General features: G+C 53.4%; 1 protein-coding gene across 4 annotated transcripts; it reads right to left on the bottom strand.

Annotated features, from left to right (window-relative positions):
- Positions 1–22,793: 22,793 nt before the first annotated feature.
- MAP2K3 (mitogen-activated protein kinase kinase 3) lies at positions 22,794–63,908 on the bottom strand. 4 transcript variants are annotated; one of them, XM_036278386.1, is made up of 12 exons: positions 63,703–63,908; positions 63,231–63,270; positions 35,716–35,782; positions 35,315–35,363; positions 34,211–34,324; positions 33,948–34,067; positions 32,653–32,769; positions 31,715–31,766; positions 30,404–30,531; positions 29,441–29,518; positions 24,257–24,302; positions 22,794–23,750 (listed from the first exon to the last, which is right to left on the bottom strand). In XM_036278386.1, exons 3-12 carry the CDS (start codon positions 35,727–35,729, stop codon positions 23,323–23,325), a joined length of 1,146 nt encoding a protein of 381 aa, XP_036134279.1. In that variant the 5' UTR covers positions 35,730–35,782; positions 63,231–63,270; positions 63,703–63,908; the 3' UTR covers positions 22,794–23,322. The 4 variants fall into 4 exon arrangements, with proteins under 4 accessions (XP_036134279.1, XP_036134278.1, XP_036134281.1 ...); XM_036278387.1 differs by lacking the exons at positions 63,231–63,270; positions 63,703–63,908 and adding exons at positions 25,294–25,433; positions 53,236–53,362 and having other exon boundaries at positions 23,565–23,750; XM_036278385.1 differs by lacking the exons at positions 63,231–63,270; positions 63,703–63,908 and adding an exon at positions 53,236–53,386.
- Between the last annotated feature and the right edge of the window lie 6,906 nt (positions 63,909–70,814).

The following is a 70,814-nucleotide window of genomic DNA, read 5'->3' as shown; positions in this document are numbered from 1 at the left end:
GGCCCGCGCACAGACTTATCGGACTCTCTCCCTCTAAGCTTGGAGGGGAGACAGCTCGAGGGGCACCAGAGACATACAGGGAAGAACTGAGCTGTTTGGCACTGGAGCGAGGGCTGGAGAGAGGGCTTTCTTGGGGACAAACGTGCTGTAAGAGGCCTTTGTTCCTTTGGTGAGCCCTTCCCGGGGGCGGCAGACAGTCGCCATATCTGGGACTCCAGCAACCTGGCTCACACTGGTAGCCCCGCCCTGCTGACCCCCTGAGCCCCGCCCCGCCCCACCCAATTTTCAAGCCCACCCAAGCTGTTGCCACTTGCTTAACCATAGGATTGGCCGGTCTTGGATCCTGCTTCAGGTTTTTCCTAAATTCTTTCAAATGAGCAGCATCGGGTCTTAGCAAACCCCATACCTCTCATTAAGTAATACACTGAAACAAACACAGGGAGGCAGCCAAAATGAGGAGACAAAGAAACAGGTCCCAAATGAAAGAACAGAACAAAACCCCAAGGAAAGAACTAAGCGAAATGGAGATAAGCAACCTAACAGATATTGAATTCAAAATACTGCTTATAAGGATGCTCAATGAACTTAGTGAGAACCTCAGTGAACTTAGGGAGGGCCTCAAGAGGATAAAAAAGGACCAGTCAGAAATCATGGATACACAGTTAGAATTGAAGGAGGCATTAACTGAAATAAAGAATAATTTACACAGCTTCAATAATAGAGTACGTAAATCCAAGGCGCAAACCATCGATTTGGACTATAAGGAAGCAAAAAACATCCAATCAGAACAGCAAAAAGAGAGAATCCAAAGAAATGAGGATAGTGTAAGGAGCCTCTGGGACAACTTCAAGCGTGCCCACATTCGCATCTTTGGGGTGCCAGAAGGAGAAGAGAGAGAACAAGAAATCGAAAACCTGTTTGAAACAATAATGGCAGAAAACTTTCCTAACTTGGTGAAGGAAACAGACATACAAGTCCAGGAAGCACAGAGTCCCAAACAAGATGAACCCCAAGAGGCCCACACCAAGACACATCATCATCAAAATGCAAAAGATTCAAGACAGAGAGAATCTTAAAAGCAGCAAGAGAAAGGCAGCTAGTTACCTACAAGGGAGTTCCCATTAGGCTGTCAGCTGATTTCTCAAAAGAAACTTTGCAAGCCAGAAGGAAGTGGCAAGAAATATTCAGAGTGATGAAAAGCAAGAACCTACAACCAAGATTACTCTATCCTGCAAAGCTGTCATTTAGAATCGATGGCCATATAAAAACTTTCCCAGACAAGAAAAAGTTAAAGGAGTTCATCACCACCAAACCGTTATATATGAAATGATGAAGGGTCTTTTTGAAGAAAAAGATAAAATATATGAACAAACAAAATGGCAATGAATACATATCTATCAACAATTGAATCTACAAACAAAATGAACAGGTAGAACAGAAACATTCTCATAGATACAGAGAACATTTTGTTGGTTGCCAGTTGGGAGGGGGATTGGGGGAATGGGTGAAAAAGGTGAAGGGATTAAGAAGTACAAATTCATTGCTAGACTGACAAACCTCAAAGGGAAAGGGGTTGGGGGGGTGGGAAGAAATAAACCAAAGAACTTATATGCATAACCAATGGACACAGACAATAGTGTGGGAAAAGGTGGGAGGGGGGCGGGAGTGGGGAGGAGGGGGTCAATGGAGGGAAAATGTGGAACATCTGTAATATATTTTACATCCCTCTGCCTCAATCCCCACTGGTTTTACAGCCAGAAGTGATGGGGACTTCTTGTCCTGGCACTGGAATCCTGGACTGAGGGGTCTGATGTGGGATGGGGACCCTGGGCTCCTCAGAAAGGACCTTCACAGCCTAGATATCCCTCCCGATTAAAAATACGGTAGCCCTGGCCGGTTTGGCTCAGCGGTTAGAGCATCAGCCTGCGGTCCCGAGAGACCCGGGTTTGGTTCCCGCTAAGGGCAGGTAACTTGGTTGCAGTTTGTCCCCGGCCCTGGTCGGTCGTGCGGGTGGCAGCCACTCAATGTGTCCCTTTCACATCGATGTTTTTCTCTCTCTCTCTCTCTTCCTCTCTCTCCCTCCCACTCTACCTGAACAAAAAATGTTCTCGGGTGAGGATAAAAAAAAAAAAAAAAAAACACGGTAAAAAATATCTGTAACAAAAAATATATATAAAATTTAAAAAATAAAATAAAATAAAATAAAATAAAATCAATAAAGAAAAAAAAGTTTAAAAAAAATCAAAATGCAAAAAAAAAAAAAACACACGTGGGTGTGGGACCAGCCGTCCACGCCTCTCCGCCTCCCACAGGTCTCCATGTGGCCTCTTTACTTCCTTAGGTGTAGGCCTTCCCTTCAGCTAGATTTTGGGTGGCTCTAAATGATGGTTGTTCAGAAGACTAGTTATATTTTTATGTGGCTGTGGGGGAGGCCATACGGCGTTTACCTACTGGCCATCCTGACCGGAAGCCAGAATTCATATGGATATTTAGAGCCCATCAGGCACAACTTCTGTAGCCCCACCTTAGAGGTGAGAAGGTTCTTGAATGAGGTGTCGAGTCCTCTGTTTTCGAGAAGCTCCAATGCAGTGTACTACATGGCCCCTCGCTCTGCCTTTGGGGGTGCACTCCTTCCCCAGTTTTGTTTTCCTTCTAGGGCATTTCCCAAGTGAGCTCTCTCACTGCCTCAGCTCACTCACTGTCTCCTAGAGGGATGCAGGCATCATTTCATCCCATTTGAAGTCCCAAATCATCGAAGGACTTGGTAGACCAGGCATGGATTTATATATTCCCTTTAAAAAGCCTGGTCAGCCCTGGCCGGTTTGGCTCAGTGGTTAGAGCATTGGCGGACCAGAGAGACCCGGGTTTGGTTCCTGCTAAAGGCATGGATCTCAGTTGCAGTTTGTCCCAGGCCCTGGTTGGGGTCGTGTGGGTGGCAGACAGTCGATGTGTCTCTCTCAGGTGGATGTTTCTCTCTCTCTTCCACCCCCCCTCCCTCCCGCTCTATCTGAAGATAAATGCAAAAATGTCCTCGGTGAGGATTAAAAATAATAATAATAAATAAATAAATACATAAAAAGCCTGGCCAGAACCTAATATTTGCCATCACTGCTCCCCAACTCCTTCACAAGAGGTCATTCTCACCTACATGCCTCTGCTTTATCACCTATGGGCCTCTTTGTCTCCATCTCATCTATCCGACGTAATCGGTGGGAAGGCCACGCCCTTAACCTAATATTTACCCTCTGGCACTTCAATCCGACCAGTGATGTTGCCGGGTTTCCAGCCCAAAGCCTTTTAAATACCATCTCAGACTGGCAGGAATCAAGAAGCAACTCAGTGTTTCAGCCTCATTCTGTCCTGAGCGTCTAACTTTCCCCAGCGCGTTCCCATTCTTTCAAGCTGATGTCTGTCTTGTGTCCCCACGTGCAGCCAGCAGTGGTGAGGGACCTGCCACCTCTTTCCCAGCGTCCTCTCCGGGACTGGCAGGTTCAGGGCCCACTGGTGCGCCCTCCGCGTCGCCGTGGGAGCCAGGTGCGCAACGTCCGCTTCCTGGACTCCCCAGGCTCCCGCCAGCCCCTGCCCGCGGCCGGAGGCTGATTCAGCGCCGCCTGTCGGGACTGGGCACGGCAGGCTTCTCCTCACATCAATTTCTGAATGAGTCAGAATGTGGCTCAAGGACTTACCCCTCCAAGTGTTCACTGTCTGCCCCTGCTTGGTCGGATATGGACAGACAGGGGCCAGTTCTCAGGGGCCCTCGTCTCCGAGGTGCTGTGCCGTCCTAGAGGACCAGGCGTGAGCGCGGCCAGCGCGGAGGACACTGGAAGGCGCTGCGTTCCCAGGTGTGGGTGATCGCAAGGGCCCGATGGGAAGAAAGAGGTGGGAGCGGTGCAGGCCCGGAAAACTCGCGGTGCTATTCGATAAAACCCCATGAAGGCGGCCCCACACTGAGGGGGATTTGCTGAGAGGAGCACCCAAATTGGGCAGAACAAAGACAATAGGGACCCAAAATTAAAAATAAAAGAGAAAGAGAGGAGGGAGGGAAAGGTCTAGGTGAAAGGGAACAGGACATACAATAGTTAACATTTTTTAAAAATCCTCACCGAGGATACTTTTCCATTCATCTTCAGATAGAGTGGGAGGGATGTGGGGAGAGAGAGACACATCGACTGGTTGCCTCCTGCACGACCCCAACCAGGGCCAGGGACAGAATCGAAACTGAGCTACATGCCCTTGCCCAGAATCAAACCCGGGACTCTTCAGTCTACAGGCCGACGCTCCAACCACTGAGCCAGCCGGACAGGGCCATTGTTTCATGAAGACAACAGAAGAGGCAACTCGAGCCATGAAGCTCAAAAAGTGATTCTGACCCAACCCTCCTCTCAAAAGTTCAGAAAATTTATTTCACATTCAGGTGAGCATCAGAAAAAGATTGTCGTTAAATCCCATACAAAGTTATAAGAAAAATGAGAATAATGATCCGTATCCCTATAGAATAGATAATGAAGACATTCCAGAAATATATGCCCACAGAACACATGCCCCAAAACATATAAACTGTATGCTAATATTTTTAAATGAGTCAACAGAAATGTAAAAAGCAATAAAAGATACAAAGATGTGCTAGAACTGAGGAAAGAATTAGAAACAAAAGAAAAAACTCATTAAAGAATGAAGACTAGCCCAGCAGGTGTGGCTCAGTGGACTGAGGGTCGTCCCATGGACTGAGGGGTCCCAGTTCAATTCCCCGTCAGAGCACACGCCTGATTTGTGGGCTCAATTCCCAGTAGGGGGCGTTCAGGAGGCAGCTGGGCAATGTTTCTCTCTCTCTCTCCCTTCCTCTCTCTCTAAAAAAAATCACTAAAAACACTTTTAAAAAAAAAAGGGAATGAAGACAAAGTCCTGGCTGGGTAGCTCAGTTGGTTAGATACACCAAGGCTATGGGTTCGATCCTGGTCAGGGCATAAATGAAAATCAACCCATAAATGCATTAATAAATAGAACAAGTCTCTCCCCCCCCCCCCTCTCTTTAAAATCAATAAAGTTTTTTTAAGAATGAAAACTAAACTGGAAGGAACAAAAAGAGCAAACACAACAGGTAATGTCTACGAGAATTAGAAGGTAAAATGGCAGGAAAACGGAGGAGAAAAGCCGATTTGAAAGGAAGTGGCTATGCAGAGAGTGGGCAAAGGTCTAATGTCTGTATAATAGCGTCACTGAAGACGGAAGCCAAAGCTAGAGAATCAATCAAAGAGTAAACACTGTAATTAAAAAAAAAATTCCTGAAATAAATAACTTGAAACAACTTTGGGTTCCAGGAAAAACTGGCTCAGAATATCTGATAAAGAGACCTGTTCTAGGACAGGTTCTGTGTATGCCTTTGGGACTCAGACGTACCTGCACCAACACTTCCTGCAGAAGCAGCAGAAGATACATTGTAGCATTAAGGCCACAGGAGCCAGCACAGGGCAGCTGGGCAGATGGGGTTGCAAGCATGAAGGTAGGTCCTCAGTGTTGCACAGAGCAGCTCAGAAGGTCCGGAGCATCACTGGGCCACACTGCTCCTGGCAGGTTAGGGGCAGGACGCAGATCACACATCTCGATGGGATGAGTGTCCAAGGATTGAGACCATGTTTGACACGACTGTCACCAAGGATAAACTGTATTTTTAATGGTTACATGGAGGGGAGAGACCCTCCATAAAGGCAATTATTGCAATCAGTTGAAACACATAAAATATTTTTGAGCCCTGACGGGTATGCTCAGCAGTTAGAGCGTCAACCCATGGACCGGAGAGTCCCGGGTTCGGTTCCCACTAAGGGCATGTACCTCGGTTGCAGTTTGTCCTTTAATAACCAGTCAATGTGTCTCTCACATCGATGTTTCTCTCTCTCTCTTCCTCCCTCTCTCCCTCCAGCTCTATCTGAAGATAAATGCAAAAGTGTCCTCAGGTGAGAATAAATATATATATTTTTTTTAACCCATGAGTTTATCATTTTTTTTAATCCCTATTTGATCACCCCTCGAAGGTCAGTTTAATTTACAAAACTGTTAGAGCAACCAAGGCATAGACCCTGCCTCTCCTTTACAAACCAGACCACCAAGCCGCCAAATAGATGAGGGGGAGGGGCGTTTCTCTCCATAGAAACGTTTCAGCCGGGAAGTAAGCAAGGAGGGCAGATTTGGGGCAGCACCAGTTTGCAGCCACTGACGAATTACAGGAATTACAGCCTGGCGCTGGGCGGCAGCAGCTGCTGACAGCACGAGGCCACGGGACCCCATGCCTCCCGCTGGGGGACAGAGGACTCTCTACCAAGCGTTCTTGCAAAAAAAATCCCACCGCTAGATCAAGTGTCTGGACCCAGCTCCCAGTTTATAGAAATGCAGAAGCTGTGGAAAACTCTGCAGGTCTAACAACCCAGTGTCCTCAGGAAATACATCACAAGGAAGAAAACTCGAGGGACAACCTTGAGATGACAGAAGCCTGGGAGATCCGTCAGCCAGGGGTGGGGGGTTTTATCCAGATCCTGATTTCGACAGTTCTGAGACAGTTTGCTGGTATTAAGGAGTTATTACATAGTCAGTACTTCATTATTACCTATAAAGTACTGACTAATGGTTTGTCGTTTTCTAAGATGTCATGTTTTATTAATACACTCTGAAATATTTCTGCATGAAGTTATATGGTGTCCAGCATGAATGGGGTGAGTGTCCCGATAGCTGGGGGGAGAGTGGGCCAGGGTGGAGGTTAGTGAAGACTGGCCTGTCTTCACCACTATTCAAACTGGGTGCTGGGTACCCAAAGGCTCATTATTTGCTCTAATTTTGTATATGGTTGAACCTTTCATAATAAAAGGCTTATATATGTAAATTCTTGTGCAATAAAATATGGAGAGAGAGGGAAAAGGCTGAAAGGATATCAAAATGCTAGCTATACACTTTAAATGTACACAGTGTTATATGTCAATTATATCTCAATAAAAATAATTTTTTTAAAAGTGCTAACCATAAATCATTCTGGCAGATGGAGTATAGGTGTTTTCTTTTTAAATGCTCAGTATCTTCTGAAGTTTCCACAGTGAGCACACAGCATGTTACAAATCTGGGGAAGAAAGCAGCCGCCCCCCTCCCACGGGCGAAGTTTCTTTCGGGCTCTGAGGTGGACAGGCCAGGAATAACCAGGCCAGGAAGCTGTCTGGCTGCCCAAACCAAGGCCCTTACAGGCCAGTGTGATTCGCCCCGCTTCTCCTCTGGGAATCATGCCCAAGGAAGTCATCTGACACCCGAAATGCCAACCAAGCTGCTCGAGGGAAAACTGGCCATCAGAGGCTACATCCAGCAAGAGGGGACCGCCTGGTGGAGCCCACACATTGCGGCAATGGAATGGTGAGCAGCATCGAGATGGTGAGTACCGGACAGACACCGCAGGTGTGATGTGTGCAAGCCAAGGACGCACACCTGTATGTCTGACACGGTTCCAGTTTTGCGAATGTGTGAAAATGAATGGAATCCAATTACCAGCCTCCTGGGACACCGAGTGCTTGCCATTGTTGCTACAGACCACTGACCCTCAAACTGTTACAAGAGAAAGAAAATAATCACCTGTTTGGTTCAAACAATCATGTTTGGTGTGTGTTTGTTTATTTGTTTGTTTTTAATAAGCAGCCAAACCTAGATCCTTACTGATAAACTTGCTCTGTTAAAATGTACCCATGATGCCCAGGGCCAACGAGTTGTCTTCTGCCGAAGGTGTGAGTTCTTCATGAAGAAAACTCTTCCGGCAGAAACCAGGAGGAGAGCAAGGGGGCAGGAGAGCAGGAGCCGGGAAGGCATTTTGGTCCTGGCCAAGCACTGATCCCAGGGAGCTCTGGCGGATAGATTACACCCCTGAGTTTCTGCTGTCTTGATGCAAGGGGTTGGGCTTTCCTGTGGTAGGAGATTGACTGGCAGTGCCCAGGTATGTGGGTATCAATTCCCAGGTACTCCAGGGTAAAACAGACCCAAGGGCAATGCTCTGAAATAGGTCCAATATGGAAACAGTCAACCAGGAACACGGAGGGCAGGGGGGGATGAAGTCTCCACAGAGAGATCTGTGGGCTTCTCACAGGAGTGGTAGGAGGCATGTGCTTCCACCTTGCCAACCTCTGCACCAGCCTCAGCTGCCCTCCTCACATGGTGTTCCCAGACGAGATGAACTACAGCCCCAGACACTCCCCTGGGATCCTGGGCAGCAGTGTTGGCAGGTGCTGGGAGAACTGCGATTGGGTTTCTGAGTAAACCTTGCTGCTCTTTGCCCTACGAAGGAAACAGGGGGCTGAGAATTTGGAGAATCAGAGAAGTGCAGTGACTTGCCCGAGCCCACACAGCTGAAGTGGAGGGACCGAGGAAGCAGGCCCAAGCCCTCTGTGGAGCAGGAGAACTTGAGAGGACAGGGTGCGGCTGGGAGGGGCCCTGCAGTGACTCTAGTGCCATTTGTTGAGCATGCCTATGGATTAGGTCCTGCCTTCTCCACCACAATTCTCAAAGGCAACATCCCCTCGGGTGTCCCCAGCAGCAGACAGAGAGAAGGATTTGAATGCAAGGCAATCCTGGGAAATGCCCACAGGAAAGTGAGAAAGGGGCAGGTGTGGAGACAGGGGCAGCGCCGATAGGAGTGTATCCTCAGCATGGTTTCCCCGGAGGCGCCTGAGCCCCACTCAGCTGGGAAAACCAGGAGGAGGCGCTGCGCTGGCCCTGGGGAAGCTCGTGGGCAGAGCTGCGGTGACGGGCAGGGTCAGACAGCAGCACCTGCTGCAGGTAGGTACTTCTGTTCTCGCACGCAGAAGCAGGAGATGCCCACAACCACAGGACCTTTCCATTCTTCAGAGCCATTTCTGTCTTAGTTCTGAAAGTAGCACTCACCAGTGTGTTGAGACCTGTGTGCTTTACTTCAACAGCTTCAAGATTTAAATGAGAGCTGATTCCAAGATGACCGCAGGCCAGATTTACAGCTAAACTACAGAGCAATTGACTTGAAATCGAAGTGTAGCTGATCTGAACTAGTTTGTCTAAGGAGCACAGAAGGAGCCACAAGACACTGGTAAGGGAGAGCCCAATTGTGCAGGTGTGACAGCTGAGAAACCAGAGGCCTATCTTGGCTGCAAAACCCCCTGCCCTTAGGAGGATGGGGTCTCCACCCCAAGCAGAGATCCCCAACCCAGAGCAACAGAGATAGGAAGAGGAGCCAGGGATCGGTGGGGATTCTGTCTGCCTGGGAGACGTGGACTGAACCATCCCAGGGAATGGGCACTCCTATTGTTGCAGCCCCAGCTGGCAGAGTTGCTCCAGACTCCACCTGCTGGAGAGGCCATGACGCTATACTCAGGCCTGGCAGAGGGGTTTGCTGGCTACACACAGCAGTGACTTTGCGAAGCCCTCTGTTCTCCGAGAAAGCTTTGGGCAAAGACCCAGTCCATGATTAAGCTGTGTGGCTTGGGAAAGAGGAATGGGCTCTCCCACCTCCGGCATGGTTGGTACCCCTCCCCCAACCTGTTGAGCTGCTTGGCCTGCCCCATTTCCCTGGATTCAAAGGCACAGAGGATAGTGCAGGGCTGGGATTTCTGGCCCAGTCTACCAGGTTTGATGGTGCAGGGGAGATGGACTTTCAGCCTGTCTTGCTGGGTTTGGAGCCCAAGTGGAGTTGGGAATTTTGGCCCCACCCTGCTGAGACCAGCCCCATGGAGAGGTCAGAATGCCACACAGGGCTCATTTTCAGGTCCCTCCGCTTGGTTTGGCAGTGCAAGGATGCCAAGGAGCCAGGCACAGCTGAGATCTGGGGGCTGTGTCTCTTAACGAGGCTTCTGTCTGGGAGCCCGATGGACAAGTGCTGGGCTCTGTGGCGGAACTATAAGGAGGCGGAACCAAGCTCCCCTACAACTTTAGCCCATGCTGCCCTGGGAAGGAGAGAATGTGCCTGTACCTCCCCTTACAGGTTGCTGGCACCACCCCCAACTAGACCAGTGGTGGGCTTCTGACCACACCAGAGCTTGACCTAACTAGCCACAAAGTGGCACACCGAAAGGGGGATCGCAGCAGGCACCAGACCCTGCCGGGAACAAACCCACCTGAGGGGGCAGCCCTGCACAACATCACATACGTGGTGATCAAAGTTTAGCCTTATAGTTACCCAGCCTGAAGGGTTAACTGCACCCACAAAAAATCCAACAGCAATTGAGCCTCAATTACAACCGTGAGTGCACATACCCCACAAGAGACAGACCTGGAGCATGGGGCTCGGGGGAAATATTGTGCTCCAGAGCCCAACAAGACACCTCAAGACCTCACATGCACAGCAGCTGGCATGCCATGCTCGCAGCTGAGCCTCACAGTCAGCCAGCATGAAGGTTTACCCCCACAATGGGCTAACAGCAGTCAAAACCCAGTCACAACAGGAAGGCCCATAGGACCCACACAAGGGACATTCCTACAGCACACAGCTCAGGAGATGGAGGAGACTGCACCACTGGTTCCCACAGGACACATACTACAGCCACACCACAGAGACTGGGAGTCATAGTACTTCTATCTAATACATAGAAACAAACACAAAGAGACAGCCAAAATGGGGATACAATGTAATAGGCCCCTTTTCTGAGTAATCTTCAGAAAAGAAAGAGCTAAATAAAATGGAGGCAAGTGATTTATCAGAAATAAAGTTCAAAGTTATGGGTATAAGGATGCTCAAGGAACTTAGTGAGAATTGCAATGACATGAAAGGGGACATAGAAACAATATATAAGAACCAGTTAGAAATGAATAAAATCATCAAGAATATACTGGAGGGAATAAAAAGCAGGTTGGATGAAGCAGAGGATGAATCAGTGATTTGGAAGATAAGGTAGAAAAAAAAAACACTCAATCAGAAAAGAAAAAAGAATTAAAAAGAATGAAGATAGTATAAATGAACTTAGGAACTTAGCATGATAGGGGTCCCAGAAGGAAAGAAAGTGAGCAAGGGATAGAAAACATGTTTGAAGAAATAATGACTGGTAAAGGAAAAAGTCACACAGGTTCAGGGAGCACAGAGAGTCCTATTCAAGATGAACCCAAAGAGACCCACACTAAGATACATGATAATTAATATGGCAAAGTTTAAATAGAAAGAGGTAATCTTAAAGGCATCAAGAGAGAGAGACAGTTAGTACCTACAAGGGAGCTACCATAAGGCTGTCAGCTGACTTCTCAACAGAAACATTTCAGGCCAGAAGGGATTGCCATGAAGTATTCAAAGTGATGAAAAGCTAAGACATACAACCAAAACTACTCTACCCAGCAAAGCTATCATTTAGAATTAAAGGTGAAAGAAAGAGCTTCCCAGTCAAATAAAAGAAAAGAAAAGAAAAAAGAATTTAAAAGAATGAAGATAGTATAAATGAACTTAGGAATTTAGCATCATAGGGGTCCCAGAAGGAAAGAAAGTGAGCAAGGGATAGAAAAACTTGTTTGAAGAAATAATGACTAGTGAAGGAAAAAGTTACACAGGTTCAGGGAGCACAGAGAGTCCCTGTGCTCCCTGTGCTGAAGGAGTCCATTACCACCAAACCAGCATTGCAAGAAATGTTAAAGTCGACTGCTGTAAGAAGAAAAGGACATATACAGAGAGGGAAACATAGGCATTAAGAAGTAAAATGGCAATAAATAAGTACCTATCAATAATAACCTTAAATATAAATGGATTAAATGCTCCAATCAAAAGATATAGGGTAGTCCGGTCGGTGTGGTTGAGTGTCGAGCCATGCAGCAAGAGGTCACTGGTTTGATTCCTGGTCAGGGAACATGCCCAGGTTGTGGCCAAATCCCCAGTGGGGCATGTGTAGGAGGCAGCCAGTCGATGTGCTCTCTCATCAATACTTCTCTCTCTCCCTCTCACTTCCTCTCTCTGTCTAAAATCAAGAAAGAAAATTTTTTTTTAAAATGATGTAGAGTATCTGAATGGATGAGAAAACATGGCCCATGTATATGCTGTCTACAAGAGACCCACCTCAGAACAAAAGATTCACAAAGAATGAAAGTGAAGGGATGGAAAAATATTTCATGCAAATGGAAACAAACAACAACAACAACAACAAAAACTAGGATCACCCTGGCTGGTTTTGCTCAGCGGTTAGAGCATTGGCCCACGGACCAGAGAGTTCTGGGTTCAGTTTCCACTAAGGGCACGTACCTCGGCTGCAGTTTGTCCCCAGCCCCAGTTGGGGTCGAGTGGGTGGCAACCACTCAATGTGTCTCTCCCACATCAATGTTTCTCTCTCTCTCTTCCTCCCTCTCTTCCGCTCTGTCTGAAGATAAATGCAAAAATGTCCTCAGGCCCTGGCCAGTTTGGCTCAGCGGTTGAGCGTCAACCTGCAGACCAGAGAGTCCCGGGTTCAGTTCCTGCTAGGGGCACGTACCACCAAAAAAAAAAAGTCCTCAGGTGAGAATAAAAAAATAAAAATAAAATAACTGGGGTAGCAATATTGATATCTAACTAAATAAACTTCAAAACAAAGGTTATAACAAGAGACAAAGAAGGTCACTACATAATGCTAAAAAGAATGATCCAACAAGAGGATATAACCCCTGTAAACATATATGCACCCAATACAGAAGCACCTAAATACATAAAAAAGAAACTCTTAGAGGACTTTAAGGAAGAGATCAATGGCAATACAGTTATAGTAAGTTATAGTAAACCCCACTGTCATCAATGCATAGATCTTCCAGACAAAAAATCAACAAGGCCATAGCAACCTTAAATGACACACTAGATCAGATTGATTTCATTGATGTTTACAGAACATTTTATCCCAAAGCAGTAAAATACACAAACTTACCAAGTGCACACAGAACATTCTCAAAGATAAACCACATCTCAGGATACAAAGTAAGTCTTAACAAATTCAAGATGATTGAAAGTATACCAAGCATCTTCTTTAATAAGATTGGCATGAAAACAGAAATCAACTACAAAAGAAAAAAGAAATAACTCAACAACATAGACGGAGGCTAAATAGCTTGTTATTAAACAATAAGTGGGTTACCAAAGAGACCAAGAAAGAAATAAAAATGTACCTGGAAATAAATGAAAATGAATATACAACCACCAAAAATCTATGGGACATAGCAAACACAGCCCTGAGAGGGAAGTTCATGGCACTAAAGGCCTACTTCAAAAAGCAATAAAAATCCCAAATAAATCATCTAACCCTACACCTATATGAACTAAAAGAAAAAAAAAAAAAAAAGAACAATAAGAAAAGCCCAAAGTAGAAAGAAGGAAATAATAAAGATCAGAGGAAAAATAAGTGACATAGAAACTAAAAAAACACAATACAAAAGATCAATAAAACCAAGAGCTGGTTCTTGGAAAAGGTAAACAAGATTGATGAATCTTTAACCAGACTCATCAAGAAACAAAGAGAGAGAACCCAAATAAAATCAAATATGAAAGCAAGTAACAACTAACACCCAAGAAATAAAGGATTGTAATAAAATACTATGAACAACTATATGTCATATTGAATAACCTGGGCAAAATTGACAAATTCCTAGAAGCATGCAATCTTCCAAAATTAAATCAGTAAGATCAGAAAATTGGTGTCTGGTTGGTGTGGCTCAGTGGGTGAGCATCACCCATGCACCAAGAGGATGCTGGTTTGATTCCTGATCAGGACACATGCCCAGGCTGTGGGCCCAATTCCCAGTGGAGGGCATGCAGGAGGCAGTTACTTGATGTTCTCTCTTATCAATGTTTCTATTTCTCTCTCCCTCTCCCTTTCTCTCTCTCTAAAATCAGTAATTAAGAAGCATATACCATGTTCATGGATTGAAAGAATTGATATCATTAAAATGTCCATACTCATAGATAAAGAGAACATTTTATTGGCTGCCAGATGAGAGGGGAGTTGGGGGAATGGGTGAAAAGGGTGAAGGGATTAAGAAAAACAAGTTGGTTGTTAGACTGACAAACCTCAAAGGGAAGTGGGGGAATAAACCAAAAAACTTTATATGCATATATGCATAATCAATGGGCAGAGATAACAGTGTGGGGAAAGGCAGCAGGGGGGCAGGAATGAGGAGGAAGGGGTCAATAGGGGAAAAATGAGAAACATCTGTAATACATTCAACAATAAAGATAATTTTTTTTTTTAAATGTCCATGCTGTCCTGGCCAGTTTGGCTCAGCAGTTAGAGTGTCGGCCCGCGGTCCAGAGAGACCCGGGTTTGGTTCCCGCTAAGGGCACGTACCTTGGTTGTAGTTTGTCCCCGGCCCCGCTTGGGGTTGTGTGGGAGGCAGCCACTTGATGTGTCCCTTTCATGGTGATGTCTCTCTCTCTCTCTCTGACTTCCTCTCTCTCCTTCCCACTCTATCTGAACAAAAATGGAAAAATGTCCTCGGGTGAGGATAAAAAAAAAAGTCCTACTATCCAAAACAACCTATAGATTCAATGCAATTCCTATTAAAATACTGGCATATTTCACAGATCTAGAACAAATATTCCAAAATTTTATATAGAACCAAGAAAGACCCTGAATAGCCTCAGCAATCTTGAGAAAGAAGAAGAAACTTGGAGGTATCACAATGCCTGATGTCAACTATACTACAAAACCATAGTAGTCAAAACAGCCTGGTAATGGCACAAGAACAGACATATAAATCAATGTAACAGAAGAGAGATCCCAAAAATCAACTCATGCCTTTATGGTCAATTTGACAAAGGTGGCAAGAGCATACAATGGAGTAAAGACAGTCTCTTCAATAAATGATGTTGGGAAAATTGGACAGCTACATGCAAAAACAAAGTGAAGCTAGACCACCAACTTACACCATACACAAGAATAAACTAAAAATTGATAAAAGTCTTAAATGTAAGTCACGAAACCATAAATATTCTAGAAGAAAACATAGGCAGTAAAATCTCAGGCATCTCTATGGCACTATTTTTGCTGCTATACCTCCTACGGCAAGGGAAACCAAGGAAAGGGGGGAAAATAAACAAATGGGACTACATGAATCAAAAAGTCCTCTGCACATGGCCCTGGCCGGTTTGGCTCAGCAGTTAAAGCACTGGCCCTTGGTCCGAAGAGTCCCAGTTTCGATTCCAGTAAAGGGCAAGTACCTCGGGTGAAGTTGGATGGTGCTGTGTGGGAGGCAACCAACTGATGTCTTCTCTCTCGATTCCTCCCTCCCACTCTATCTGGAAAAAAAAAAAAAAAAAATCAATGGAAAAATATCCTCAGGTAAGGATTTAAGAAAAAACATTTTTTTAATAAAAACCTGCACAGCAAAAAAAAGTGCCCCTGCCAGTGTGGGAGCATCACCAACTTAGTTGATTCTCGGTCGGGGCCCATGCCCGGTTGCAGGTTCGATCTCCCACCCCTATTGGGGTGCGTGGGGGAGGCAACGGATCAATATTTCTCTCTATCTCTCTCTCTCTCCTGTTGTGTCTCTCAAAAAAAAAAATCAATGAAGATGTCCTCGGGTGAAGATTTTAAAAAGAATAAACAATTAACAAAATGAAAAGGGAGCCCTGGTTCAGCAGTTAGAGCGTCGGCCCATGGACCAATGACTCACGGGTTCGATTCCAGTCCAGGGCATGTACCTCAGTTGCAGTTTGGTCCCCAGCCCTGGTCAGGTCGTGTGGGAGGCATCCAGTTGAAGTGTCTCTCTCATATTGATGTTTCTTTCTCTCTCTCTCTCTCTCCTCCGACCCAACTCTATCTGAAGATAACTGAAAAAATATCCTCAGGTGAGGATTAAAAAAAATTTTAAAGCAGTGTTAAGGAGAGGAGGGTGTCAGTTGCGGGGGGAGGGGGGACATCTGTAATACTTTCAACAATAAAGATAATTTACTTAAAGCTGTGGTACATTTACACAATGGAATACTATGCAGCTGCAACAAAAACAGATCTCTTACCCTTGCAACAGCATGGAGGGACCTGGAGAGTACTGTGCTAAACTAAATAAGCCAGTCAGAGAAAGATAAGTACCACACGGTCTCACTTATATGTGGAATCTGATGAACAAACTTAATGGACGCACAAAATAGAACCAGAGACAGAGACATGGAAATAGGGAACAGACTGGCCGATGTCAGAGGAGATAGTAGGGGACTGTATGAAGAAGGTGAAGAGATCAGCCAAAGTATATATATGCATAGCCCACGGACACAGACAGCAGTGTGGTGATGGCTGGGGGTGGGGAGCAAATGGGGTAAAATGGGGGACATCTGTAATAGTGTCAACAATAAGAATAAAAGTAAAAAAGATCTGATGACACAGAGCTTTTCACGTAGCTTGATTGACCCACTCTGGGGAGGTGGGGGTCACTGTCTTCAAACATGAGAGGGGAGGAGCGGCCAGGGGCCAGACCCTACCCTGGATGGAGCCGTCTCTGGGGGCTAAACACCCCTCACTCACCAGCCCATAGAGCCAGGCTGCCTGGGTTCAGGTCCCAGGTCTGTGTGATTTGGACGAATTGCCTAGTGTCTCTGTACCTGGTTTTCATCACGTGCAAATTGGGAAGGCAACAGAATCCAGCTGTGAGGGCTGTTGTGAAAATTCAATGCAATAACCCATACACGTGTGCAGGGTGGTGCCTGGTGCCTAATTAACGACCAGCCACTGCCTCAGGGGAGCAGGTCCTTGCAGGGAGCTGCCCCATGAACCCTGGAGAAGGAGTGGCTAGGACAGGAAACTCACCAAGGCAGTCAGCGAACCTGAGTTCTGAGGGTGAATAGCAGTCACAGCAGAAAAGGAAAGATGTGGTGAATACCTGTGTTGGGGTGGCGTGACTGTACTACATCCAAACCCCTTCTTATTTGGGAGAGAGCCCCCCCCCCCCCACCGTGGACAGTGTCCTATTCCCCCTGCAGAAGCTGAATGACCCAGACTCAGGTTTGGTCAACAGGCCTGAAACTCTGAAACTCAGTATCTGGGACCAGGGCCACAGCAGAGGCCTGAGCAGACTGGCCTGGACGCCCAGCCCTTCTGGCTGCCTTCGACCCTGAGGAGCCTCCTGTCCGTCGGTCAGCCCTGAGATCCAGCCGAGAAACGGGGGTGGAGCTGCCGTGTCAGGGATCCGCTTTCCGTCTTATGCTCAAACCTTGGAAGGTTGAAAATAGGCAGAATAACCTCTGGACTGGGCCCAAGCAACCTGTTTCCCAAAAAACCGTGGCGATAACAAGAAAGCAGTTGTGACTGCTGGATGGAGAACCACCCGACCACACAAATCAAAAACATTGTTTAGAATTAACATCACTGTGCTGTTACCAGCACCCACAGAAACGCCTTCCTTCTGTGGGTGTCCTTGCTCCCCTTCCTGTCCTCCTCAACACCCATTGCCTTTGTCCCTGATCAGAACACTATTTGCACCTTGTCCTTGGTTAGATTTCCCCAAAAGCTCTTCTTACTGATCACTTCCAAAGGCCTGTCATCTTCAAGTGTACAAGACGGAAGGGAGCCACCGCTTCGGTGACGCTGGCCCTCGGCAGCCCCCACCCAGGTCCTCTCACGAGGTCCATCAGGGAGGCAGGCTGGGCGCAGCTCTCCAGTCCATTTCACAGCCCAGGGAACTGCCCTGAGAGGACTGGTCACTCCAGGCCGGTCAGAGGGTTGGACAGCTGGCCAGGCTCTGCCTGTGCCCCTGGGGCCCCAAGGTGGGCAGGCCTGTCTCCACCTGGGGGAGTTCACAGTCCAAGCCAGACACTGGGGTCAAGCTTTAAAAGGCAAGCTCAGTCCTGGCCAGTTTGGCTGAGGTTAGAGAGTTGGCCCACGGGCTGAAGGGTCGGGGGTTTGATTCCTGGGTGGCAGGGAGGAAACCAACCAATGTGTCTCTCTCGCATCATGTTTATCTCTTTCTCTCACTCCCTCCTTTCCTCCCTTCAGAAAAATATAATCAGGGGAGGATTAACAAGTCTGTGCGCCCCCGGGGCCACAGGGAATGAGGTTTGGGTTAACAGCAATCTTGTGAAGAATAAATCCGGAGCTGAGGGCCTGCCCAGGGCCAGGCCCAGAGAAGGCGCGCAGGACAGGAACCCGAGGGGCAGGGTTACTAACCAAGTGCCCTCCAGGGTTTCATTGAGACCACCTGTGGTCCTGTGAGATCGGTGTCACCACCCTCGACTTGCAGTTGAGGAAACTGAGTCTCAGGGGCCTGCTGTGCCGGAGCCCAGCGTGCGATGGGGCCGGGCTGGGGGTGGAGGACCTCGGCGCCGGTGGGGCGGGCGGGCTGAGGCAGAAGGGCATCCATCCGCTTCGCAGAAACCAGGAAGTTTCGGAAAGGCGACCCTGTCGCGTCGCCCCCGTTGTTATTTTTGCTCTTCGTGTAAATCAGACCACATCTCCCCCGACTCGGAGCCTCCTGTGACTCCGGGTGCCGGCCCTGCGGGGCGTCCCGCGCGCTCTCCACCCCTCGCCCCACCCGCCGAGGCTCGGAGCCGCGGACCTGCTGCATGCCCGCACCCAGGAAGGGTCCCACTCTGGTGCGCCCCGCTTTCTCGTGCGCTAAGGGCAGCGTATAATGGGCGTAGCCATCGTTTTCAAAGGAGGCAGAAGCTCTTGGAGGAGGGGAAAGGCTTGGACCCAGGCACAGGACATGACAACGCTGTGTTGCTGCGCATTGCATTGCAGAAGAGGAGATTAAATTTAAATCATTGTAATTGCGTGTAATTAACATAGAAGGTAATTAATTAATTCAATTCCGTGTTTCTCCTTAGGGAGTTACGTAGAGTAGGAAATGCCAGGGACAGGAGGGCAGTGTGGTGCAGGGGGTGGGGAGGAGGGGAGGGAGGGTGTCCGTGCAGGAAGGGGACAGACCTCTGTAATGCTTTCAACAGCGAAGGGAAAGTGCCTTGTGAAGCATTTCCTGAGCTTCTGCTGCCTCCGATGCTCACGCCTGCCAGGGCCGCCCAGGCCTGCCTGGGTCCTGCTGGAGCCCCAGTTCTGGGATGTTGCTTAGCACACAGTAGGCACCAAATAACACCTCCAGTGTGGACAGCAAGCCACACAAAGCTCTGCTATGGAGTCCACGCTGGGTCTCCTTCCCCTGGGTCCCTGGGCACTGGGGAACCACGGACGTTCTGGGAGCTAGGAAGGAAAGGATTTCCCGGGCGGATGCACCCCAACCAGAGACTGGAGCCCCTGTTGCCCCCCAGGCCTCCCTCCTCCAAGCTCCACCACAGAGGGGCCCAGGACAGGACCAGAGCAGTTCACAGCTTCCGCACGGCTAGAGGGGATGGAGGCCACTGAACCTGGCTTGGCAGGTGGCACTGGGGTGGGCAGAGCCTGGGCTGGGGGTGAGGTCTGGGTCAGGACTCCTGGGTTTCTGGGCTCACCCGCTCTGCCTCACTGTCTGGGGGCCCTCAGGTAGGGCTGGAACCTTGTTGCGCCTTTGCGGCTTCCAGAAGAACCCACTGCCCTGGGTGTGCAGATACACACTTTATGATAACCACAGAACAGCTGATATGCACAGGGCGTGGCAAACATACTAATTAATAACACAAGAATGAATTCTGTTTCTTGTGCTCACAACTGCAAACCGACTCTGGCCCCATCCAGTTGTGGGCCTTCCCACCTGGTTTCCACAAGAAGCAGGGAAGTAAATGAGCATTCGGGGTGCTGACATCACACGAGGCCCTCACGGCAGAGCCAGAGAGCAGAGCCAGAACGAGAAGACTCCCCGACCCCTCCAGGGACCTGTCACTGGGAATGAGCTCCCCACCAGGGAGCTGTGCAAGCAGAGGTTGCAGCCCCAGGGGGGTGTGGCTGGGAAGGGATTCCTGGTCAGGTGAAGGCTTAGCCCCCGGAGAGGAGCCCAGGAGCCCGCAAGCCTGCTCAGTCTCCGCCCCTCCCACAAAGCCGCCAGGCCCACGCGGAGATAAAGGCGGTGGAAGCAGCCTGCTGGTCCCCTCCCCCTTGTCTGGGCCAGAGTTACCCAGGCTTCAGAAGGATTCGGAGTAACCCTTCCTCTCAGTTCCTGGGACCGCTGTGCTAAGGTCTGTCCCACACAGGGAGCCCTGCCTTCAGGCTGCCCCACACCCGGGAGACGCTGACCACCTGGTGGTTCCGGTCCGGTCCGGTCCAGTCCGGCGTTGGCGCTGCTCACTGTGTGGCCTCCGCTGGCTGTCTCCCTTCTCGGAGCGCACAGTCTCTAGTCGTACCAGGAGAAGTCGCCTTGCTCCTGGAGAGCCCTCCCGAGACAATGCCCAGAGTGAAGAGAACGCAGCCAGTCAAACCTTGGCACCGTTCGGGCAGGCCGAGCTCCCTAGGCCCCACTGTGCTGGTTCTGGGCTCAGCTTTGGGGCCAGAGGGCACCTTCCCTGCCCTTGCCACGTCCTCTGGCATGATCCCTCTGTGCCAGACTTTGAGCAGGACAGAGGCGTCCCGGCCCCAGAAGAGCTCCCAGTACAGTGGGGGAGGCAGGCAGGCAGTGCAAGAATGTAAATAAATTGCTAACCTAAAAATAAAAAGGCCTTTCAAAGTGAGAGGCAACAAACATTTATGGAGATCAATAAGAATAGCTATTCGAGATGCTCTGACTCAGGCAGAATCCCGAATAATGTTCTGATTAGGGACAAAGGCAGGAGTATTGATGAGGACGGAAGGGAACAATGACATCCATAGAAGGGAGGCATTGTGTTGCTGCAGATAACAGCTCAGTGAAGTCTGAACCATGTTGTTCATTGTCAGCAAGTAGTCATCAGCCCAACAGTCTTAATATCGGCTTGCTTGTTGTCTTTGGAGTTTTTTTGAAAACAAAGTTGCTGAGGCCTAGTCCCAAGGTTATTTTGCTGTTTTAACCTTCCAAGGTTTGAGCATAAGACCCGCAAAGCAGTTCCTCTGTCTCTGTTAATATCACTGTTTACAAAATAATTACGAAGATGATACAGCAAGCTGGGGGCAGGAGAGTGACTGGTGGGCAGGGAGGCCTCTGTGGGGAGGTGGTATCTGAGCAGACAGCTGAGCCAGCCAGCAGCCAGCAGGACACCTTGGGGGCACCAGGATAGCTAGTGCAAAGGCCCCGAAGCAGGTCCGGGCTTGACGTGTTGAGAACAGCGAGGCTGAGCTCAGAGGACCAGCAGGCTTCACGGGGAGGTGTGAGCCACAGCAGGACTCTGTGCAGAGAGGCTGAGCTGATATTTAACAAGGCTGCTTTCCTGGTCAGGAGGAAACACGAAACCCTCCCTCAGGGCAGCCCCCACGAGACCAGGCCTGACCGTGGCATTTTTTACTGAGCCTAGTGAAGAGGCCCGCACAGCAGAGACCACAGGCCTCCGTCCTGTCAGTCCAGAGCCTCGTCTGGGACATGCAGCTACCCAACCCCTGCTGAGTGGAGACACCTGGACTCTACAAAGGTCCTGGCCCAGCCCGTGCCCGTGATCTCCGCCTCAGCCTGCAGCGCACGGTGGGGAGCCTTCACTGAGGTCACTAGTGGCATAAACTGTCAAGGGCCTGAGGACTGAACGGTACTTTGGAAATGTCAGATGGACCTGCACACTGGCTTCCCCCACTTGGAAGCCTGGACGCCCCTTGTAAAAGCGGAAGGTCCATCAGATGCTAACTGGGCAGCTGGTACTTGAACGCGTGTGGAGAGGAACATGCAAATTCTAAGTGCCTTCTAATCTGGCCAGTAAACTACAGTGATACCTCGGTTCTTGAACGCCTCGGTTTTCGACCAAATCGGTATTTGACCAGGAGATTCGAGAAATTTTGTCTCGGAATCCAAACAAATATTTGGAACTCGAACTTCCGAGATGAGCCGAGTTGAGCCGAATGGCGTTCATTCGGCCCAGCGCGCCTTGCTCGCGTCATCAGTGTGAGTGCAGAGAGAGAGTCACGCTTTGTGGAGTCACGCTTTCCTATTGGGTTTCATTGCTTCGGTTCTCGAACAATTCGGTTCTCGACCGTCCTCCTGGAACGAATTATGTTCGAGAACCGAGGTATGTACTTGGTAAACTACAACTTGCTTTTTAATCCTGTAGAGGGCTTCGCAAACGGTGTATTTCTTTGTAAATTGTGTTTCGTAAACAGCCTGAGCTGAGGTAGAGAAGTCAGCCCAGAGAAGACGCCCCCATTTCCCGCAGAGGACTAGGATTCTCTGACCCTGAGATGTGTGTGGGTGGGCTGACTCTCCAGTGTTTGATCCTCCTGGTTTGTGATTAGCCTGGAGATGAGCATGTGACCCGTTCCCAGCCAATAAGCCTGACCTGGACCTCAGCTGGGGGGGGGGGGGGGCCTTTGCTAAGCTGGTAGGAGCTGTTGGGTCCTGATTTGTCCCCATGAGGGAGTGTGGAACCGGGAGAAAATAGAGCTGAGGTGGACACAGTTCTACAGGATATGAACCATGCTCCTGGATCAGCTGTGCCTGAAGCCACACACAGTTCTGCTTACAGGAGCAAAGAAATTTCCTTCTGAAGACTGACGATGGTCAGTGCCTGCCCCAGCCCAGGCCTCAAGGACCAGAGCCAGACTGGACGCTGGCAGAGGTCATCCTTGAGCTGCCTCAACTCCTCCCAGACACTACCTGTCTCCATGCCTGTTTCTCCAACCTACAAGCTGTGTAGCTTTGGGCAAGTTACTTCAGATCTCTGGGCCTGTTTTCTCAACTGTCAGCGGGATACCACAATCACCCGAGACAATAACGCCCTCACGTCGTTTGTGACAGTGCAGGGCCCCGGCAGGTCAAGCCCCTGCTGCCCTGAGCACACTGCCCGGCCCCATCCCAGGGCAGGGGCCCTTCTAGCGGCCGGGACATTCACTGAGGGACGGGCTTACCACTGCGACAGTCACACAGCCTGATCACCCACTTTTTTTTTTATTATTAAAACAGCAATCAGGTAACTGCCCCAACCCATCAGGGATAGGATCCAGGACAGATAGTCCTTTATTCAAAAAAGAAAAAAATATGTAGACTACTAAAAGCAAATCCATCGCCTGTCAAGCCAGTCCCCACGGAGACCACCTCGAGCAGCGACCTTGAGCCCATCCTCCCGGACCCCCACTTGCGCAGAGGGCGAGACTTCGCCTGCTGGGCCTCTGGGGAGGAGGGGGGAGAAAACCATGCAAAACAAACAAACAAGCAAACAGCCAAACCCACAAAGCAAAAAGATCAAGAAAAACAGAAAACAAAACAAAACGAAAAACCGAGGACAGATTTTAAAAGGCAAGTGTAACGACACCCCTAGTGGACAAGACAGGAGGCGGCCGGGCCACCCGGTGCCCGCAGAGGCGTCTGCCAGAGCTGGGGGATTCCTGTGGCTCACCCCCATGCCTGCTCTACCAAGGACAGGACAGAAATGGGGCCCCCCTAGGTCAAAGTGCGCAAAGTCCACTCAGTCAAGAAGTAAAAAAATATACAACTCGGTGGCGTCCGGGGCTGGGCCCAGGCAGCGCACAGGTCCAGCTGCCTTCTCTGTGAGGGGTGGTGGCGGCAGGGCATCCCGGTCCCTGCGAGTCCAGGGTCCTTGGAGCAGCAGGACAGAGGCACCGGTGAGGCTCCGTGGGCCCGGCAGGGCACCCGGACAGTCTGCTTCTGTGGCACTTGGGACCAGCCCCCTCGAGTCCTCCCAGAATGCCCAAGGCCGGCGTGGCAGCAGCTTATGGGTGCGGGCGAGCACTGCCCCGCAGGCTCCGGGCTGCCGGGCGGCCCGTCTACGCGTCCTCCCCCAGGATCTCCTTCACAAAGGCAGCGATGGCTGTCCTCTTGGTTTTGTGTAAGGTGAAGAAGGGATGCTCCTGATGGCGGACAGGACAAAGCATGGAGCAGAGGTGCCTCCCACCTCCCCAAACCAGCCCAGGCCCTTGTGTGTTCCTCTGCCTGGCAAACTCCTATGCATCCTTCTAGCCCCCAGAACGCCCTCCACTAGAGACAGCACTGACGGCATGCTCCTCAGCCCTCCAGCAGCCACTCTAATCTCACTTCTCCCACACGTGCCAAGCCTCTGCCCGTGACGGGCCTTCGCCTTGGAAGGTCCTCTCCATCAGTGGGTAAATCCTTATTCATCCTTCCAGGCCCAGTTCTAATGTCACCTCCTCTAGGCAGCCTTCCCTGATGCCTTCAGATACAACAGCCCACCTGCCCCCCACCCCACCCCTTTGCACCGCCTGTGTGCCCTGCACAGGGCCTGGCGGGGAGGAAGGAGGCAGCCAGGGTGAATGAGTACCTGAATGAACTACAGCGGGGCCAGCCAGAGCTCCCACCTCTGTGCCTAGGGCGCCCCAGCGCCGCCCCACCCACTCACCATCAGCTCCAGGTAGCTCATGCGCTCTGCGGGATTCTTCCTCAGGCTAGGAGAGAACAAGGCAGGTCTGGGCAGGCTGGCAAGGGGGAGGCCTGGCCAGCCCTCCAGGCCGGCTACGCCAGCCGGCTCACCCCTCCCGGGCAGTGAGGAGACCCCATGTGCTCCTGGGTCTCCGGGGAGCAGCAGGACTGTTCTGGAGCTCCCATGGATGGAGCGGAACCCATGGGTGCAAAGGACAGACATGCACCTCGTGTTTTGCCTCTGGGTGTTAATTCTGTATCTCTTGGGGTGTTAACTGTCTTGTCCCTATAGCACTCTGGGGGATTTCCAATGAACCCAATACTGAAATGCTGCCACCAGCAGGCGTATCCTGGTGTCCCTGCCCAGGAGGGAAAAGTCCTCCTCACAGGTCCTGGAGGAGGGGAGGCCCTAATTAAAAGGAGTCAAGGTAATTGATGACTGTTTGAAAGGCTCCTTTGTTTTCAGTCTTTTTTAGTCTCTAATAAAAGGAATAAAGGCTACAAGTTTTCCTCTGATTCTCTCTTTACCTGTTTTCTTGCCGTCTTTCATTGAATAGCTTATAATTTCATTTTTCAAATCTCTGTAATATCTGAAGAGTGAGTGGGAACTTACTTTGGACTTCCACGTGGCTTTTCCCTCTTCATTATGGACTTTCTGTTTTATTTCATGATGAAGTCATGGCCTGTATGACTTTGCCTATTTCCTTGGTAACCTCAAACACCACTTTTACAAGGTTCCCATGGTATTCTTTAATCTGATACAAAGTTCCTGACTTTGATAACAATAATATCTTTGTACTATTCAAACCGTCTGCAAGCTTTCTGTTTTCTCTTCCGTCTGCCTCGGTCTGTCCACTTTCAGGACAGAGTTAACGTCTCCCCGAGAACCAGTCTGCCCGATGTTCCCGGTGCTCTGTCTCTGCCTGACGCATGGTGCCGTGCTGTTTGGGGACGACCTGCTGAAGGAGAAGCCCAGGGAGGAGCCGCGGCCTGGCCAGGGCAGGGCTGAGGACTCACCACTGTGCAGTGAAGTCCACAAACTCAGGAGAGAAGCGGTCGGCGGGGAGCTGGGGGGACGGCTCCTCCACCACCTGCTTCAGCTGCTGGAAGGGTGTCCCCCACGACTCGTAAGGAAACCGCAGAATAGCCAGCTCGATCTGCAGGGAGGACGGAGGCTGCTCAGCCCAATCCACACTCTGCCCCAGACGCGGGCATGTTCAGAGCTGGCATGGCCCGGCCCGGCACTTGGAGCCAGGGGGCATCAAAGGAACAACAGAAGCCAGGCGGACTCGGTCGTTGGCTGCTCTGACCAAGCCAGCAAAAAGTACGTGTGGCTCACAAAGCAGATCCTGACCCAGGCTGTGACTAGTCTGACCAGCTTCAGATTTGCAAACAATCTGAATTCAGAAGGTTTTATGTAAAAACCCAGATTCCGGCTAATCTAGAAAAATCAGAGGAGCTGGCAGCAGCTGGCAAGGGAACTTGGAGGGGCAACAGCGTCACTCTTCACCCCAGGCCACTCCCTCCCCGATGTCTCCACAGGTCTCAGCCTCTGCTGCCCCCATCCAAGCGGCTGCTATTACAGGGGGACAAACGGACGGACGCGCAGTGATGCTCACAGCCTCTCTGCCCCCAAGGCTGCAGGAGGAAGGTGAGCCGGCCCACATCTGACTCCTTCAAGGCAACGGGCTCCTGGCCCCGCCAGGTGGGAAGATCGCAGCCCCTCCACAGCCCCATTTCCAATGCCGCCTCCTCCAGGAAGCCTCCTCCTCTCTGCCCCCATCACTGCTTCTCCTTGAATATGTGGCCGCCGCAGCCCTGTGCTGCCGGACCTCCTGCACGGACATCGGGGCCACCCAGGCTCTGCACCCCCACACCTAACCCTGTCTCGCCGGCACTGGGCAGAAAGTCACCGGTGGAACAAACGGGCCAGCTCGTGACAAACTCAGAGCTCCAACATTAACTGCTGAAATAAAGAAACAAATCGGTCAGGGCAGGCCCCTGCCTGAAATGGCGGAGACGTCTCGATGGCGGCATAACGACCATGATGAACAGGAAAGACTTCGACTCCAACAAATGCTTCATGGTGGCAACTGGCACCCAGATAGACCACGATGCTAAGGGAGAACCTTCCCACAGGCTGAGGCCCCTTTCCAGCCAGGACACACCCCCCACAGACAGGTGTGCACAACGCAGTATGGAGGGATTGTGTGTGTGTGCTCGCGCATGTGCGTGTGCACGTGTGCAACTGTGTGCGTGCATGTGTGCAACTGTGTGCTGTGTGTGCGCGCATGTGTGTGTGTGCGCGTGCATGTGTTCACAGGGCAAATGCAGGCTGCGCTGTCCTAGAATTTTCAGACTCCAACAAGCAGAAGTGAGGACCATGGGCTGCCAGAGAAGGACCCAGAGGCCTACCAGAGTTCATAATTAGAAAAAATGGAAACATGTCCAAACCCTTGACCTGATGATCCCTTTCCTGGTCATTTTTCCTAAAGAGCTCAGAAAAATAGAAAACAAAACAGGATGGCCTGGGGCACAGAGATGCACGATGGTGTCATCTGTGGTAGTGGACTTTGAGAGGCAGCTTCCACGTCCAGCGCCCAGAACCGGCCTGCCCCAGGGGCTGAGGGCCCTGGCACTGTGGCGAGGCACGCCCTGTGACCCCCGCCCTGCGACCACCCACGAGCGTCCTGTGCCCAGCAACCGCTCAGCGCTCACTGTGGCCGAGAACCTTCCCTCCTGGTGTCTGTTCTGGTCACTGTCCCGCAGCTGGGTCAAGTGCCCAGAGAGCTACCAGGGGGCTCAGCAAGGCCTGGCGGGGGCCACCCGGAGGGCCAGCCGGTGTGCACAAGGGTGGCCCGGGGCTCCAGTGGAGAGGAAGAAACAGAAATGTGAAATGTCTGGGGCCAGGAGCCTGGCTGAGCGACAGTGGCCAACGGGAGTTCCGGAGAAGAGACCCGAGGGTGTGACCATGCCGAGGGTGTGACCAGGCGCAGAACTGTGAATGACCTGAGGCCGCGGAAAGATCGGACTAAAAACTCAACAGAGGCAGCCCTGCCGGTTTGGCTCAGCGGTTAGAGCATCAGCCTGCGGTCCGGAGAGACCCGGGTTCGGTTCCCGCTAAGGGCACGTACTTCGGTTGCAGTTTGTCCCCGGCCCTGGTTGGTCGGGCGGTGGCAGCCACTCTATGTGTCCCTTCACATCGATGTTTCTCTCTCTCTGTCTCTTCCTCTCTCTCCCTCCTACTCTATCTGTACAAAACATGGAAAAATGTCCTCGGGTGAGGATAAAAAAAAAAAAAAAAACTCAACAGAGGCAGAGCAACGTCCTCGTGGGCGTGGCCGCTGGGGAGGAGGAGCTCCGTGTGTGGGGTGGAGCCACGATGGTTTTCCCCCTTTTACTTTTCCTGTGTCTTTATATTGTGTTTCTAGTACTTTGTAACCGATGAGGGTGGGGACCGAGCCTGTAACACTGCAGCCCCCCACCCCCCACCCCAGGAGCTTGCAGTCTGACTCCCTTGAACCTGGGCTGGTCCTGACTGGCCCTGACCTGCAGTGAGCAGACAGACTGTGCGCCAGTCCAGGGCCCAGGGCTTCACAGCACTCCCTGCGGAAGGCTCCCCACCAGGGCCTCCACCACCCTGCGGCCCAGCCCAGCTGGGACCCAGACACAGCCGGTGGAGGGAAGGCCCACCCAGCTGAGTGCAGCCCAGAGCAGACGCGAGAAACAATGAGCCGCTGCTGGTTTGCCACCAGGTGCTGAAGGGGTCTGTTACACACACTTTTCTCCGCTAGAACGTGGTGGCCCCAGGGTGATGCTGGATGGACAGATGGGAAGGAGAAGAGACAAAGGAGGGAGGGAGCGTCCTGTGAGCCTGTGAATACAGGGAGCACTAGTCTCATTTTCTAACTGAGGGTTTGGAAAACTCATCTGTGGGTCCAGTGTGTACTGTTTGGACAGGGAATAGTCCTCTCCACTTCAAAAAGAAAAAAAATGGTAGCATTAAGGAAAAGTGAAGGTGTCACCAGCTCCTCCATTTTGTCTTGGACACAACGATTTTGATATTGATTCTTTCCCAGTGTTGTGGACAGATACAAAGTTACAATCCTGAGGATTAGGGTGGCATCAATTACATCCACAACACAGACCTGAACGCCCACGGACACCTCTCTAACCCCCAGACCTGGCCCCGGCTCACCCGAGGCACCCCTCACCTTGGGCTGCTGCCCTGGGACCCCACAGGGCCCTCTCCTACCCACCCAGAGGTGCTGCTGCCCTGCTCCTGCCCCCCCAACTCATCATACTCCTCTGCGCCCGGCACTTGACTGACTGACTGACTGTTGACTACACTCTGACCCCAGCCCAGGGAGCCACAGGAACCGAGGCAGGGAGGGTGCTGGTATTCCCCCAGAAACGCCAACACACCCACATCCCACTCCTGCAGACGGCTGTGGTCAGGGTGTGGGGGCAACAACCCCTCCAGCCAGTGAGTCGGCTGGACCAACTCCGGTGTGCTGGGGACACCAGGTGGCATCATGCCGTGCCCGGCTGAGACCCTGGGCCGCCTGGTTTTTCCCTCCCTCCAGCCCATGCTCCACACAGCGCCAAAGTGACTTCCTGAAAAAACCCACTAAGCCAAGGCCTGCCTGAGAAGGGCCCAAGTTCTGCTGGACGGTTCATGGCCCAGCCCCACCCCCAGCCACAGCCGCAGCCACGGCCCTGGCCCAGAGCTGAGCACCTGCCCCACCCGGCCCAGCCCCACAGGCCAGGACTGAGAGCCCACCTGCCCCCCCTACCACACCGTGGGAATGCACTAGGACCCCACAGGCAACAAATTTCTTGCTGTGAGAAAACTTTATAATGTTTACCATTTTGCTTTTAAAATTATTTGTGAACCAGGAGCTCCCGTCACTGGAACTGGCGGCAGTTTCTCCCAAGCACCATGAGCTCTGAGTGCTCCCAGAACTTGGGTGAAGGTGCCCCTCACCACGAGGGGAGGGCTCCATGGCACCCACAGACCCTGCCGCAGTACGCCAGAACTCTGGACGGCACGTGTTCTCAAACTGTGGAGCCTACACTTTTCTCCAGTCTGAACGATTTGTTGGGCCCTCCAACAGCTCCTGGCCCGGCCCGCCCACAGCCAGGGCTACCGCCCGGGCATTACCATGGTGATGCCGAAGCTCCAGACATCCGACTTCACGTTGTAGCCCTTCTGGTTCAGCTCTGGGTTGATTCTCTCCGGCTGTAAGAAGGACCAGCGAGGCATAAATACCGGCTCCACGGGGAGAGGCTGGAACAGGGGTGGCCCACGCCCTCCACTAGATATTGCCTCTTGACCCCACACTGAGGGCTCAGTGTTCCCCCTGTCCCACCTCTCCCACCCCGAGACAGATGAGGAAACTGAGGCCAGTGAGGGCCAGGGTCTCTTGATGAAGGCACAGCCAGCTAGGGATTAGGAAGGACCCGGGGAGGAGAGGGACCTGCACCCCGGGACAGGGGAGGAGAGGGACCTGTACCCCGGACAGGGGAGGAGAGGGACCTGCACCCCGGACAGGGGAGGAGAGGGACCTGCACCCCGGGACAGGGGAGGAGAGGGACCTGCACCCCGGACAGGGGAGGAGAGGGACCTGCAGCCCGGGACAGGGGAGGAGAGGGACCTGCACCCCGGACAGGGGAGGAGAGGGACCTGCAGCCCGGGTCACGGGAGGAGAGGGACCTGCACCCCGGGACAGGGGAGGAGAGGGACCTGCAGCCCGGGTCACAGGAGGAGAGGGACCTGCACCCCGGACAGGGGAGGAGAGGGACCTGCAGCCCGGGTCACGGGAGGAGAGGGACCTGCACCCCGGACAGGGGAGGAGAGGGACCTGCAGCCTGGGTCACAGGAGGAGAGGGACCTGCACCCCGGACAGGGGAGGAGAGGGCCCTGCACCCAGGAGCCTGTAGGACCCCAGGAGTCACCTCTGCATGAGTGTCCCTACAACTTATCCTGCAGGGGTATTTCGGGGCGCACTGAATAACAAGGGTAAGAGGGCTGCCAGGCAGGCTGGGCTGCGCACTGCCTCCGTGGCAGAAACGCGTGGCGCCCGGCAGAGGGCTCGCTGCCCGGAGTCGGGCTGGGACTACGCACAGCCATGTAGGGCTTGCAGCCGGCGTCCATCGTCTTGGCCATGGAATCCTCCAGCTGGCCGCTAATCCCGAAGTCACACATCTTCACGTGTCCCTCCTTGTTGATGAGGACATTGGAGGGCTTCACATCTGCCAGGGACAGAGCAGGCCTTTCCAGGAGCCCTGGCCGAGGTGGCAGCAGGCCCCCAGCCACCGCCCGGGGCGCAGGGCGAGGGGCTGAGGCTCCAAGAGGCCCTGCCCAAGCCTAAGGCCACCGGGCGGGTGACGTGCAGCAGAGACGAGGCCACAGGCGAGGGGGAGTCAGGGCTCTGCTGCTTCGCTGGCGGCAGCCGGGCACCATCAGCACTTTGGACACGAGGGCCCGAGGGGCAGGCTTGTCCTGGCTACCGAGCCTGGAGGCTGGGACCGGGCCCTGCTTCCTGTACACCCTCTAGCTCTGGGGTCCCCCGGGCTGGGTGCACACCTAGGAGTCAGCAGGTTCAGCCAGGAGGCAGGTCTGCCTGAAAGCGTGGAGACCACCCCGACTCAGGGCAGAGCCGGAGCCGCCACACAGCGGAAGTCTCCCGCAACCTGCCCCTGGGGTAGAGACGCACTGGAAGGCGTGGCAGGTTCCACACTGACCTGCCCGCAGCCGTGGGCTGGGGTGGGGCCGGGAGGCCACTGAGCGGCCAAAGCGCTGAGTCTAACTAACCCTGTGAAAAGCAGCACATGGGGTAAGAGAACCACTAAGAACAAGGAAGAGGAATAAACTACAGCCTGGTGGTCTCAGACTCAGGCCCGGTGAAGGGGGCCGGACACGTGCGCTTGAGTCCATTTATGTGAAGTTCAAGAACAAGGAGAACCAGTCACTGTGGGAAATCAGACGAGGAGTGTGGGGTCAGGGGTGCAGGGACTAGCCAGGAAGGGCCGAGAGAGCTCTCCAGGAGGGGTGAGGGTGGAAACCCGCACCCTGCCGGGGCGGGGGGGGGGGGGATCCACGGTGCGAGCTCTGAGCAGACGCACCGATTTCACAACATGCAAACGGCACGTCCAAACAAAGTCAGCCGGCCTCCCAGGGACAGGTCCCTAGCCCTGGCTCAGCAGACAAACCTAAGGGGAGGCGGCAAACCTAGGGGGCAGGGCTGGTTCGGTTGGGCTCAGGAAAACGCCTGGAGAAGTGGAGAGGGGCCAGGACTGGGAAGCAGGCTCAGCTCCACACCCCCGCAGGGACATCCCCACCAGCATCTGAGCCTCAGTTGCTCGCCCTGAAAAGGGAGGGCGGTCCACCTGCTCCCGGGAGGTGGCCTCTCCCTGGTGGCTGGTGGACACTGACCTCTGTGAATCACGGACAGCTTGCTGTGCAGGTGCTCCAGGGCCCTCACGACCTGGCAGGACGAAGACAGCGATGTCACTTCTGGTTGCATCAACACGGCAGGGCAGTAACACACCCCCTCCGTGTCCATCTGTCTGCCTGCTGACACACTCGGCCCCTCACTAGTCCAGGTCCTGCCCACATTCCACCAGTGCCCCAGACACCTGGCCACCTTGGTGCACGCATACCTGGCCTCCTGCTTTTCCCCCACCTACCCAGCAGCCAGGGTCCCGGGCCAAGCATTCGCCAGGGAGATGATGCACTGGAAACCCCTCCAGAATCCTGGGCCATGGCCTCCCCGCACGGGCATCACCACTCCCCAGCCCAGCCCCCTGCAGCCTCCCCGCTCCCCTCCCACACTCAGCAGAGCAGTGCACGCGCACCTGAGCGATTCCCCTCAGGAAGACACGACGGGGAAGCCTGAGCATCGCCCCCAAAGACTGACTCAACACCCAGGCACGGCATTTTCTGTAGTCCCAGATGCACCCAGAAGTAAACCCACGGCACCCCCTGCCTGCGCTGGCGTCCAGGATGCCGGCGCCCAGGGCTGCGCCCTCCCCTAGCAGTGCTCAGCCCAACAGCTCAGGGGCTGGGCGAAGGGTGAGGGACTAAGCAAAGAAAAGTAAGAAAGACTTGTGGACAAACAACAGTAGGGTGACAGCCAGAGGGAAGGGGGTGTGGGGGGAGGTAGAAGAGGGTAAAGGGGGGAAAATGATGATGGAATGAGACTTGAATTGATTGGAATGGTAAACACACAACACAAGATACAGATAACAGATTGTCCAATTGTACACCTGAAACCAATATAATGCTATTAACCAAAGTCACCCCAACAAATCCAGTCTAAATAAATAACTATGTGCCTGGAGCTCCCGCCCCACCAGGTGGAGGCCACTCACAGACACAGCAATCTCCCCCAAGATGTCCTCCGGGATTGTCATGTTCTTGTCAAGCACCTTCCGGTAGAACTTGTCCAGGGACGTGTCCATGAGCTCCATGCAGATCCACACATCTCCCTGTGGGTGGACACCCAGAGGGGAGTTCAGGCCAGCCTGGGGCTGCACCTGGGCCTGGACAGCCTGCCCGGTGCCGGTGCCACCCAGGCCCCTGGCAGACACATCTGCCTGTCCCCCAGCTCCTCCCATCCTGCTTCCCAAACCCCGTGGCCTGTCCGCAGCTCCCCCTGCAGGCTTGTCCCCGCTGCTGGGCACACACCAGCCCCTCCAGGCTCACCTCTGGCCTCCCCGATCTGACCCCTGTTCCATGGTCATTTCCAGGAAGAAGTGACTAGAACTTTTGGGATCCGGCTCAGCTCAGCTCCAGGACCCAGCCCTGCAGAGCCCTCCTGCTCCACCCTGGGGGCTCCCCCCACACGGTTCATCCCACTCTGACAGAGGCCGACAGTTCCCTCCTCCACCTGCAAGGCCCTGCCTCCTCGCCCGTTCCCCCAGCAAACTCCTCAGGACAGCCTTCTTGGGCACCCCAGGCCCCTGGGCCTCCCCGCCAGCTCTGGCCCAGCATGCAATGAGGCCCCCGAGCGGCAAGGGGACAGCAGCCTGACCCTGGATGCTCAGCCAACCAGACAAGGGATGGCGAGGCCCTGACCCACCACTGGGCTGCACACCCAGCCAGCCCAGGGATCCAGGTGCTCAGTGAGGCTGGGCAGGAAGAGCCCTGACCTGGCCACTGCTCGAGGTGGGAAGTCGCCACTCGAGCCAGGAGCATCCACCCGGGCTCCGGGGCCCCGTGCACAGCCCACACCAGCCCTCACCCAACCAGGCACACCGTGGCTTCCCCCATTCCTCGCACCCCACACCCAACCTTCCCATAGACCCTCCCAGCCTCCACAGCTGCCCCTGCCCGGAGCCCTGCCCTACTGGCAGATGGCCACACAGGCACACTCACTGAACACCAGGCCCCATCATCTCATCTCCGTGACAACCTCGTGGGGGGTGCCATTACTGGTCTCATTTCACAGACAAGGAAACTGAGGCCGGAAGCAAAGAGACAGGCAGTCTGGCTCCTAGGCCTGAGCTCTCAAGAGCCCCACTTCGCTGACACACAGGCAGGCAGGGCCCTCCGCAAGTGGCTGTTGGGGGCCCGGAGTGATGACAGGAGGCTCCAGGCCAGGGGGGGCAGGTGGCAGACGAAAGGCAGGGCGGGGCAGTGGAGCTCCCGGCCCCCGGCCACCCACCTCTCTGAACAGGGCCCCGTAGAAGGTGACGGTGTAGAAGCAGTCGACGGTGCGCATGTTGATGTCCAAGTCCATCAGCAGGCGCTTCTGCTCCTGCGAGTTCACGGTGGCCCGGATCCGCTGCGGGGAGAGGCTGCCGTCAGGACCTGCGGCAGAGGGCGAGCACCACCACCCTGTGTGGGAGGGAGGCTCCGCCCCGCCTCCTGCAGGCAGCCTCCTGGGTGTCCCGTGGCCGGTGCTCCCTGCCAGGCAGGGCCGCTCACCTTAACAGCCATGATGGTGCCACTCTGGGCATGCCGCACCTTCTCCACCACGCCGTAGGCCCCACGCCCCAGCTCCGAGATGGTCACCAGGTCATCCGCCTCCACCTCAAAGTTCTTGGGAGACAGAAAAGAGAGAAGGTTGGTGATGAACAGTTAGGAGCTGGCCCCTCAACTCAGTCAGTGGAGACGGCTGGGGCAGCAGAAAGAGAAGACACCGTCAGACCTGGGTGCGAATTCTGCACCCACCACTTCCTGCTGTGTGACCTAGGACAAGTCACTTAACCTCTCTGAGCATCGATTTCCATCTATAAAACAGGCACAGTACCAATACCCCCGGATAGCCTGTGAAATGCCCCCAAGGTCACAGGCAGCTCCAGAGGTGCCCTTCCCCTTGCTCCCCAGCCTGCTCAGGTGGGTAGACTGAATCACGTGTTCAACCAGTGTTTACTGAGCACCTACTATGCACAAACCCGTTTTAGGCACCAGAGACACAGAGAGAACAAAGCAGAGACCACGCCCTCACCGTGAGCAGTGTGGCCCTGGGGCACCACCTTTCTCCCCCTCTCTCTCTCCGTACCCCCCCTTTCTCTCCCCCCCTCGCCCCCTCCCCCGCCCCCCCCCTCTCGCCTTCTCTCTCTCCCCCTCTCTCTCTCACCAGAGGCAGACAAAAGGAAATAAGCAAGTGACAAGTGTCAAGGAGGAAAAATACACCCGGAGGGCGAGCTCCACCTGAGCCTCGGTGTGTCTGGTGGGTTGAGCATGGTCCCCGTACGGGATTCTCAGTCCCTGCTGCCCAAGCCATTGAGGCCGGTGGAATGCAGGTCCCCAGGCATGGCCCCGAGCACGGGGTCGAGCCTGCATGTCCCACACAGTTTCCACAGGTGCGACAGGGACAAACTCTGACCCCAGGAAACTCCCCAGGGCCCCGTGAGGCCCATTCCGGACGGAAAGATCAGAGCAGCCAGCACTCAGGCAGCCAGGCCGCTCTCAAAGCCCAGCCGTCTGGCACCCATGGCCACCTCCCAGTGGCCCGTCAGGGTCAGCCCAGACCCACTGTCAGATGAGAAGGCAGGAAAAGCCACCCAGGCTGCAGCCAGCACCTACCCTGTCTCCAATGGTGATGAAGGTCCGCGAGTCCAGGTTCCGGGGGGGGCTTCAGGGAGAAAACAGACCCCATGAGCCTCTGAGAAACCACGCCCTTCCCCCCCCCCCAGAGGAGCAAGCTGGCCCCGGACCAGCGGCACACCCTGTCCCAGGAGGCGGGCTCCTCAGGGCCCTCACCTCAGTCACTGAGCATCCCTGTGCCAGGCACAGGTGCTCACCTTCCTATCTCAGATGGGGTGAGGGGCACAGCACGGAGATACCTGCGAACCCCATGGCCACCCAACCTGACCAGCTCGCAGGGGGCTCCGCCTAGGACCACGACCCCCTGCTTGCTGCCGCCCGCTGGGGCCCTCCAGGGAGCCTCTCAGGCTCAGACAGGGGAGAAACTGAGGCAAACTCACGTGGGGTTGGGCATGGGCGGCTTAGACACACAGGAGATCCGTAAATCCTTCTTCCTCTTGGGTTTTCCTGAGGGCGAGACAGTGGGGTGTCTGGGACAGTTTCTGGGAGGGCGTCAGTCTGACAGCCGCCCTCCCGCCGGGTGCTGGCTCAGGGCAGGCACGAGGCAGACAAGTTCCTCCCCGTCCCAGCTCCGCTCTCAGCCTCGATTTCCCCGTCGGCCACGGCAGAGGTGGCCAGGAGACAGCTGACGCAGGCTGGGGAGCCCCTGGCTGGAGCCTGGCGCCCATTTCTCTCCCCCTCCCTCAGTTTTTGCCTTTGCTGCCCCTGGAAGAAACAGACACCCCAGAAGCCCACTCCCTCATCGGGGTGCCAGGTAGGCCTGAGTCCTCTCACCCTTACCCCGAGAATGGGTGAGGGGCTGAGCTTCCCGAGCCCCATGTGGTTGAGTACATGTGGCTGAGCCCGTGTGGCTGAGCCCGTGTGGCTGAGCCCCATGTGGTTGGCCCCGTGTGGCTGAGCCCCGTGTGGCTGAACCCGTGTGGCTGAGTCCGTGTGGCTGAGCCCGTGTGGCTGAGTCCTGTGGGTGGGCCCGTGTGGTTGACCCCGTGTGGCTGAGCCCGTGTGGCTGAGCTCGTGTGGCTGAGCCCCGTGTGGTTGGCCCCGTGTGGCTGAGCCCATGTGGCTGAGCCCGTGTGGCTGAGCTCGTGTGGCTGAGCCCCGTGTGGTTGGTCCCATGTGGCTGAGCCCGTGTGGCTGAGCCCCGTGTGGTTGGCCCCGTGTGGCTGAGCCCTGTGTGGCTGAGCCCCATGTGGCTGAGTCCATGTGGCTGAGTCCGTGTGGCTGAGCCCGTGTGGCTGAGTCCTGTGGCTGGGCCCGTATGGTTGACCCCGTATGGCTGGGCCCGTGTGGCTGGGCCCGTGTGGCTGAGCCCCGTGTGGCTGAGCCCTGTGTGGTTGGCCCTGTGTGGCTGAGCCCGTGTCGCTGAGCCCCATGTGGCTGGCCCCATGTGGCTGAGCCCCATGTGGCTGAGCCCGTGTGGCTGAGCCCGTGTGGCTGAGTCCTGTGTGGCTGAGCTCGTGTGGCTGAGTTCTGTGGCTGGGCCTGTGTGGTTGACCCCGTGTGGCTGGGCCCGTGTCGCTGAGTCCTGTGCCTCTCAAACTAGCTGAGTGTGGCCAGGTCCAGGGCATGTGGCTGGCGCTGAAGAAGACACAGCTCCGTGGAGCACGGGACACGGGCTGACCTGGCAGAGGGCCCTAGGTCAGAGCCACACTCTGAAGAAGCTACAGGCAGAGAGAAGGTCCGGAGACCGGGGAGCCACGGGTGAGGAGCAAGGCGGGCTTCCATCCACAGCCCCGGCTCCTGGAGCCCAGATCAGGGCTCTGTCTTCCAGAGAAGGGAAGCAACTAGCCCGGGTTGCATGGGTGACAGAGCTGGGATTCAAGGACGACTCCCCACAACCACCCACGACAGACACAGTGACACTCAGGTGCCTGCTCCTGCAGGAGAGTCCTTGCTGCCTCCCACCGCCCTGCGCCCGCTGCCCTCCTGCCAAACTGCACTGGCTAGCTCCACCACCCCACCAACCCCACACTGCACCCCACTCCCTACCAACCCACACACTGCACCCCACTCCCTACCAACCACACACACTGCACCCCACTCCCTATCAACCCCACACACAGCACCCCACTCCCTACCAACCCCACATTGCACCCCACTCCCTACCAACCCCACACACTGCACCCCACTCCCTGCACAACCCCACACACTGCACCCCACTCCCTACACAACCCCACACACTGCACCCCACTCCCTACACAACCCCACACACTGCACCCAGGGACCACCCTACACAACCCCACACTGCACCCCACTCCCTACACAATCTCACACACTGCACCCCACACCCTGCACAACCCCACACACTGCATCCAGGGACCACCCTGCACAACCCCACACACTGCACCCCACTCCCTACACAACCCCACACACTGCACCCCACTCCCTGCACAACCCCACACACTGCACCCCACACCCTGCACAACCCCACACACTGCACCCCACTCCCTACACAACCCCACACACTGCACCCAGGGACCACCCTAACAACCCCACACACTGTACCCCACATGCTGCACAACCCCACACCCTGCACCGGAAACCACCCTGCACAACCCGACACACTGTACCCCAGACCCTACACAACCCCACACACTGCACCCCACTCCCTACACAACCCCACACACTGCACCCCACACCCTACACAACCCCACACACTGCACCCCACACCCTACACAACCCCACACACTGCACCCCATACCCTGCACAACCCCACACACTGTACCCCAGACCCTACACAACCCCACACACTGCACCTCACACCCTACACAACCCCACACACTGTACCCCATACCCTGCACAACCCCACACACTGTACCCCACACCCTACACAACCCCACACACTGCACCTCACACCCTACACAACCCCACACACTGCACCCCACACCCTACACAACCCCACACACTGCACCCCATACCCTGCACAACCCCACACACTGTACCCCAGACCCTACACAACCCCACACACTGTACCCCATACCCTGCACAACCCCACACACTGTACCCCACACCCTACACAACCCCACACACTGCACCTCACACCCTACACAACCCCACACACTGTACCCCAGACCCTACACAACCCCACACACTGTACCCCACACCCTACACAACCCCACACACTGCAGCCCACACCCTACACAACCCCACACACTGCACCCCACACCCTACACAACCCCACACACTGCACCGGGGACCACCCTGCTCAATCTGACCACTGCCCGCAGTGGACGAAGGACCGCGCCAGGCTCTGCCCCAGGTGACGAGTGGGGGAGTCCTGGAGACCCTGCCGGAAGTCACCTCTGATTCAAAGTCAGCCTCTGCCATGCCCCCGTCTGTGGCCTCGGGGCCTGTGCCCCTGGTGGGGGCTGAAGTGCTCAGGCCCAGGGGCCAGGCCACGGGCTGTAGAGAGGTGGGAGGGGTTGTGCTTCGCGAAAGACGAGGCCTGGGCCCCGCTGTCCTCAGAGTGTTGGACCCACCAGGACACAGAACAGCCCGTGTCTGCACCGGGGCTGTGGGCCGAGCACCGCAGTCTCTCCCGGGGGCCACCTCAGGGGCCCAGAGGCCACAAGCATGGGCTCTCTCTGCCCCAAGTTGAAACCCCACCTTTGCCCCTTGTAGCTGGGTGGCCTCTCCAAGCCTCAGTGTCCTCTCCCGTGCGACGGGGATAAAACCAGAACCCATGTCATGGGCTTTCTCAGGGAAGCACCTAGAACGGACTATGTGCCCTCCAGGGCCTGCCCAGACGCCTCGGGAAACAAGGCCCACAGGCGGCAGCAGCAGCTGTATTCACCAGGCAACTGCCATCCGCTCGGGCCCTGGGCGCCCATCACCAATCACAGCATCACACACGAGGCATCTGGATGGCGTCACGAACTGAGCGGCTCTCCAAGCTTCCATCCATCAGAGGAGCCTGCTGGCCACCCCTGTGGCACCCCCACAACCCTAAGGGAGAGATCTTAGCCTTACTTTATTTGGGGAAACTGAGGCTCAAAAGGGGAAGCCACTGCACAGTGAGTCAGGGGTCAGGCACTCCTGGATCTGCTGACTCAGACCCACGACCAGGCCAGTGGCTCACAGCACCCCTGACAGGGGCTTCGCCGGAGGAAAAACTATCATCGTCCCCAGCGGGAAGCACCGGGCACCTCGTGCTGCCCAGGAACCAGGGGCCCCCCAGGCTTCTTTAGGCCCAACACAACAGCAGCACCACAAAGCAGAACAGCCGAAGACACAGGCTGTCACCTCCCGGGGCCACTTCTGTGCGACTCTGGAGCCGACCAGACTCCTGGCCTCTGGGGCAGGGGCAGGGCCCGGGCTGAGCCTGTGGAGGCTGCAGCCCCAGGCCAGGGTTGCCAGCACTGCGTTCCATGGGTGGCAGTCCGGGGACTCCGGCTCTGCACTGGCTGACACCCAGCACGGCACCCTCCTCCTTGCACCTCCAACCGCCTGGCGAGGCGATGTCTCCTCTGCAGGGCACAGGGCTTGGCACACAGTAGGTGGTCCTATCATGGACCAGAAATGGTCACCACGGTGACTCCAGGCCTCCACAGAGGTGGTAAATTTCCTCCTCAGTAGTGAGAATTACAGACCCTTTTTTTCTTGACTCAATGCTTTTTGTAACCAGAAAGTAAAACACTTTACGTTAAAAGTTGCTAACCACTCGGGGTTCTGTGAGCCACACTCGGGCATCTGCGGGGCCCTTGGCTCCAGCCCGCACACCCATCCCAGCTCGGGGATCTGGGAACGCCACAGATGTGCTCTCCCTCACCACGACTCAGTTTCCCTCTCTGTCAAGGGAGCGTCAACCCTGTGGCCAGATGGGGGAAGCGGGGTCCTGACTCCCTTGCCCCTGCCCATGTGGGTCACCAGGCCGGCGTCGGGAGTGACCTGGTCTCCCTGGGGCAGCTGTGGGAGGAAGTGGATGAGGCTGCCATGGAGACAGCCCAGAAACAGGCGGCAGGCCACGAGCTGCCACTATTGGCCACAGACGTCAGCACTGGGCCCAGATGGCCACACAGCCCAGGGCTGCCCAGGTGCGAGGCCACCGTGGTGACAATCACAACAAACAGAGTTTCATAGGCCACCGCCACAAACCTGCCTTGGCAGAAGGTCCCCAGCTCAGGCGGGCCCAGCCAGGCACGACGTGTCCTCGGCCTGCACCGGCCTCCCAGGACTATCAGGAGTGTCCGGGCAGTGTCGGTGCCGTGCCCTAGCCGCACCTGCCACGAGGAAGAGTAGTGGAGCCATCTGGAAACCCAGAGTACCCGAGATAAGCAGCCCTCTGGCCTCGTCCCGACAGCACCCTGTGAGCATCTCAGCAGCCCAGGAGGGCAGCGCTTTCTGTGTCTGCTGTACCAGGGGCTCAGCAGGAGCTGTGACGTGGCCGAGGCCACGGAGTGGGTGTCTGGTAGGAAGCAGACACTGGTCTGTTGGCTTCAATGACCAAACACCAACAGAGAGCCTGAGGGGCTTCCCACCCCTGCAGCCACCCCTGTCCCAGGGCCTTGGGGAGACTCTCAGGGCGAATCGCGGGGACGGGTGAGACAACCCCTCCCCATGAACCCTGCCAGGGCCCCGCACGAAGTGTACCACCACACTATGTCCCATTCAGTCCCATCCCAAGTTTCCAATGACAAAAGCAATACTCCCCATTCACTGTTCTCACCCCCTCTTTGGAATGTTTAGTGCTTCTTGTGATTTCTTTTCCATGGGGGAAGTCCTGGGCCCCAAGTGTCCATGCCCCTCAGGTAAAGACATGTGCTGCCATGGAGATGGGGGAGACCCTGTGTCCGCAGGCTCCCCATGCTCCTCCCCAGCCCTGCCCCACTCAGCAGTCATGCCTCCCCTGTGGAGGGCCCGCAGAGACATGGCCCAGACCACCCACTCCCCTGCACAGGTGCACTGAGGCCCCGGAAGGGGAGGCACAGTTGTAGGTGGGCAGACTCACCCCGACAGCCCATGTTCACTGGCTTCGACAGGCAAAGCCCGGCCCAGCATCTGACACCATCACCCCATCACGCCAGCCCCACGAGGCGGGGTGCGCAGAGCGCCCCGTCCACGGCAAGGGCCACTGGGGCGCAGAGCCCACAGGCTCAGGGTCCCGGCCCCGTGGCACCGCTCCCTCGAGGAGGCTCTGGTGGGTGGCAGGGACAGACCTGTCCCCAGCACAGGCACCCTTTCCCTGAGGCCCTGGAAGAAGGGAAGGGCTCTCCTCCACTGGGACCTGCACCTGCCAGTCGCTCTCTGTGCCGGGCAAAGGGGAACACAGGCCGGGCGATGGGCAACGCTCACCCCTCGGCCAGCCCTCTTTGTCACCCAGCCATGTGGGCCCGGCCTGGACCCCAAGGCCCAGGCACAACCTGTCCTCCACCTCTGAGCCTTCCCCATCTGCCGAGCACAAGGGGAGGGCGCAGTGTCGCCCGCCTCACAGCACCCACCGTCCTGCAGGGGGCAGACAGGGTCCTGGACGCCCAGACTGTGCTCCCACCTCGGACATGTGTCAATGTCTGCGGACATTCTGACTGCCACACCTGGGGGTGCTACCGTCATCCAGCGGGTGGAGACCAGAGAGGCTGCTTTCTAACCCACAACGCACACCCGGCCCCTGCAGCTGAGAATAAATCCAGCCGAAAACACAACTGAGCACGAGAACGAACTCACACGAAGCCAACTCATAAGTCTGCAGACCTCCGAGCACGCTCCGTGCTCCGGAGAGAACGCGGCAGGGTGCGGGGCCTCCGGGGCCTCCCGGAGGTGAGGTGTGAGCTAGGGCTGCCTGGGGGGCAGCTGTGGAAAGCTCGAGAGCAAGCGTGGTCTGAGCACAGGGTCCCAGGGCAGGCGCTTGAGCAGGGAGGACGGGAGCAAAGGGGAGAGGCTGCAACCAGCCTGTGGGCACAGAGGGCACCGAGGCCACCCTGGTGCCAGTGACCCAGAAACCCCACCTCAAGGAACTCATCCCTGAGATACAACTCTCACAAGATAAAAATACACAGAGCACCTCCAGTGTACGAGGCCTGGCTGAGCACTGAGTCATCCCAGCTGACCCCTGCAGCAACCCCCGGGGCAGGCACAACTGGGGTCTCCATCACCGGCAGGACACTGAGGCCCGGGGTCTATGAAATCGAGTGACAGCGGGCCCTGGGCAGAAGGTGGTGAGCGCACTCTGGGTGCTGGGGGCGAGTGCAGGTGAGGAGAAGCAGGAGACAGGTCTGTGACAGCGAGAACATGCTGTTTGTACGTATAGGTTCAAACCACACACAGTACCAGCTACTGAACAGTAATGGAAAGAAAATAATAAGAAGGGCCCAGCTCAGTGGACTGAGCACCGTCCCATGGACTGAGAGTTCCTGGTTTGATTCCCGATCGGGGCACACGCCTGGGTTTTGGCTCAATCCCCACTGGGGGGCGTGCAGGAGGCAGCTGATCGACATTTCTCTCTCACATCAATGTCTCTAACTCTCTCTCCCTTCCTGTCTGTCCAAAAAAAAGTTAATAATAAAAACATAAAAGGAAAAAAAGACACCAAAAAATAAGAAGAGGAAGAAACCCTATTTAACCCACATCCTGGGCTGCGGTCGGTGTGGGACCCAGCGTCCGCTTCCACCCCAGAGCGGCCGCTGGACGTACCAGTGTCCCTCTTGGGCTCCTCGCAGCAGCACCTGCTCAGAACTGGCGGTGCCTCAGACTGTCCAGCGCAGATGCTGCCCAGAGACCTGAAAACTCGCTCAAGGTCACCCCAGGTAGCACCTCGGTCAGGATGGAATGCGGGCCCCCAGCTGCTCCACCCGTGCTGCTCCCGGGGACCCCCAGCTCCTGGCTCCCCACACCTCAGCTCCAGCCATGACACCCCTCCAAAGCCACTCTGGCGTTAGGACCCCTGAGCTGCTAGGTAACCATGGGCCGGCCAGGCACCCTCTGAGCCCCCGACCTCCTGGGGAGTGCAAGGGCCTCACTTGCAGGCGAGAATGAGCCCAGGCCAGGTGATAAGACAGAGCCAAGCTCCCACTGCAGACCTGTGTATGTGTGAGATCAGTGATGCCCAAGGGAGAGAACACACCCACGCTGATGGATGACCGTGAGGCTCAACAAGACCACGCATGTTAAACACCTGGCACCAAACAGGTCGAGCCACAGTCGTCCCGGCCCTGGCCCAAAGGTCTGTAGTTACTAGGGCATCCTCAGACCACAGGGTGGGCCTAGCCTGCAGAGTGAGCCCCCAGTGGCTGGAGGGCATAGGGCGGCCAGAGGCCAAGTCACAGACAATCGGGAGAAAAGACGGTGGGAAACACCCTACAACCCCACACCCAGCGGTCATGGCAGGTGTCCTGCCCCAGCCTCAGCAGCCACCGACCAGCACAGCACCACCTACTGGGTGCCCAGCAGTGCCCCCCAGCTCCCTGCTAACCCTAACAGTGCCCAAACCCTGCCACTGACATCAAAAAGCCTTCACATATCACTTTGCAGTCACTGGGGAATGCCATCCCCAGGACAGACCTCTGAGCTGCTGTCCTTGGCCATGCAGAAGGGCCGTGGGGGACAGCCCAGCACGCGGAAGGGCCGTGGGGGACAGCCCAGCACGCGGAAGGGCCGTGGGGGACAGCCCAGCACGCGGAAGGGCCGTGGGGGACAGCCCAGCACGCGGAAGGGCCGTGGGGGACAGCCCAGCACGCGGAAGGGCCGTGGGGGACAGCCCAGCACGCGGAAGGGCCGTGGGGGACAGCCCGCCAGGCAGAAGGGCCGTGGGGGACAGCCCGCCAGGCAGAAGGGTCAATGAAAAGCAACAAGACCAGCTGCAAACATTCAGGTCCATGAGCTTTGGGCCACCGAGTCCTCATAACCAGGCAACCGAGGTGCTAGTGTCACCCCCACGACACAGGTGAGGACACCAAGACCACGGTCATGGAAGAGGTGGGCCTCAACGGGGGCTGGCTGGGCCTTGCCACCTCCCATGCCAGTGCGGCCCCCGAACCAGGGTGTGGACGCGAGTCTGGGGCCTGGGCACAACAGAGCGTGACTGCATCTCGTGTGAGTTAGAGCTCAGGTTCAGGAGGACCGAGAGAGAGCACTGGGACCTTGCTCCCGCATGTTGTTGGTTTAGCTCAAGTCCTCTGTCATCAAAATCCTCCGGAGGCCCTGGCCGGTGTGGCTCAGCGGTGAGAGCATCGGCCCACGGACCAGTGAGCCGCGCGTTCCATTCCGGGCAAGGGCGCACACCTCGGCTGCAGTTCGTCCCCAGCCCTGGTCGGGTCCTGCGGGAGGCAGCCAGTCGATGTGCCTCTCACATCGATGTTTCTCTCTCCCTCACACTGTATCTAAAAAGTTGATGGAACAGTATCCTCGGATAAGGATTAAAAAGAAACTCTCCAGAGGCCTGGATGTTCTCTGCACTGACGTTTCTATGGCCCAGTGAGACAGGAGTTAAAAGAGCCCTCGGGGACCACCCTGCAGACCTGGGCCTGGTGCTGGGGAGCAGGGGGTCCATCGGGCGCTGCCAGACTCCTCACTTCGAGCAGCCGCCGTGACTTCACACGAGCTGTGCTCAGAAAGGCTCTGAGACAGACAAGGGATGAGGAACTAGGGAAGAGGAAAGCAAGGGTCGCTGCTTTAAACGTGGGCTTTGTAACTAGACTGCGCACTGAGAGCCGGAACCTGTGTGTTAAATGAGACACTGCTCCCTTTGGCTCCGCAGACAAAGGACACTCGCTCCCCAGCCTGCACACTGAAGGGATGGTGACAGGCGTCCGGAACCCCGGGTCTGGAGTGGGGGACATGGGCGCTGGGAGCATCCAGCGCAGTAGTGCGGCCAGTCCCAGAGCAGCGGGAGCCCCCAGGAAGAGGCCGCGGAGCCCTGGAGTGGGTCCCCCGGAGAGAGGAGCCTCAGAGAGCATCCGGGTCCAGCAGCAGCAGGTACCTCCTATGGCCCTTGCTCAGGTGTTCTTGGGTGACTGAGCCTCTTTGTGGGGCCGTCTGGAGGTGTGCATGTCAGGGATGGTTTTCCTAGAAGTCTGTCTGGACCCTACGGATCCCAAAGTAAACATGGAGAATCCTGTCTCCGGGCCGACGAGCCCATGATGGGGCCCTGCTGATACTAAGGTGCTGAGATGAGTCCTCTGATACTCCCCTTTGCAAGCACGGCCGAAAAAGTCAGCTGCGCGATCAGACAGAATGAACGAGAGGAAGCCGTTAAAGACTGTCTCGGAGCTTCGACGGCCTTCTCCCCCAAGCTAAAGTGAAACTGTAAAAGGATTTACAGAAAATAAAAAAGAGAGAGACAAATGAAGTATTTGAATAAATGGATCGACCTATGATGTCATTTAGGTGTCAACTCAATTCTTACAGGTACTAAAAATGGCTGTCCTTATTTTTTTTTTTTTTTTTTTTTTTTTTTTTTTTTTTATCCTCACCCGAGGATATTTTTCCATTTTTTGTACAGATAGAGTGGGAGGGAGAGAGAGGAAGGGGAGAGAGAGAGAAACATCGACGTGAAGGGACACATCGAGTGGCTGCCACCCGCACGACCAACCAGGGCCGGGGACAAACTGCAACCGAAGTACGTGCCCTTAGCGGGAACCGAACCCAGGTCTCTCTGTACCGCAGGCCGACGCTCTAACCGCTGAGCCAAACTGGCCAGGGCTGGCTGTCCTTATTTTTAAAGGGGAAAGGTCTTTTGGGACTTCACTCATCAAGGACAGATATAAATTGTAAATTTCTCCAAAACAGAATTTGGATCCAACCGTTGTCTGTCTGTGTCCGTCTACAAATGTAAGTGGTAAATGTGAGATAATTTTCTACCTCTGGATGATACTGCTAAAATTAATGTAAAGGCAAGTACTTGTAAGGAGTGGGAATTCTAAAATTCTCAGAAATAGAGAAACGAACCCAAATGCTTCTCAAGTTCATGTGACCTAAGACTAATCCTTAGTGAATAAAAGCTGGCTTAAGTTTGTTGGTTTAAGTAAAAGAGACGTCTCTATCCTGCCTGGATTTTACAAAAATAAGTCCGTGTTAATAACTGACTTTGACGTCTATGAAATATGTTTCCAAAGGTTAAGTGACTTTGAAAAACGAGTAGTCAGGGCTATGAAAAACCCGCTTCCTTCTTCCCTGCTTCCTGGCTCCCGTCTTTCAGTTCTGACATTCCGTCATGCACTTAAGCGGGACTTAAATTAGAGGAACTTATGAGCTGACATCATTGAAAGGAGACGTCTTACACTGTTGCCAAGGTGTGATCAAGTTACTTCAAGAAAATGCCCAAGAAGTAACAGCCTCATTTCACAACGAGCTCTCAGGACACCAAGACTTTAAAAATCACTGACTGCCACCTGTTGGTTTTGTTTTTTGGAAAAAACATCCAATGAAATATACTCTCCAACCTCAATGGAAGGGGCCTTGGCAGACACCTGACCACAGTGGACATCGAGCCATCTCCGACACTCCCTCCGCCTACAACACATGGGTCTTCCAAATCATGGAAGACCCTGAAGGATGAGTCGGCGGACATCATAGGCAGACAGCTATCCCAAGACAGCGACAGAGTTCGACGCCCACAGGCTGACAGGAACTCAGAATCCACGCTGTTTGGTTTCCCTCACCTGCCTGCTAATATTAGTCATCACAGTCATGCTTGTCCCCTGGGTTTTCTGCGTAGTCCGGCTGGCCGTGATTACTCACAGGGGCAAATGTGACGCTAGGTGCCAAAAAGCCAAAAGGAGACAGAAGGCAAAACTCGATCTCCAGAGTTCACAGGACAAAAATGGTCCAGAGCGATGTTGTTCTTTTGTGTTTTTGTTCAGGGGGTAGGGGGGCTTTGTAATGAAGGCCATAACCCTTCCATTTATCTGTCTTTCCCTTTTGGGGAAAATCTGGGCCTCCACTCAGATCAATGGTCCAGTGTTGCCCCATCCCCAGTGGTCAACAAGATGAGGCCAATACCGAACTTCCCAGGAGTGAGCCTCCCAGGTGCTGAGACGGACCATCCCACCGAAAGGTTGGTGGTCAGTGCGTCCCTCGGACTGATTTATGACCAGAAGGGGGAACTGTGGACAAAACAAGGGTTCTACCGAAAGTAGCCTCACGAGGTGACCTGGTTATACATGTACCCCAGGCATGTAACTTCTTCACTAAAAGCCTGTCTGGGTGAGCACACTGAGGTGCCCCCTTTCAGACCCCCATCGACAGCAGACCCGCTTCCAGAGCACACAAGACCCTAACCACCCTGTAATGCAGTCCCCCCGGCTCTCCCCCCCTCCCCCCCAGGCTCTTCCCCCCCCCCCCCCCCCCGCGCTCCCCCAGCCCCCCTCTCCCCCAGCCCCCGCTCTCCCCAGCCCCCTGCTCTCCCCCAGCCCCCCCACGCTCCCCCAGCCCCCGTGCTCCACCACCCCCTCCTCTCCCCCACCCCCTCCTCTCCCCCACCCCCTGCTCTCCCCCAGCCCCTCCTCTCCCCCAGCCCCTCCTCTCCCCCAGCCCCTGCTCTCCCCCACCCCCTCCTCTCCCCCACCCCCTGCTCTCCCCCAGCCCCTCCTCTCCCCCACCCCCTGCTCTCCCCCACCCTCTGCTCTCCCCCAGCCCCTCCTCTCCCCCAGCCCCTGCTCTCCCCCAGCCCCTGCTCTCCCCCAGCCCCTGGCACCCTCCTCACCGTCTGCCTCAATCTCAATGCCAACCTGGGACTCTCCAGCACACCTGAGAGCCTGCTCCAGCATATGTATCACTTTGGCTCAAATAAACTTATAAATTTTTCAAAAACATAGGTACAAATAATTAAAAAATAAAGAAAAGCCTAACACAGCAGCAGGACAGTTGTCAGGGAGACACACTGCCAGCGGTCTTCAGGATACAGTTCTTTAAGTGAGTATTGGCTAGGATTGGAGAATCGATTGCATTTATTCTTTAAAATATAGATACATTGTATACATTCTATTGGTGTCTGAGATATACTTACACTTACAAAATTAAAGAGGAGTAACAGAAGGCCCACCTGCTCGGCCAGGACGTGGGAGGTGTCAGCACAGCAGGCCCAGCTCAGACCGGGCAGGAGGGCTGGCACAGAGCCACTGGGGGCAGGGCACCCGCTGGGAGGGGGACAGAGAAGCCAGGGTGGCTCCTGGAATGCCAGCTCGGAAGTGACCCCCTAGAGAGACCCTCGGGTGGTGGCGGGGGAGAAGGGTGACAGGGACCTGTGCCATGGACTGGGGTGCAGGGTAGGAAAACTGCTTCAGGGTGAACCAGGTGACCCGCTCGAGTTGCATGTGGACCCAGACTTGGTGTCTGGGAGCCTCGAGGGGCCTACCAAACTGCTAATGTCTGCTCTTCATGCCCCTCATATGGAGCCTTTCGGGTTTCCCATGGCCACGGCTGGGGAACAGCAGGCTTTCATAGAAGCAGCTACGAACCCCCAGGTCAGGAGCTGACTTCGGGCAGGCCCGCCTCATCCACACCCTCGGACAGGCTGGGGCCCTCTGTGTGATGTCCTCCGCGAGCTGTTCCTCTGGGGCCAATGACCACACAGCACGGCTCCTGAGGTCGGCCTGTGGTTGCTAAGGCTCTGCACCCAGCCTGACCCTGCACCCCTCAGGTCGACGGGCACACCTGGCCGTGCGTGTGCTCTCAGAACCACTACCCCCCAAGGCCTCCTCCTGCTCAGGGCCCCTCACACACCCCTGTGTTCCTCAGCTAGCACCGTGCCGGGCTGATGAAGGTCTACCAACTGAGAGGCCAGCCAAGGAGGCTCCTATCCTCCCGGTTCCCCACCCCACACTTCCCACTGATGTTTGGGGAGAGGGAGACCTACAGCACCCAGTCCTCTCTGTTCCCCTGGGGCCCTCCCCAAACAGGCCAAGAAGCCATGGCAGCCCTCCGCTTGGGGACTGGTGGGGACAGAGCCTGGCACTCCGGCTGGCCAGAGAGCCCTGTCACAGAGCTGCCGAATGCCTCATCAGAAGGCCCTGTCCTGTTTATTCATCACCAATGAACAACTGCCGGAACCACAGCAGTAAGAAAATAATAACAGATGCCATTCCTTTGACCAACACTATCTGGAATCTTGACCGCCACCCTGCAAGGGAGGGGTGTTTACTCCCACTTGACAGAAGAGGAGACTGAGGGTCAGAGAGGGTGAGTGAGGAAGTCAGGAAGCAGTGAAACAAACCGGAATTTGGATGCAGGCCCCTGCACACGCCCACGCTCAGGCTCCACCCCCACTTCCAGGTTCCTTGTAGGGAGAGGACAGTCCTGCTGTGCCCAGCACCTGACGCTTAGCAAGAGTGAAGTGCATTTGCCTACATCCATCTTCGTGGCTGCCAGCAGGATAGGCAGGTGAGGTCTCCATTCCCCTTCTGCAGAGGAGGGCACTGAGGCCCTCTTCAGAAAGGTGGGCCACGCCCAGGGGACTGAGACCACTGACAGAGTGCACCCCACTTGTCCCATGTCACACAGCAAAGAGGCTAAGCTGAGATCTGACTGTAGACCATCTTCCCGAGTTCAGGTCGACCCCACACCACCTTTGTTCCTCAGCCTCCCCGAGCCCCCAGCAGTGCATCTGAGCTCAGGAGCTTGCCACCACCTGCTCCACGAGCAAAAGGAAGCAGGGCACTTGCCTAACAGAGGAAGTTCTGGGTGGGGCTGGCACAGGGCCAGGAGGAGAAGGGGCCCAGCCCCTTCTGAGGTCCAAGAAGAGGGTCACCTGCCTTGCCCAGCTCAGAGCCAGATGCTAACCTGCAAGGCTAGGGCCCACAGCCTCCTTCCTACCCAGCCACTGGCAGGCCATCGCCCTTTAAGCAGCAGCCAGCAGGATGGCATGCCGGCGCGTGAGTCAGTGCCCAGTGCCTGCTGACTCACCCACCGGAAGCCTCCCGCTGCCCTGGCTCTGTCCCCACAAAGGCAACTGAGAACTTTGCTCCCTTCAGGTCCTGGGCCACAGGCTGATAGTTTCCTGTGCGTCACAGCAGGGGTGGAGGAAGTCCCCAAGGTGCCACCCTCCAGTCTTTCCAACAGCTGGACAGGGACACAACAGGGGTGGAGGTGGGGCCAGGACACAGACAGGGCTCCCCACAGCCTCAGTGTGCCACTGGGCAGCAGGGAGCAGCACGGAGGCCAACCATAAATGCCCACTAGGTGTGGTGGGGGAGTGACAGAACCGTGTGGCACCACCAAGGGCAAATGTAGCCTGAGGCAGCAAACCAGAACCACGCGGACCGAACAAGCCTCTGCCCACTGGCCCCGGTGCCAACTGTCTTTAGCTTCTGACCCCAGCCAAAGACGGCACGTGGGGAGGAAGCCGGAAAGCCAGCAGGGCTGTGGGGCCTGGGCTTGGAGCACTCAGGGGAGCCCCTCAGGCCAGCGGCACGGAGGGTGAGGCAGGGCAGGAAACGCAAAGGTAAAGTTCCCATAAGGTCAAGAGCCAACCACACCCGGCTTTGTTCATGTTCCTTCAGGGTGCCGGGGAGGAGCACCACACCAGGGCACTGTGCCCAGGATGGGGAGGGCACAGGTGAGCACCAGCTCTGTGGACTCAGTGCGGCCACACATGCCCCATCTGACCTTGGTTTTGCCATCTGTTAAATGGGCGGGACTGCAGTGAGTATGAGATGTGCCAACTGTAAAGGGCTGTGTACAAAAGAGGCATTACCTCTAGCTCAGTCCGTCCTCCAGGCTGGGCCTGCACTGGAAGAGACACCTGCTGGGGTGAGGGCGCGTCCCACCAGCTCAGCTCGAGCATCCAGCACAGGCATAGAGGGGCACTGAGGAGGCCTTTGGAGACACACAGTCCTAGGCAGAACCGTGGCTCCATCTGGCACAGCTGTGTGACCTTGGGCAAGGCACTGACCATCTCCGAGTGTCCCCATCTCTGGATGGGGCTGGGAGAGATAAACGGGAGAGCTCATGGCACACGGGAAAGCTTGCTGAGTGGGAGCTTTGGGGATGTTTGCTGAGAGGGCATTGTGGCTCCCCCACCACATCCTTTCTCAGACCCCGAAAGGCTGACAGGGTCCCTGGGCCCTGGGGAAGGCCTTCCATCTTACCCACCCAACATCACCTGTTACCTGAGCTCACAGACTGGAAACTCACCTCTCTACAGAGGCTCAGGGAGGGCAAGGCCAGGACTAAAGTCACATAGCATAGGGGGATCAAAGAGTGTCCCCCAAAGTGCTTTTTCCCTTCACACCCCTGCAATTTTAACAGACCCCAATGAGGCATTCCCTGCCTGGGAGCTCTGCAAGGCCCTTCAGCAACAAGCTGTTCCAACCTCTTCGTTCTGAAAACACTGTCAGAGAGATGAGGGGCTGCCCCTAGCCCCCGGCCCTGGCCAAGCCAGGCCTAGACCCCGAGCTGGAGAAAGCATCTGATTCCCCAGTTCTCCAGAGTGGAGAAACTCATGATTTCCTGGTTCCCAAGCTCCACAAGGTCTGTGCAAGTCCCTCCCCAGCCACCACCCCCCTTGAGTGCCTCCCGAGTTACTCACAGTGGTTGGGCAATGGTCAGGGATCCGACATCCCACTTACGACATCCCACTTACGTAAGATATAATTACCCTGCCCACCTCCAGCTGGGCCCTGGCTCACAGACACCACAGCCCCTCCCCAGGATTCTGCATACCCTCCCACTGCCCAGGCCTCCAGAGAAAAAGAGGTAAGGATAGCTCCTAATTAGGGGTCCACTAAGTGCCAGCTATTCCCCTTCTTCCCCCCTCCATTTCTGAGGCTGCAGTCCAAGCACAGGCAAGGCCGTGACCCCACACGGCTGAGCTCTTTCTAGCAAAACACATGGTGACCGTCTCTCCCCAAGCACCTACTGTGCACCAGGCACCATGCTGAGGTCTTCGTCTCATCACCCCCTCTTGCTTACAGCTTGAGTATTCACGATCTCATGCCACACTTCAGAGCACAGAGAAGACAGGCGCGGTCGCCCCTATTTTACAGGTAAGGAGACTGAGGCCCAGTGACACTCCTACTCCCGGAGTGAGACCGCCCATTCATTACAGCTATGTCCAGTATGGAAATCTCTCGCACAAGCCAGCCCACTGACACACCGACATGCCAGAAACATCCTTTCCTCTTCCTGCAGAAAAATCCCCCTTTCACCCTCCAAGTCTCATCCTCCCCGCCCCCACCCCCATGACAAATCCTGTTGCCACCGCAGCCACCACCTCATAGAAATTTCCAGGAAGGCGGGCTACTTGGAGGAGACGAGCAAGCCCATTGCACAGCCAGCACCCTGGGCTGGCAGCTGGCCCAGGACCCACAGACAGCAGGGACAGGCCTGGCCATAATCAACTCTGGAGACACGGGGCTGGGGGAGGGGGCTCCCCAGTGTAGAGAGAAGCATGCAAGTCATGAAAAGGAGCTGATGGAGAGGGGGTTGTGGGTCGGGGAAGGGTAGGAAGCCTAGAGAGATTCCCAGGGGACAGGATGCAAGCCGGCCAGGGATGGGGCAAAGGGGGGTCTACAAGTATGGCGAAAGTTGGGGGAGCGGAGGACAGAGGGTTCTGGGCTGGAGTCCAGCCAGGGCAACCCACGGGTTGGGGTGTAGCAGTTACAGTGAGATTCCCCAGAAGGGGAGCACCGCTGGGGCCCAAATGGAATGTCATTCCAATCACAGCCTGGATCCAGCCCTGGGACCCACACGTGGACGGGGCCGGGTGCAGGATCCGAGTGAACCCCACCTGGGTGCAGCTGAAGGACCGAGACTGGGAAAGTTCCTGGCCAGGGTGCAGTTCCGGCCTAATGAGGTCAGAGTGAAGTTCCCGACCTGAAGAGGGGTGATCGGAAGGCGGTCCCAGCTGCAGGCCTACATCGGGGTGCAGATGAGGCCCCAGGCTGGGACCCGGAGTGGGCAGGGGTCGTATGGGGCGGGCCGGGGTGGAAGCAGAGCTCGGGGTTCGCCCCCGTCGCGGCCGCGGCTCCTACCTTTGGGCTGGGGCATGCCAGCAGGCTGGCCGGAGGCCGGCGACTCCATGGTGCGGGCGCGCCCGGGCGGCGGCAGGGACTAGTCAAGAGAGCAGCGGGCTGGACCCGAGCGGAGCGCACTCATGGCTGCGGCGGGGGCCAGGGCGGACCGGCGGGAGGACGGAGAGCAGCGGCACCGACGTGTCCACGGCCGGCGGCAGGGGACCCAAACTGTGCGGTGCCTCCGGAGCCGGGTCGGAAGGCGCCGAAGCAAGCACCGCCCCCTCGCGCCGATTGGCCCGCCAGTCTCCAGGGCCCGTCCCCTGCCTATCAAACGCCAGCCTGGCCTTGCCTGTCAAGCACTAGCCTCGCCATTTGTTGGCCCAGAACCCAACTCCTCCCACTGTCAAGCCCGCCCGCCGCCCTGAAACCGGGGCCCCCCAGGCCCCGCCCCTCCAGGCTGGAGCCCTGCCCCTCGCGCCGCCGGTGTCGCGCCGGCCTGGCTCGCTCCTGGGCAGGAGGCCTGGCACCAGCACGTCCCAGCCCGCTGCGCCCCGACCGTGCGCTCTGTGGCCCGCCCCGGGTGCGTGCGTCATCTGGAAAAAACTCCAGACCTTCAGGGTGTCCCTCCGGGGGCGCTGGGGAGCGGGAAGCAAGGTGCTGCGGAGTGCTTTAAAATACAGCCCAGAGTGCAGATCCCGACTGGGCTGCCTTCTAGCCAGGGGTGACCTTGGACAAGTCCGGCCACCCCGGAGCCTCGTTTGCGCCTCTGTCCAGGAGCTGGCGTCTAGCAGCCCTGCCTCCGGGTGCTTCCGATGAGAGTGGCACCGGCTTTCGAGGACGCGAAGTAAATGTGTGAGCTTGGTCACGGCTCAGGGCGAACCTGGCGGGCGCGCGTTCGTTCAGCAGACTCCCCTGAGCGCCCAGTCTGCATCAGGCACCACGAATGGTGGGGACACAGTGGGAAGCCAGCAGATGTATCTTCAATGGTCGCGTCGCTGCTGTCCCCCATTCTACACATGGAGAAACTGAGTCTCAGAGTAAGATGGCATTTCAATGTCTTTTTCTCCAGTCTCAGGTTTGACAAAGGTTTCATCCTGGCTGTCTAATGGGCCTTTGGTTTTCTCGTCTTGGGGCCTCGGTGTGCTCATCTGGATGATGGTCAGATGGGCCAGTCCTCCATGTGCTCCCGCACGGAGCCTTGGTAGATTTAAGGAGCCCCTGATCAATCTGGTACTGGGGTCAGGTGACTATATGGAAAACTATGGATTAGTGAGGGCAGGAAGCTCCTGGCAAAGGTCAGGGGGTCAGCCCTTTGCCTCAGGACAGGCATGAGTGTGTGGCCTGCCAGGGACTTCATGTGATGGAAAGAGATTCCACCACCTGCTAGAAATGCTTGGAGCAGGGGTGCTGACCTCTGCTTGCCCATCTGTAAAACACGGATAATCCCTGTGTGGCCCCACCCATACAGTGATGGGGAAGGCCAGATAAGATAAGGGGGGAGACCTTATAATTATCATTTTTCTCTTCCTGTGTCTCTTGCTTACCCTTTCCAGAAAGTGGGTGGAAAATCATGAGCTAAAGACTCAAGACAGGTAAAGGTTCAAATATCAACTCTGTCCCTTACTAGAAGTCACTAAACAGCTCCATGGCTGTCCCATGGGACAAGGCCTCTCTGAAATCGGTTCATGAGTTCAGGCTTGGAAATGCTTGGTTCAAGGCCTGGTGCTCACTAATGCCCAGAACGTGTTTGTAAGCACACTGTGGGCCACCTCCTACAGGAAGCCATGCTGGCCTTACCACTCCTGGATGTCTGGAGTGGCCCAAAGCACTCTGTCCCAAATGGGCTATGTGACCTTGGGCTAGTCATTTCCTATCAGGACCTGCTGCTTATCCATTTGACAATGGACACCCAGCAGCAACTACCTCCCTGCCAGGACTGCAAGTCTGGCCTGGTGTGTTTTCTGGGTTCAGGCCCCTGACGATTAATCAAACTTCTGTTCCTCCCATCTTTCCCCTCTACCCTCTCACCATAATTCCTGGGGCTGGTTGGCCCCTCCTGGGCAGGACTCTTGCCAACTCATTCTCTGCTGCGTTCCTGATGCACAGCCCAGGGCCTAGCACATAGTAGGTGTCTAATAAATATCGGAGGAATAAACAAAGGAAGGACAGAAAGCATGCCACAGACATCGATGAAATGCCTCTGGTGCTGTGCTGGCCTCCCAGGCGCCCGTATGACTCAGAGGGGCCCTTCAGCTGGAGACCGTGACAAGGTTAGTCAGGGAGCCTGACAGACAGCCCAAGAATTACAAAACTCCATGTAGGGTGCTATAAATAGATGCATGAGCAAGAGTCCCCGGAAGCTCCAGACTTCACCTGGGTGAGGTCAGGGAAGGCTCCTCAGAGGAGGTGACTTTGAGACTGGACCTTTAAGGATCCCTAGAAGCTTGTCAGGAAGAGAAGCAAGAGAGCATCTCCATGGAAAGAGCTGTAGGTATGAAAGGGGTCTACAGGGAGTACCCCTGAAGAACTTCTTTGTCTCTTCTGAGCTGGTTCAGCAACATCTGTTGGCCTCCCTCTGCCTCTGAGTAGCACCGTGAGGCTGGGAAACTCCACAACCACTCAGAAACCAGGAGGGGCATTCGATGAGGTCACAACCGTTGCCTCATACCCTGGCTCCAAAAGAAAAGTCTCAAACACCCTTCTCTGTAGACTCGGGGAAACTGAGGCACAGATGGAAAGGGGTATGACCAAGTCTGATGTGGGTGTGAGCTGAGGTGCACAGGACCTGGGGTGACAGAGGAGAGGGTGGTCTGAACCTAGGATCAGGGAAGCTCATTCATTCATTCATTCATTCAGCAATTTATTGATCACTTACTGTGTAACTAGCACAAGAACACAGCACTGAACAAGAGAGTTACAACTCCCTGCCCCGGTGGGCGAGCCAGACCAGCAAAATGCGTAAGCAAAATTATAGTCTGTCAGAGGATAACACTATGGAGACCAGGCGGGAAAGGGACATGGATGGAGTATGTCTGGGGAGAGGGAGGTCTGAAAAAGCCTCACAGGACAGAAACGTCAACCTAGACTTGAGGACAATAGCGTGTGCCAAGGCCCTGATATGGACGGCTTGTAGGGGAATAACAGCACAGCTGGGCCAACCCACTGGACCCCTTTTAAACCTCAGTCCACATACCCCAAATACACATGCGCACACTCATGGACGAATGAATTGCACAAGCGTGTGCAGGCATGTGGAGTGGCCACACAGGCTCAGGTACATCCACAGACACAATCCACAGGCACAGCTGTGCCCCCACACTGTCCCTACGCCGATGTCACCTCCATGACCGGCTGGTCCATGGCGCCCTCTGGTGGCCAGTCCTGGCATGGGGAGCTCTGGGCAGCGTCAGCGACCCTCTCTCCTGCCCCCCTCCTCTGCTTCCTGGCCCAAGATTCTCCACGCTGCAACCAGAGAAAGCCTTCCAAAATACAGGGCTGGCCAAGCTCCAAAACCTGCCAAGGCACCCTAAGGGCCGCAGACATCTCCCTAGTCCAGCCACTCCCAACTCAAGCTCCCCTCCCTGGACCTTTCTTTGCAAAGGCTGTTTCCACAGCTGGGAATGCCCTTCCCTGCATTCTCGTTTCTATTCCCTTCAGGAAGGACCAGCTGTTCCCAGGTCGCTGTTGCTCAGTTGGTTGGAGCATCATCCAGTACACCAAAAGGTCACAGGTTTGATTCCCGGTCAGGGCATATACCTAGGAGGCAACCAATTGATGTTTTTCTCTCACATCAATGTTCCTCTTTCTCTCTCTCCCCCTCCCCCTCTCTCTAAAAGTAAATGAGCATGTCCTTGGGTGAGGATTTTTTAAAAAGAAGGGCCAGCTTTGAAACCAGAAGCAGAGACTCTCCCTGGAACCACCATCCCCAGTAACCCCACCCAGCCACCCTCATTAAGAAACCCAGTTCTGGAAAAACAAAAAATGGCGGCGGAGTGAACGGAGCTACACACACCGTCTCCCAGAACCAAACTGGAATTACAACTATAACACAGACAAATTGACGGGAAAAAGCAACAGAGAAGCAGCTTGCGAGGACCATACAATGAGGGACACTGACTCAATCCTGGTAGGATTGCGAATGCGGGAGACGGGGGCTGGGAGCCGATAGTCATCAGCTCGGCAGCGGCCTCAGCTGGGAGCAGCGCCCTCGGGTTACACCCCCAGGCGGCTCCGCAGGGCAGCCGGACAGAGGCTAAAACAGCCACAGCCACTCACCTTGGGCTCCGGCAGAGGGAGGGCAGACTGGACTGGAACTGTGTGGGGACACTCGGGGTTTGGAGGGCGCTCAGAGCTTTTGCTGAGTGCAGCCAGACAGGAAGGTGGGCATATTGCTCCATCCCAGGGCTCTGAGGAGAGGCAGCAGCCCCTCCCTCGGAGATCCAACCTCACCCTGTAGGCCATTGAAGTGCTAATTGAGGCTTATTAACAACCAGCATCTGCCCCACCCTCGTGAAATCCCCTTGTGCTGAGCACCTGAGGGAGTTTTTCAATCAACTGACAACCCAAAACTCATCAAGTAACCTCGACTGCTAGCCTCCAAGCAAAAAGCTAGAGGATAACAGTACCTTTCCTGGGCTAGCAACTTTAACCAGGAAAGTAAGACTTGACAGTGGTGTTCAACGTGGGTCCTCATCGCTCACCTAAACACAGGAGAGGGAGCCACAAACAGCAGAACACCAACACCCAAGGGAAAACTTGACAGGCTCCAAAGCCCACTGTGATAAACAAAATGGTGAAACACAGAAACAGAAGCCAAATGAAAGAGCAAGACACCTCCACCGAAGATGAGATCAATGTGGAGCAATTAGGCATGTTAACAGAGCTAGAATTCAGAGCCATGATCTTGAGGAAGCTGAACAGCATGAATAAGGACATAGAGACACTGAAAATAAGCCAATTGGAAATTAAAAACCATCAAGAAGAGATAAAAAATGACATATCAGAAATGAAAAACACACTGGAAGGTTTAAAAAGCAGAGTAGAGGAAGCTGAGGACCGGATCAGTGAATTAGAAGACAGGGTAGAAAAAATCAACCAATCAGAAAAACAAAAGGGAAAACTATTAAAAAACAGGAAGACAGCTTAAGAGAACTGTGGGACAACTGGAAACGTAATAATATTCGCATCATAGGAGTCCCCGAAGAAGAAGAAAATGAGCAAGAGATAAGAATATATTCAAAAAAATAGTGACAGAACACTTCCCTAATTTGGTGAAGGAAGGAGGCATTCAAGTTCAAGAAGCACAGAGAGTCCCAAGTAAGAAGAACCCAAACAGGCCCACACCAAGACACATAGTAATTAAAATGCCACAAATTAAAGACAAAGAGAGAATCCTAAAAGCAGCAAGAGATAACCAACAGGTTACCTACAAAGGAAGCCCTATAAGGCTCTCAGCTGACTTCTCACAAGAAACACTACAGGCCAGAAGGGAATGGCATGAAGTAATCAAAGTCATGAAAAACAAGAATCTGAATCCAAGACTACTCTACCCAGCAAGGCTATCATTCAAAATAGAAGGTCAAATAAAGAGCTTCCCAGACAAAAAAAGGCTAAGGGAATACATTAGCACCAAAGCAGCACTGCAAGAAATGTTAAAAGGACTGCTGTAATTAGCAGTAGAAATGGGAAGAAAAATAGAACCACACTAAACAAAAATGGCAATAAATAAGTATATATCAATAATCACCTTAAATGTAAATGGATTGAATGCTCCCATAAAAAGACATGGAGTGGCTGATTGGATAAGAAAGCATGACTCATCTATATATTGTTTCCAAGAGACCCACCTCACAACAAAAGACTCACATAGGTTGAAAGTGAAGGGATGGAAAAAAATTTTCCAAGCACATGGAATGCAAAAAAAAGCTGGGGTAGCAATACTCATATCTGATAAAATAGATTTCAAAATGAAGACCATAACAAGAGACAAAGAAGGCCACTACATAATATTGAAAGGATCTATCCAACAGGAAGATATAACCTTGATAAACATATATGCACCCAATATAGGAGCACCAAAATATATTTAAAATCTTCTGGAGGACTTCCAAGGAGAAATCGACAACAATATAATCATAGCAGGGGACTTCAACACCCCGTTGACAGCACTGGATAGATCCTCTAGGCAAAAAATTAGAAGGAAACAGAGACTCTAAATGAAGCACTAGACCAAATGGATTTAATACATATCTACAGAGAATTACACCCCACAACTACAGAATACACATTCTTCTCAAGTGCACATGGGACATTCTCAAAGATAGACCACATGATAGGACACAAACTAAATCTCTACAAGTTCAAGAAGATTGAAATCATATCAAGCATCTTCTCAGATCACAATGGCATGAAACTAGAAATCAATTGTAACAAGAACATGCAAAGACATTTCCACACATGGAGGCTAAATAGCATGTTATTAAACAATGAATGGGTCAACGAGGAGATCAAGGAAGAAATTTAAAACTTCCTGGAAACCAAAGAAAATGAACACACAACACAAAATCTATGGGATGCAGCGAAAGCAGTTCTGAGAGGGAAGTTCATAGCACTACAGGCCTACCTCAAAAAACAAGAAAAATTTCTAATTGACTGTCTAACCTCACAACTTAAAGAATTAGAAAGCAAACAAAAAGAAAACCCCAGAGCAAGTAGAAGGAAGGAAATAGTAAAGATCAGAGCAGAAATAAATGACATAGAGACCAAAAAAACAATTCAAAGGATCAATGAAACAAAGAGCTGGTTTTTCGAAAAGATAAACAAGATTGATGGACCCTTAGCTAGACTCACCAAGAAACAAAGAGAGAGAACCCAAATACACAAAATCAGAAATGAAAGAGGAGAAGTAACAACCAACACCACAGAAATACAAAAGATTGTTAACAACTATATGGCAACAAATTCGACAATCTAAGCAAAATGGACAAATTTCTAGAAACACACAGTCTCCTAAAACTGGACTGGAAAGAGATAGAAAACTTGAACAGACCAATAACAACTAAGGAAATTGAAGAGGTAATCAAGACTCTCCCAGCAAACAAAAGCCCAGGCCCAGATGGCTTCATGGGGGAGTTTTACCGAACATTCAAAAAAGAACTAACACCCATTCTCCTCAAACTATTTCAAAAAATTCAAGAAGGAGGAAGACTTCCAAACACGTTCTATGAGGCCATCATAATTCTAATTCTAAAACCAGAAAAAGACACTACGAAGAAAGAAAACTACAGGCCAATATCCCTGATGAACATAGATGCCAAAATCCTGAACAAAATATTAGCAAATTGGATCCAGAAATACATCAAAAAAATTATTCACCATGACCAAGTGGGATTCAACCCAGGGATGCAAGGCTGGTACAATATTCACAAATCAATAAATGTGATACACCACATAAATAAGATGAAGAAAGAAAAACACATGATTATATCAATAGATGCTGAAAAAGCATTCGACAAAATCCAGCATCCATTTCTGATAAAAACGCTCAGCAATGTGGGAATAGAGGGATCATATCTTGACATAATAAAGGCCATATATGAAAGACCTACAGCCAACATCATACTCAATGGACAGGAACTAAAAACATTTCCATTAAGAACAGGAACAAGACAGGGATGTCCACTTTCGCCACTCTTATTTAACATTGTACTGGAAATCTTAGCCAAGGCAATCAGACATGAAGAAGAAATAAAAGGGATCCAAATTGGAAAGGAGGAAGTGAAACTGTCATTATTTGCAGATGACATGATATTATACATAGAAAACCCTACAGACTCCATCAAAAATCTACTAGACTTAATAAATGAATTTGGCAGCGTAGTAGGATACAAAATTAATGTCAAGAAATCGACGGCATTTTTGTACACCAATGATGAACTCACAGAAAGAGAAACTGAAAAAACAATCCCATTTACCATCGCGCCAAAAAAAATTAAGATACCTAGGAATAAACTTAACCAAAGAAGTAAAGGACCTATTTTCAGAAAAATACAGGTCATTGAAAAAAGAAATAGAGGAAGATATAAAAAAGTGGAAGCACATACCCTGTTCATGGATTGGAAGAATTAACATCATTAAAATGTCCATACTACCCAAAGCAATCTATAGACTCAATGCAATCCCCATCAAAATACCAATGACATATTTCACAGAACTAGAACAAATACTTCAAAAGTTCATATGGAACCAAAAAAGACCCCGAATAGCCACTGCAATCTTGAAAAAGGACAAAGTAGGTGGGATCACAATACCAGATATCAGGTTATACTACAAAGCGACTGTAACCAAAACAGCCTGGTACTGGCACAAGAACAGGCATATAGACCAGTGGAACAGAACTGAAAACCCAGAAATGGACCCAAGGCAATACGCTCAATTAATATTTGACAAAGGTGGCAAGAGCATACAGTGGAGTAAAGACAGCCTCTTTAATAAATGGTGTTGGGAATATTGGACAGTTCATTCATGCAAAAAATGAAACTAGACCATCAACTTACACCATACACAAAAATAAACTCAAAATGGATAAAAGACTTAAATGTGACCCGTGACTCCATAAAAATTCTAGAAGAAAATGTAGGCAACAAAATTTCGGACATCATACGGAGCAGAATTTTCACTGATACATCACCTAAGGCAACAGAAACAAAGGAAAAAATGAACACATGGGACTACATCAAACTAAAAAGCTTCTGCACAGCAAAAGAAACAGTCATCAAAATGGAAAGGCAACCCACTGTATGGGAGAACATCATTGCCAATGATGTATCAGATAAGGGGTTAATTTCCAATATATATAGAGTGCTCATACAACTCCAGAAAAGGAAGACAAAGAACCCAATTTAAAAATGGGCACAGGAGCTGAATAGACACCTCTCCAAACAGGACATACAAAGGGCCAAGAGACATATGAAGAAATGCTCAACATCACTAATCATCAGAGAGATGCAAATTAAAACAACAATGGGGTATCACCTCACACCTGTCAGAATGGCCGCCATCAACAAATCATCAAACAACAAGTGTTGGCGAGGGTGTGGAGAAAAGGGGACTCTAGTGCACTGCTGGTGGGAATGCAGACTGGTGCAGCCACTATGGAAAACAATATCGTGTTACCTCAAAAAATTAAATATTGAACTTCCATTTGACCCAGTGATCCCACTTCTAGGAATATACCCTAAGAAGCCTGAAACACCAATCAGGAAGAATATATGTACCCCCATATTCATAGCAGCACTATTTACAATAGCTAAGATCTGGAAACATCCCAAGTGTCCATCAGTAGACGAATGGATAAAAAAGCAGTGGTACATATACACAATGGAGTATTATGCAGCGGTAAGAAAGAAAGATCTCTCATCCTTTGAGATGACATGGAGGGTCCTGGAAAGTATTATCCTAAGTGAAATAAGCCAAGCAGAAAAAGACAAATACCACATGATCTCACTTATATACGGAATATAATGAACATAACAGTCTGAGGAATACGGTAGACCCAGAAACATGGAAGTAGGGCACAGACTGACAACCCTCAGAAGAGGGGGTGGGGGGGTGGGAAGAGATAAACCACAGAACTTATATGCATGTATGTATGACCAATGGACATGGACAACTAAGCCGGGGATGGGGTGGGGGGGGGTGGGGAGGGGGGTGCCAATGGGGTAAAAAAGGTGAAATATCTGTAACAAAAAAATAAAAATAAATAAAATTTTAAAAAAAGAAACCCAATTCTGCCAGTAGTCGCGTCCTCATCTGCGTCTCCATCAGACGTGCTGCTGCAAAGCAGGGGCTGGTGCTGGTTCCTCCTGGCCCAGCATCACCCTGGCTGCAGGGGTGCTCTGGTGCAGAAGAAGGCACCCTTGAAGAGCTGGAGGGAGGCAAAAGCCTCTTAGCCGGGGCAGGCTCTGAAGTTATGGCACACAAAGGAGAAAATGTCAAGAGAGGGCAGGACTCACCTGCTCTATTTAAATGTCACCACTCGAAAAGGAGAAACATCTGTAACAAAAATAAATGAATAAAAAAAAAATAACAACAGCCAACACCAAATAAATAAATACATACATAAATAAATAAATGTCACCACTTGAGTATCAAAGGGTGAATTCATACAAGTTAGATGGCTCCACTAGCAAAACAGCAAGTACCATCTCTAGAGCGTCCACTACGTGGTAATTCCTCAAAGCACATCATCTCAGAGACAGTCCAATGCAAGCTGCATGGAGGCACTGACTTTGCTTTGGGCGCTGCGGTCTCCCCAGCATGCAGCAGGTGCTCAGTGAGCAGCTGTGCAATGGAGGAAGGCTCACTTCACCCCAGCTAGGTGAGAAGCAGATGGAAACTGAGGCTGAGAGGTGCCAGGGGCCACAGATGATGGCAGAGCCATTGCTGGAGCTCTTAGCGGGAGGCAGTTTTCCTGCCTTTTCCTACCTGAGCTGCCCTTCTTCTGAGGAAACAAAGCTGCTTTCTGGAAAGATGCCCGGCTCTTTGCTTCTGATGGAGCCCTGTGTTCTGCCCCACATCCTGCAGAGTCGCATAGGTGCCCAGACCTGGGCACCTCAGAAGCCCCAGCTCAGAGCCTGCCTGCCCCTGCTCTGGTCTTCACATGTGGCACTTCCTGTCTAGGAGGTGGTACAGGCATTGATCGACAGCTGTTGCACTCCAAGCCTGAGACTTGACATGACCTGATAAGGCCTTCATTTCACAGATGAGGAAACTGGGGCCCAAGGCTTCAAGCAGCTTGCCCGTGTCTCCCTGCCAAGAAGGATGAAAGCAGGCTTTTGACTCAGATCAGCGGAACAGCTACTGTGGATTGGGCATTTTACTATAAGTCTCATGCTTGTTATCTGGAATTCAGGACCTCAGAGTTGTTGGGGGAGTCATGGTACGGGGGAGAAGCACTACCAACGCAGAGACAAACAGCTTGCCCAAGACCATACGGCCAGGGAGAGGACAGGCAGAACTGCACTTGGATCAGGCTGACTCCACGCCCTGGGTGCACCCCAATATTGGCCTGCAAAGGGCTGTTCTCGAATCTAAGGGCAGTCGTGGCTCCTCCAAGAAGTAGGTGCGTGACCCTGAGCCAACAGGTGTCTCAGCCAAGCCTCAGAGATCATCATATCCACTTATCGGTGTTTCTGTTCCCTGTCACCACCCGCCTGGGCTCACAACCCTCCCAGGAAGAGTCTCACTCGCGCGCTGGCTTCTGTTTTCAGGAAACTCTGACCATTACCAGCTTCTTCCTTACGTTCCGCTCAGTTTGTCTCTTGGAAACCCCACACTCAAATCCATCCAGCCATTCAACTTTTGCCTGATACTGTGTGGAGAGTGGAGGGGCGGTGAAGAATAGGACATACAAGGTCCCTGCCTTCTTGGAGCAAGTCTGGGCAGATCGAGGAAAAGGCGAATATATCAATGAAAGTAAATAGATAAAAATAATTTCAAAGAGTGATAAGGATTATGAACAAAAGTCAAGACGGTGTTGTGGCAGAGCGATCGTGGGGTGTCTCCACTGGATGGGGTGGTTAAGGGAGCCGTCCTAGAAGTATCCTCTGAGCTCAGACTTAGGTGGCAATAACAGCATGTGAAACTGGGAGTAGGACTGACTTAAAATGTCCAGAAGGTACTCAGAGAGAAGGTGAGGGGGACTTCTAGTTAACCGTGAGCAGGGATACGTACTCCCTTCCCTCCCAAAACCCCACTAAAGTGACAGTAAAATTTTAAAACATTAAGGCATCATCTCACATGGGCAAAAAGAACAGAAAAGTCAATGACAGGGACAAGAGGAGTCCAGAAAATTTGCTGGAAAATAAATAGAAAGACTTAGCCGAGTTGAGGAAGGGGAAATCCAAGCATGCGGGGGGGGGGGGGGGGGGGGGGGAGCCAATCTGCAGCCAGACCACCGACAGGGTAGCCCCTGGGAGGCCCCTGCTTCCTCTAGAGGTGGAGGAGCAGGTGAGGATGGCAACAAAATCAATTAAGAACTTCTAAAAGAAGGAAGTATGCCTTGCAACTTCCCAGAACCGAAGGTCGTTCGTCTCCAGGTTGAGAGGACTCCTCGAGTGCCCAGTTTGATGCAGGAGAAACAAGGCAATTATTAACACCTGTAAAACAACGCTGGCCAGAAAATGTAGTTATAAAGTCTGCGCAGCTCAGCGGGGAACAATATTTACATAATCATAATATTATAAACGCCAAATACCAATGTATCCCAAAACCGTGATGCGAGTGGGCACTCAGAGGGAGGGCAGTACTGGGATCCATGTGTTCGAGAACTAAATCTGCATCATCAGTAGTAGGGAGCCGTCTATACTGCCTAAAATTGAAACAAAAAATGAAGAAAAGAAGTAGAATATGAGCACGCGACGGAGAAATAAGGAAGGAAGACTAAAAGGGTAAGAGGAGGTACACTAGCACATCAGCTATGGGAGGGATTTGGTCCTTTGGCCGCTGTATGCCCAGGGCCTACCACAGAGCCTGGTACACAGCAGATGCTCAGTGTGGTTGCCTGCGCCCGCAAGGCTGCTGTTTCATCATTCTTATCAGCCTTGTGGCGCCGTTTGATTTTTAACACTATGTGCAAGCATTACTTCAATAAAAATAAAAAGTAAACTTGAGCTCTGGCCAGTTTGTTCAGTGGTTAGAGCATCGGCCTGCAGACCAGAGAGTCCAGGGTTCGGTTCCCACTAAGGGCATGTACTTCAGTTGCAGTTTGTCCCCAGCCCCGGTTGGGATCGTGTGGGTGGCAGCCAGTCCATGTGTCTCTCTCACATTGATGTTTCTCTCTCTCTCTCTTTCTTCCTCCCTTTCTCCCTCCCTCTCTGTCTGAGAATTAATGCAGAAAAAAAATGTCCTTGAATGAGGATTAAAAAAAAAGTAAACTTGAGCCCAGCCAGTGTGGCTCAGGGGTTTATTGTACCCATGCACAAAGAGGTCGCCAGTTCGATTCCCGGTCAGGGCACATGCCCAGGTTGTGGGCCTGATCCCCAGTGGGGGGCATGCAGGAGGCGGCCAGTTGATGTTCTCTCTCATCGATGTTTCTCTCTCTCTCCTCCCTTTCTCTTCCTCTCTGTCTAAAATCATTAAATAAAATAAAAGTAAAGTAAACTTGAAGGAAAAATGTAAAGGCTGATATGCCCCGAGTACAGCAGGAGCAGGGGGAGGGGAGCAGAAGGACACGAGGTTAGGAGGTCAGGGGCCCAAGTGGTGGAAGGCCAAAAATAGAACACTTTTAGAGGAACTTGAGTCATTCCAAGTCTCTCCTGCAGCCATCCACAGGCTCAAGAGAAAAAGATAAGTCATTCCCTAGGGCCAAGTGGATGGCTGACACCGTCAGGCAGGGCCCCGCCCATGGCCCCGCCCCACCATTCCATGGCCCCGCCCGGCCCCGCCTACCCTCCACAGAGCGTGGTGTGACCCTATTGGCTGCGCTGGGTCAAGTGGTGCTAGGGGCGGGACGCCAAGGTCTGGTAGGCTGAGGGCAGGCGAGGGAGGTCCTGGGGCTTCTGCAGGCCTCCGGGGCAACCTCTGGGCTAGGGACCTCTCCAGAGTCCGCCAGGGAGCCAGTGGGGCCATGCAGTCATGCAAATGGTACCCATCGAGGATACTTTGCAGAGCACGGTGGCAATCACTTTTTAGCTAAAATAATATCGATTTTTTTTTAATGTTTATTTTCTTTATTGCTTTTAGAGAGAGGAAGGGAGAGGGAGAGAGATAGAAACATTGATGAGAGAGATCCTCCACCGGCCCTCTCCTGCACGCCCCCGACTGGGGATCTGGCCCACAACCTGGGCATGTGCCCTGACTGGGAAGCCATCCTCTATCCGCGACCTCTCGGTGCGTGGGTAGATGCTCAACCACTGAGCCACACTAGCTGGGCATAATATTGATCTTTAAAATTTTTTATTTTTCAAATACAGTCTACATTTCATATTATTTTGTGTTAGTTTCTGGTGTGCAACATAATGGTTAGATAATCATATACTTTACAAAATGTTCCCCCAATATTTCCAGTACCCTGGAAATAACCTGGCACCACACCTGGTTATTAGAATATTATTGACTATACTCCCAGTACTGCACTGTACATTCTGTGACTATTCTGTAACTACCAACTGTACTTCTTAATCCCTTCGCCTTTTTCGCCCAGGCCCCAATGCCCCTCCTCTGTCAACCATTAGTCTGTTCTCTGTATCTATGAGTCTGTTTCAATTTTGTTTATTTTGCTCTTTAGATTCCACATATAAGTGAAATCATATGGAATCTGTCTTCTCTGTCTGAATTAGTTCATTGAGCATAACGTCTTGTAGCTCCAATACTGCAGACAAAGCTGAGCCCAAATGAGGACTGGAAACATTCCCTTCTCCAAACTTTCAGTGTGTGTGTAGGGGTGTTGTGCCCTTTGACCCTTCCGTCCATGCTGCAGCAAAGGGTAACATTTCATCCTTTTTTATCCCTTTGTCTATTGACGGGCACTTGGGCTGCTTCCAGATCTTGGCTGTTGTAAATAACGCTGCAATGAACATAGGGGTGTATATATTTTTCAAATTAGTGTTGGGGGTTTCTTCAGATGTATTTCCCAGAAGTGGAATCACTGGGTCAAATGGCAGCTCCATTTTTAATTTTTTTAGGAACCTCTGTACTGTTTTCCACAGTGGCTGCACCAGACTGCACCCCCACCAGCAGTGTGTAGAGTCCCCTTTTCTCCACACCCTCCCCAGCACTTGTTGTTTGTATCTAGTCTTTTTTCACTGTTGTTTCCTACCTCCCTGCGTGTCCTCAAGAGAAAGCGTCTCGGGACCAGCTGGGCCAGGTGCTGCCACCCCAGCCTGCTCCACAAAGCAGCCATTCCACCATCCGGGTGCGCTGTTTCCATTCCAGGCTCTTTGAGGTGCTGAAGAGGTTAATCTTGGGAAGCTGCAAATATTCCTTGGTGGGAGGAAGAATTTGGCCCCCAGGGGAGAGCAGGCTGCCCGGACCTCTTGAGGGCACAAGTGAAGGAATTCGTTTCCTCCCCTGGTCCCCAACAGTCAGACCGATTATGACATCTGACGGGCGGGTGGGCAGGATGTCCCGGGCTCACTTAGACAAGAGGCTTCTTTTGCCCCTCCTAAGCACAGATTTCCAGCAACTTTAAAATGGACCAGAGCTGCCATGCAGAGAAAGTGCTTTACATGACTTGTGCCTCAAACCTTGGAACATTAAAACAGTGCAAAATAACCTTTGGACTGGGCCTAGTGAAACACTGTGTCCCAAAGAACTGTTTGCAGAGATAACAAGAAAGCAGTTGTGATGACTACTGGACTGAAAATTAAAAACATTGTTTAGAATTAATATCACTGTGTTATGTTATCTGCACCCACAGAAACACCTTCCTTCTTTGGATGTCATTGCTCCCCTTCCCGTTCTCATCAATACTCATTGCCTTTGTCCCTGATCAGAACATTATTTGGAGATTCTGCCTGAATCAGAACATCGATCTCAATAAATGTCTGTTGCCTCTCACTTTGAAAGGCCTTTTTATTTTTAAGTTAGCAGAGATCATTGTTTGTGCTTGAGGATTGATGAGCCAAGACATGACCGGGAGGATGTGTTCAATCTTGCACACTCAGAGGTGTGCTCCCACGGGTTTGTTCTGTGAATGACTTAGAACTTGGGCCATGGCAAGGGGAATTACTGTGATGACCTGGTCCTTGGGGGCTGTGCCGGGGACCAGAAGGAGGGCACCCAGCCAGCATCCTCCTCAGGGGCCACACGCCCCGAAACATGACCTCAGCTGTGACTAGTGGGAATTCTTCTTTCTACCATCTGGTCTCTGCTTAGAGCCATCAGGAAAGTTTGCTGAAAGTTGCAGCTTGGTCCAAGGTGCAGAGTAGAAATGTAGGAAACACTCCAGTGGGCCAGCAATGTGATTTCTGGGCATTGATATTACAAGAAATGGGTTTGTCTTCTTTCTGTCAAATATTTCTGCAAAACTCATGTGTTATGTTTAATATACAGGGTGTCCCCCCAAAATGTATACACAACTTTGAATACTTATAAAGGCAGTGTTTATTAAAATACATTTCATTTTAAAAATAGAATAGAATCTAAAGACACCCTATATACATTTGGTGGGACACCCTGTATATTAAATATACAGTATTTTAATACATGAATAAAGTCCATTAATACATTTAATGTTAATTTGATATTATAATATAAACAAATGCTGTGGTTCATCTTTTCTTGATTTTTTTTTTTTTTTTTTTTTTGAAAGAGAGAGAGACAGCAATTTGCTGTTGCACTAATTTTGCATTCATTGGTTGCTTCTTGTATGTGCCCTGAACAGGGATCAAACCCACAACCTTGGCGTATTGGGATGATGCTCCAATCACCTGACCTACCCAGTGAAGGCTGATCACGATTATTTTTAACTCTGCCTGACCTTTATAACTCAAATCCTGCCTCTTACATGTAGCCTTCCTGGATTACCAAACTGAGATCTTCATGGGATTTGATGCCATGTAGGGACCCAGTGGTCAGGGGCTGGGGGTGTGTAGTGGTTTGGAGGAAGCAGAGGGTCACAGCCAATGTTTTCTGATTCTAATCCAAACCTTTCTCCGGGGTCTGACCCTGGGCCGAGTTCCAAGCCAGCCCCTCGCACGTGGAACAGATATGTGTTGAGGAAGAGATGATGATCACAGATGTGTGAAATCACAACATCCCTCCTCTGCTCATCTCCTGTTGCGTTACAGCCCTTCCCAAACGCAGTGGTGTAAACAGCTGTCATGGTGCTCAGGACAGAGCAGGGTGGTGTGCCTCTGTACCGTGAGGTCGGGCCTCAGCTGGACTCATCTGGAGGCCCCTTTACTTCCATGTCGGCACCTGGGCGGGAGGACTCAGGGGCTGTGCATTGGGACCCACACGTAGCCTCTGCCCCTGGCCCGGGCTTCCTCACAGCTCGGCCGATGGACACCAGGCACAGGCAGCCTGAGACAACCAGGCAGAAGCCGGCCGACCCTTTCTGATAGAATAGTAGCTGTCACACGTGTCACTGCCTCGTTCTGCTGGTTCACGCAGTCTGCGCAGGTTAAAGGGAAGGCGACACAGATCCTACCTGGAAACGGGAGAGACAGAGAACTGGCAGCCACGCCCCTTCTGTCGCTTGCTGTGGACAGTGACCCCTCGGAGGCTTGACATCTCCTCCAAGCTCAGGAAAAGGGTGCCAGTTACAGAGACAAAGCCAGGCAGGCGGTAAGTGTGGGAGCAAGGACAGTGAGCATGGGGGGAACGTGCTTGAGTTGAAGGGCTTGACGGACACTTCATCCTTCTAAGCTGAGTGCCAGGGCCGCCTCCTCGGGAAACCACTGCTGCAGGTGGAATCACGGTTGCCTTCTCTGGGTTCCCGAAAACTGTGCTGCCCTCATCAACTGGACAGGGGCCCAAAGGCCCGGGCCTGATGCATCTTTGCGTCTCCAGTCACCCAGGGCCAGAGAAAAGCATCACTAGGCTGAAGGGCCTCCTGGTGGGTGGAAGACCAGTGCCCTGCAGCCTGTGGGGTT

This window comes from Molossus molossus, unplaced genomic scaffold (genome assembly GCF_014108415.1).
Source record: "Molossus molossus isolate mMolMol1 unplaced genomic scaffold, mMolMol1.p scaffold_m16_p_28, whole genome shotgun sequence".
NCBI lineage: Eukaryota > Metazoa > Chordata > Mammalia > Chiroptera > Molossidae > Molossus > Molossus molossus.
This window is presented reverse-complemented; position numbering and strand designations above follow the sequence as displayed.

Bases quoted from the DNA above. Each gene is read 5' to 3' on its own strand.
- MAP2K3 (XM_036278385.1), bottom strand. From the start codon at position 53,284: ATGGAGTCGCCGGCCTCCGGCCAGCCTGCTGGCATGCCCCAGCCCAAA. The intron at 35,364-35,715 runs GTGAGTTTGCCT...TTCTCCCTGAAG, and splicing joins CCGCCCATGCCCAACCCCAC to CCCCCCCCGGAACCTGGACT. The intron at 34,068-34,210 runs GTGAGCGGCCCT...CTCTCCCCGCAG, and splicing joins GCACCATCATGGCTGTTAAG to CGGATCCGGGCCACCGTGAA.